General features: G+C 37.9%; 1 protein-coding gene and 1 pseudogene across 1 annotated transcript; one reads left to right on the forward strand and one right to left on the reverse strand.

Annotated features, from left to right (window-relative positions):
* Positions 1-4,717: 4,717 nt before the first annotated feature.
* LOC122033777 lies at positions 4,718-17,377 on the reverse strand (annotated as a pseudogene).
* A 28,466-nt stretch (positions 17,378-45,843) lies between these two features.
* On the forward strand, positions 45,844-47,157 carry LOC122033778 (aspartic proteinase CDR1-like). The gene has a single exon (XM_042592940.1). It carries the CDS (start codon positions 45,844-45,846, stop codon positions 47,155-47,157), a length of 1,314 nt encoding a protein of 437 aa, XP_042448874.1.
* Positions 47,158-72,089: the final 24,932 nt, after the last annotated feature.

Raw genomic sequence — 72,089 nt, forward strand, 5'->3', positions numbered from 1 at the left:
CTTGAAGCACTTTAGGGCAATCTAGGTTTAAGTTGTAAGTTTAGCTAAGATTTTAAGGATACTTAGATAGTTAATCTAGGTATATTTTATTTATGCTAAATCTTGCCATGATTGTTTGCCCATCATATGCCATGACATCATGTCTATTTTTGCATTCATGTTTTATTATGAAAAATCCAAAAATACCATGTCATGACATTCATACATCATGTAGTTATAGGATATTTTCTTTTGAAAATTATTTCTTTTTGATGTATGCCATAACATTATCATGCATTAAGTTTAATTCCTTGTAATTAAGGACAAAAGGCATTTAACAACACTTATTAACAAGTGACATCCTAGGTGGGTGTCTAATATCTCCAAAATGCCTAGATAGATATGCATGATCTCTAGATTAAGGACAAAACCAAAATCTACATCTCACAAAGACTATAAGGTGACTTGTATGTACTTTAGTGCACATTAGATACAAGTGAGATGTTAGGATGATGAACAAAGCTCAAGATGCTGATTTAGTGCATTCTTTTGAGTTTTTAGGTTCATTAAAACACATAGTTATGTGTTTTCCCATCATTGGGAAAGCTAATGTACAAGTCATGTGCATTATGCCCAAGGAACATGATGGGATATTGGTTTTGAAAATGTTTAAAAAAAAAATGCTTTTGGAAAACCATGGTGAAGGCTATCTTTTGATAGTAATCAATAGTTAGACACAAACTTGAAGAAAACGCTAAAGTTTTAGCAAGTTCTCAAGCTTGTGTCAATCTTTGAAAATATGATGTATTTTCATAGAAAACTATTTTTCCATGATTAAAATGCCCTAAATAATGTCTACACGAAATTTTATGATTTTTGGATTTTTGTAGAATTTTCTAGGGGTTTTTGAAGTTGACTGAAATGGAATTTCAGCAACTATCAGAGCTTCGATCGATCCATGGATCGATTGGAGTGCCTGAATCGATCCGTGGATCGATTCAGAAGGCAGCAGAAGCTCGCTGGATCGATCAGCCGATCGATCCAGGTAGTTTGAATCGATCAGTGGATCGATTCAGAAAGGTTCAATCGATTGGAACCCAACTCCAATCGATCCAAGTTGCTGATTTTGGCTGGGAAGGCCTGATTTCAGCATCTTTGAACCTCTTTGAGTCTAGGTAACCATTCCAAACCCCTAAAATACATTTGTATACATACAAAGGGTGTTTTCATGTGAAAACAAGGATGGATTGGTTAAGGAAGGCTTCATTGAAGTTTAGGTTGAGGTTTGTTTCAAATTTTGAGTATTTGAACCTCAAAACTTCTAAATTTGGGTTTCCTAAAGGTTTAGGGATTCCAAGTCATTGTTGGTGCAATGACAGAAGCTACCACCATGTCTTTAGGGGGAGGGACTCTTTAAAGACATGAAAAATTATTTTTCAATGAACCTTGGAAGGTGGTTAACCTTCTTTGAAGAAAATGCTCATGTATGAGCTTTTGAACTTGAAATGGGGAGTGGATATCCCCATTATTTCAAGTGGGAACTCAAGTGGTTAGAAAATGCTCAAGGTTGGGTATTTGTCTACATTGAGGGAGAAGTTAAGGATAAATGAAGGGTATGAGATCTTCATTATCGTGTTGATCACAACGAGTGATGTTGTGAACAACGATGAGCAACTCTTCAGGGGGAGAGTCGTCAACAAATGGATTTGTTGATGTGTACCCAAAATTGTGGCATGGGTTGATGTGTGCCCAAAGATGGGTTGATGTGTGCCAATAGGGGGAGAATGAAAGGACCTGTGAATGGGTGTAAGTTAGGCTTTCATTACCTAGAGGGAGTGTGCCCTCTTAGGGGGAGAATGAAGAGCTTAATTTATGTGTTCATTACCTAGTGGCATGAAGATTGAGGCTATAGGATTAGCCTAACTTACATGTGGTATTGTAAGTGTTATTGTGGTATTGTCAAACATCAAAAAGGGGGAGATTGTTAGTGCAACATCCCTCAGGTCAAGGTTGACCTAGTTGACCAAGCTGAGTCTTGGTTTGAGTTTAGATGTTTGACAATAAGAAATTGATTGAAGAAGAGTCAAGTAGGTCAAGGTTGACCGGATACTTGACTGGGAAGTCCTAACTGGGATGTTAGGTAGAATGGAAGTCCTGGTGAGTGAAGCCAGGCAGAAGGAAAGTCCTAGTGAGTGAAGCTAGGCAGATTGAAAACCCTAGTGAGTGAAGCTAGGTGAAAGTCCTGGTGAGTGAAGCCAGGTGAAAGCCCTAGTGAGTGAAGCTAGGCAGATGGAAAACCCTAGTGAGTGACGCTAGGTGAAAGTCCTGGTGAGTGAAGGCAGGCAAGGGAAAATCCAGATGGATCAAGGATGATCGGACATCTGGTGTTGGGAAGTCCAAGTAGGTCAAAGGATTGACTGGATACTTGGCACGAGGAAATACAGATAGGTCAAAGGGATTGACCAGACATCTGATGGAAGTCCAAGTAGGTCAAGGGAGTGACCAGATACTTGGCATGAATAGAAAATTCCAAGTGGGTCAAAGGGATTGACCAGACACTTGGTGGGAAGTCCTAGCAGGTCAAAGGAGTGACCAGATGCTAGGCATGATGTACCAACAGGTCAAGGTTGACTGGAGGTTGGTTTGGTAGGCTTGGGACTTGGTTTTAGGCAAAAACCAAGTACTGGATCGATCAGTGGATCGATCCAGGATCTGGATCGATCGGTGGATCGATCCAGGCCTTTTCTAGCGAACAGAGAGCCTCTGGATCGATCCGTGGATCGATCCAGATGTCCCAATCGATCAGTGAATCGATTGGGACCCGGCTGCTTCGCGCGATAAGCGCTGGATCGATCCATGGATCGATCCATAGGCGCTCTGGATCGATCCGTGGATCGATCCAAAGCCTCCCCGATCGATTGGGAACATTCGAATCGATCGGGATCCGACCGTTAGCGTCGATAAAGGCCGCAGGCGCACGATTCCTTCGGCAGCTCTTCACCGATTCACTCCAGATCTCTCGCCAGCTCCTCCACAGCATTCACAAAGCTCAGATCGCCAGTTCTTGAAGGATCTTGGAAGTTCTCCAAGTCAAGAGGCGGATCAAAGCCAAGAAGAGAAGCTAGGGTTAGGGTTTATACTCATTGTAAGCTTGTAAGCTTGTATTTCTTGTATCCTTTCCCTCTCTTCTTGTATTGAGTTGTGTAGGGCTTCTCCGCCCTTGGTAGTTACCATAAAGGAGAGTTTTACTTAGTGGAGGGTGTGTGTGTTGGTGTGGATCCTTGGATTAGTCACCTCTTGTGAGGTGGATACCAAGTAAACCAACCGTGTTAGTGTTGTATGATTGTTTCTTTGTATTTCCGCTGCACATCTTTGAAGAAACAAGCAACGCCGAGCAACGAGCGAACGCGACGAGCTATTCACCCCCCCCCCCCCCCTCTAGCTACTTTTGGTCCTAACAGATTCAAGGTCTAAACTATTGAAAAAAAATGGAGGAAGGCAAATATAGATACACATCTGAAGATCTAAACTATCGAGATAATACGACTTATCACGCTGTTGAGTTACTGAGTCATTAGGCCGAGCCTTCTTCTAGTCGAGATCGGCAGACCACAAATAGATATGGGTCGTGATCCTCACTTTTCCATGATATTTTTCCCTACCTTCCCATGATCTCTATAGTATCTATCCTTCTCACGTAGATAAAGATCCAAGTATATACTCCGCGCAAGGGGCTCTCTTAGGTTCTGTTTACTTGGGAGAGTGGAAAGCAAAATTAAGGAAAAGTTTCCACGGTGGAAAAGTTTCCGCCGTTTACTTCATTAAAATTTTCCGAAGAAAAAGTAACGCAATCCATCAGCGGATAATTTTGGAGCCAAAATCGATCACCTCAAAATCGGACGGAAAGCAGCGGATGGAAAAAAAAATGACGCATGTACCCGTTTTACATTCACAAAATTACACCATATACAAAAAAAAAATGACGCATGTAGCCTTTTTAACTCACAAAATTACACTATGTACTAAAAAAATGATGCATGCACCCTTTTTTATTTACAAAATTACATCATAAGTATTCATCTTCCTCTATCAAGGTAAACAAGTGTGCAAAGGAAAAGATTTCTTCACCCTTTCTTTTCTCTTTCTCCAAAGATAACTTTCTATCGTTGATTCCTTTCCTCATCCCCACTCTAAAGTAAATATAGCATTAGATGGGCTCTTTCTTTATAATTTTTTTTCTGTCATTCTACTATTGAGGCATAATTTAGGCATGGGAGGAGTTTTATTGAGCCAACTTCCGACAAACCCTCTAATGCATGTTGTTCCTCATAGAATCGACCACGTCACGAGAAGAAAATTTGGACGTCATCACTCCATAATAATGAGCTAACAGTTTTTTTCTAACAATAAGTAAATCAAAAATAAAGAGGAGCCCAAGTAGATACACATATTTTGCCTCTTAGAATACACAACAAAGCAAGAACTTTGTTCCCTTTAAACACCCTCAATAGGTTATATAACAACCCCATCCCACAACACATTCATAATTATGTTGAGGTGAATTACTTTCCTTTCCTGTAACAGTAAGGCAAGCCATGGCTTCCATAATTTCCACAAATGGCTTTTAAATTACAGGGTTGAATACTTGTTTTGCTAAGTATAGTATAGTATAGGATTTAGAGTTTAGGAGGCTTCTGCGGGTGCTGCCTGATGAGCTAGCTACCTCTGCATTCGACAAGCCTTAATTCCTTGATGAGCTTAGTTAGAATTGTCCACCCTCGAAGGTCTGGCCGAATTGCCACCCGGTCGGTGCCACGTTGAAGCTGGTGACCGTCCGATCGTCGCTAGTCGTCACATGGAAGGAGAGACTCTACTCGTCGAGCAACGAGTTGCTCTGCCAATTTTGGCCCCAGTTGCACGACATCGCTTGCCACTCGCCCTTTGATAACCATGATTTTGACTATATTATTTTGTATCATAATGCATGTTTTTATTGGTTTATTCATAGTTTAATCTCACATTAGCATCATATCTCAATATTGCATTTGATTTTGGACCTAATTGCAAATTAGCTAATTTTCATGGTATTTGGTACTAATATTTGATTCTTATTTTGTAGGCATCAAAAGGGTCATGGACCCGATCAGATCAGGCTGCATTTAGGCTCAAATCAAGGGCTAATCAAGTCGATCAAGGCTCGGAGCATTATAGGCCGTTCATCCAAGATTGAGCAGATCTGAGCCATCCGTTGAAGATCCGGCTCATCCAACCTAATGAGGGACAGATCTGAGCCATAGATGATGATCCAGAGGTTTTGATCCAGATCTGAAGACATCACAGCCGTTGATCAAGCCAGAAACGACCTGGATCGTCCGATCAGATCTGAGGAGTTTAAAAGGCTTTGCGTGAGAAGCTACAGTTGGACTCGGCGTTTTCGCGATTTTCTACTGTAGCAGCTTCTTCTTCACAACGACGCCGAGCTTCCCATTCCCGATTCCAGATCCAGTTTTTCTTCTTCTTCAACGGCGACGATCTCCAAACTTTTGGCGTTCACTTTTCGGTGATCAGAGAGCGGCAGAGGGAGGTTTCTCAGCCACGCATTGATTCTGTTCCACCGCCGCATTCCTGTGAGGGGAGGTTTCCGATCAGCGAATTTCGCGTCCATCAGAACTTGAGGGGAGGTTTCCAAGAGTTTCTGTCCATTTTCCGATCTTCAACCCGCATCAAAACTTGGACGATGTGGCCATTCGATCCGGTTTGCACAATCACAGATTCATCCTCTGTTTTCTTCGACTAGTGAGTTTATCAGTTCGTGGGAGCTTGAAGGGAGGTTTCTAAGAGCCGTGAGCATCTTCTGGTAATAGTTGGTAGTTTGGTGATTGTTGTTGAATGATTGAAGGGAGGTTTCTTCAAGCATTTTTGTTGACAGCAGGTTGTAGAGGTTTAAGCTTGGATTCAGATGAGGAATGTTTAGGTTTTGTTTTTCTTTATCTTATCTTTGAATTGTGTTCAAACTTTGCTCAGATCTTCGGATCTGAAACCTTCATTTGCACTTTCAATTTCTATTTGAGAGTTTGTGTGTTTGATTTCAATTTCTTGCTTTTAAAACCCCAAATCTTAGATCTAATTCTGATTAGTTTAGTGATTCTGATACTAACAGGTTGTAGAGTTTTGTGATTTAGTTAGCAATTTAATCTTTGTGACTATGATCTTGTTTAGGTGTTGGATGCCTAATTTGATGATTAGATTGCTATTTCTATTCTATGTTATTGTGAATGAATTCTTGAAATGGCTGTTGAAGTGATTGAAATTAAGGATTGTATGTAGTTTGGTCAATTAATGATTTTATGATTCTTGATTGATGAGAATGCCTAATAACTTTGTTAATGTGAGAAATCAATTTTGAATCAAATCTAGAGTTCACACACACATTTTGCTAGTAACCCTTGGAAAAAAATACGACTTGGGACTCGTTGCTACAACGCTTGTATTAATTTTAATGAGTTTCAATTTTAATTAATTTGATGTGCCATGTGACATGCGAAATGGCCAACACCAAATTTTGGCGCCGTTGTCGGGGAATCAACTAACTAGTAGTGTGTGTTTATTTTAGATTGATGCATTGATTGGTTTACTTTGTTAGCATGTTGATTGATTTGATTGCTTATTCTTTTTGTATTTTCATGTTGGTTAATTCTTGAATTTTTAAGTGCTTTTACTGTTCATATTTTCATGAGATTGAGACTTTATGCTCTTGAATCTTCTAACATTTTGTTTTAGTGTTGTAGTGAAGAACAGGAGATTTCTTTAGCATGGATCCATATTTTCAGAATTTTGGAGGTGGAATGGAGAGTTATCAGTGTTTTCAACCTGAGTATCAGTTTTACCCAAGCATGGATCAACAAAATAGGTATGAGTCATTTTCTAATGGTTTTAATGCTAATTGGGTGGATAATTCATGTTTCAGGTATAAAAGTGCACAAGGACAATTTGTAGAGTCATATCCAAGCTACCAGAGTTCATATGGATTTCAAGAGGTTTCGACAAATTTTATGCCAAATTTTTTTCAACAAAATGATCCTCAGATGGATGAGTCAACATGGAAACTCAAGGAGATCATGCAACAAATGAATGAGCATCAAGAGCAGCAATTTTCAAGGATTCAGAACATACAGAGTCAGATAGATCAAATTGCATCAACCATCAATCAGCTGCAAGCACAGAACTCCAGTGGAGAGATGGAAAGTAGCGATTCTGTCAGGCCTGACCCTACTTCCATTGATTCACATGATTTTTCTAGTAATTTTTGTGATGATTATGTGATTATGCAAATTTCTGATCCTACTGATATTGTTGTTGAAGATGTTGTTAGTGATTCAGGTTCTGAACATGTTTTTGAAGATGATTTAAGTGTAGGGGAATGCTTACTGGAAGCATTACCTCAAGAATCACCTGGATCTGATGAAGTTGAAGATGTAAGTGTAGGGACTTGTGCTATGGAGCCAAGTACCCAAGAATCACTACATGAGGATGTACATTCACCTGAACCATCACTTGAACCAGAACTTGAGCATTCACATGATGAAGAAGAGGTAACAATCACCACTCTAGGTACCTTTCAACATGAAAAGGTGAGTATTTCTTGTGATTTTTCAGAAAATTCAATAGAGGTACCATTTGTTGATTTCATTAGTTGTGATTCATTCCTTGCTAAATTTTCTACCCACACTAATATTCTCCTATTTTCTTACCTTACATGCGTGTGGGAGGGATTCTCCTTTATTGATGTGGTAGGAGAACATAAGCTTCCGGAGTGGGTGCTTACACTGAACCGCCTCAGACCTCCAAAAAGAATTTGCAATGGAAAAATGGTCAATAAAAAGAAATTGAATGCAACCAAAAGTACTCCATTCCCGGTGTGGATTTTGTTGCTAAATCTTCTTCGACCTCCGGAATTAAAGGGGAGTTGGTTCTAATTTCACTTTCTTTTGCATTTTAATTCATGCTTTGTTAATAAATTCTTTTTATACATTCCTTTAGTTTCATTTTCCTATAATTGCATACTTCCACACTTTATTTTCATACTTTGCATTTTACTTTCATACTTTACATTTAGTTGGTATACATAGCATGTCAGTTGAATAAAACCTCCATGGAATTTTCTAGTAATATTTTTAAGATGGTAAAAACTTCTTAAATTTGATCATCAATTTTAGGTCATGTGACATGATTGGATACCTTTCTTGCATGTTATTGGTTAATTTGGTAGTGGATTCCAATTTGATTAATTGGGCTTGTTTGCATGAAAATACCTAGAGAGGACCACTTTAAGCCTATACTCTATTATTTTCTTTGTATGACATGCACTCATAACAATTGAAACTCTAGAACTTGCTTAGTTTCTTTTCAAAGTCACAATGACATTTGTATGCATGGAAATGAAGGATATTTATCATTCTTGCTTTCTCATAATTCCCCATTTCCTTCTCCATAATTTTCTTTCATCATTTTCATTTCATCTAGCATTCAAACCCTTGATTATCTTTGCTTGATATGTTTCTATTGAGAGTATTGGTTGAATTCTTGATGAGTTAGATTTACAAGATGAATAGAAGTTTACAGTGTGGGGGAGAATTAGCTTATGCTCAGAAATTTCGAAGATAAGGGATGGTTGAGAGATATGGGAGTCCAAGCATGGTTTTGATTATTGAAACTTGATACAATGTGCAGTATTTGAAGCTGAATTTGAAGTTCTGTTTTAAGTTTCTAATTGTAGCTCGGCTTAAAGAGGGAATTGGATGGGTGAAGAGTTTTGGTCAAGTTGTTTATGCTGCTGGAAAAATCCAGAGAATTAACATTTGATATAGCTTGAAGGGAGCAAGAGTTTGAATTTTGGTGTCAACTTCATATGATATTTCTGAACAGCAATAGTTTGAATTCAAGTTTACATCAATTCAATCTTAATGGTATTTGTAAATGAGCCTAATTTTCTAGAATTTAAACTAGAAATTGCTAAGATTCCAAAATTTGAAATCTGGAGTCTACAGATTGTTTGTGCTGGAAATCAGAATTCAGTTTTTAGATTGCTGTCAAGTGTGTACCAAAATGCTATGAGTAGCTTACAAAACAATGAGGAAAAACAGTGAAGCTATGGTCTGAACCAAATGAAGACAAGCTGGATCTGATTCAATGTTAAATGAATCCATTCAATGTAGAGGGATTAAAGCTCAAAACTTGATCTGAAGTACCAAGGAGATTTTGCTGGAGCAAGAAGTACAGAACAGTGATACAAAGAAGAGTATCAAGACATTGGGCTCAAGATGAATCTGGTACATCACTGAAGCTGTAGTCATAATCATTCTTCCATGATTTCAGTTCAAAATCCTGTTGAAATCAAAATGCTGGATAGTTTTGAAGCTGGAAACTGAGTATACAGATTCTGAGTTTTCAGAAACTGAATCTAATTCATATTGCAATTCTCAAATGAAGACCAGTGAAGTTGAGTCTAAATTCCTGGATTTTGATGTGCAGTATGTGCCAATTTTCCCTTGCAGAATTCTCTAGACAATGGGAAGCTCAAGGAAAGATTATATGCAGAAATCAGGTGTTGTCTGAAAAGTAAAGCAAGGAATGGTGATTTCTTTATCTGAATAATTTGTTGAAACGTTTGGAGTTCGATTTGGTACTGAATTCTGCTATTGTTCTTAAATTTTGATACAAGAAGCAAATGGAAAATTATTGAGTCAGTAAGGAACAGCACAGAAATTCTGCAGAATGAATCTGCAGCTGTTATGAGTGCTGAAATGGCTGAGACTAGATGCAGAAATGCAGTTGTGATGTATCGGCTGTGTGCCAAGCTCCTTATGCAATTTCGCTATCAATGAAAAAAACTAACTGAACAGATCATGTTATCACTTTACAAAATCTGAGAAGTTGTCAGAGATGGGCTATTGGTGATCAAGGATGAATGGAGTTAAGAGCATTAAATGAATCCATTCAATTTGATCATAATTCGAGCATGCAACTATGATGGATATTAAGTTGGAAGATTGTTTAGCTCCACTCCAGTGCTGGAATCAGATATCTTATAAGGGAAATTTTTGTTAAGCTGAATTCACCATGATACAAGCTGAAATTTCCTGAATTTGCAGATTTTGGCAATAGTGATCTTTATCTTTGTGTGTAGCTGCTGCTGGATTGCTACAAATTCTGTTTGCAGATTCCTAAGGGAAAACCAAAAAAAAAAAAAAAATTGATACATCAGATGTGTAACAAATTCATCTGCAGTTCTTTGGTGTTTGTGAACTGCATGTGATTTCCAAGGAATATAAGTACTGGATTTGATTTTTGTTGAATTTTGTTACAACGGATTGAGCAACAATGATTCTCTGCAGAAACTGCAACTCACTGCATTAAAGATCAGTTATGAAATTGAAGTAGCAACTTGATCTATTGTGTGCCAAATTCAATGGCAGATTCTGGATGATCACAGCTCCTGCAAAATTCTTCATAATGTCTGAGATTAAAAGGCCGTAGCTGAATGAAGGTGAATGAAAACTTCAAGTCTGCAGAAGAAAAAGTGACAATTGGAACCTAACAGGAAACTTAATTTTAGAATTTGTGAAGAAGAAGAAATTAAGGAAAAACATAGAAACTAATTTCTGTAACAGATTCTGTTTCTGAAACTATGCATAAGTGATTTTTCCAGGAACTTGTTACATGTCAAAAGTTGTGCAGTTTTTAACTAGTGATTAGCTGAACTTATTTGAATTGGAATTTCTCAAGTTTAAGCACGAGTCAACAATTATAGAGACTAACCTATATTCTGAAATGGTTGTCTCAAAAGCAGAACCTGTTGAGATTTCTAATCTGTGCTTGATCAGTAGCAAATTGTGTTTGTTCTGAGTCGTTGATCCAAGCATATGATCACTGGGTAATGTTGGAATGTTGTGAGAATTTCAGTGAGGAATCACATTGAAGTCGAAAAAATTCAGAATGGAATTTATTAAAGAAGCAGAACCTGCAGAACATGGAAGGAATTGTCAATACTGCTTGTGCCAAATCATCAAGTTTTTCCTGATCAGTAGCAAACTAAATTAAAGCTGAACTCTTAATGGTTTAATTTGGAACTCATTTGAAATTTGAATTTCTAGAATACTGAAGTTGAAACCCTGTTTAGTGCCAATTCTTCATGTTGATTTTGCAGTAATCATGATTCCATCTCCTAAAGGTTGCAGCACTTAATGAAAGTCTTGACCGAACTAAATTCTTCTTGAAATAAATTGAGATTTCCTTGAATTATAAAGTTTGAATTGAAGATCAGAAGTCATGTGTAGGAGTTGTGTATCATTTGATGGTTTGGAAATGATGTTGTGATGGAATTAAAGTTGATTGTTTTCTGAACTTCACAAATGAAGGCATTTTCTAGCTAACTAAGAAGTAGATATCAATCAGAAAAGAAAAAAAAATATACTGAAAGACCAAGTGTTGAAGCTGGAACTGGTGTAAACACAGAAATGCAGAAACAAGAAAGCTGGAACTGTTTTGTATCAATGTATAACAGAAATTTCAGAGCTTTGAGTCACTGAAACAATAGAAGAAATTAGAAATGTAACTGAAACAGGAAGCTCTTTTAGCTATTGATATCTGATCAAAAATGGATTATAATTCAGAATTCAATTGGAGACTATCAAATTGCTGGAAATGGAGCTGTGCAGTATTCAGTCTCAGTTATGAAATTAATTGTTAAAGAGGTGGACCAATTGTTGAATTATTAGAGCTGATGATATGGAAGACTATGAGCCGTTGAAACGTGGATTTGTTATTGAAAATCTGACCACGAAGCAGATTCTGAAACTTCCTGAATTCTGAAGACTACTGTTTAGCAGAAATTTCAGAAATTATTGGAGTAATTGAAATGCTGGATTTATGGTTGCTGCAGTGCTGTTATCAGAGGATGGAAGCTGGGCAGCAGTAAATGGAATTCAGTGCTGTTATCAATGGAGTTTTTTTTTAACTATTCTGATAGATTCGGTTGTTTGGAGGTAAAATCAGAAACAGAGGAAGAGAAAATCTGCAGAATGAATGAAGTAAAGACAGTGACAAGGAAGGTGTTATGTTGTATTGTACGAGAATGCAGAGTGTGGGGATTATTAACCTCCATTTTAGCATATATGCGACTGAGATGTTTATGTATGCTCAGTGGACTTCATTCAGCTTAAGAAAATCAGTTTTGATGAAGTGGCAGAAATGTGTAGGATTCTGTTGGAATTTTGGAACTGTACTAAACATTTTATTTGATGTTATGAAGCTGAAATAAGATGAAGTTATTAAAATTCAGCATAAGTGTACTGAGATAGAGATTTAATTTGATGCATAGTTTAGGCATATGGCGTGACAAACTTGTTATCCAAAGGAAATGTTGAAGATCATTGATTTATGAAAATGCAGTATTTGAATTGTCTTTGTTGCTGTGAAGAACACTGAAACTATTGAAGCTGATTTCTGAAATGTAGAAATCATGTGTTGTTTTGCTTGATATAATTCAGAATTTCTGAAACTCTTTTGAAACAAATGTTCTTGATTCATATGTGGCAATTTGGAAAGACTACAAACTAGTGTAAGGCTCATCTCAATATTAAGCAGGATGTCTGAACTTGTATAACGGCATATAAGTGAGCCTGAATTCTGAATTTGAATATAACTTGAATTCTGAATTCTAGGAAACTGGTACTCTGATATTGTTTTGCGAAGATACATTATGTGGCAGGAAATGTTCTTAATTTTGTACACTATTTGATTATTTTTGTTTGCCCTTTTAGTGCAATTTTTACTGGACAGCTTTAAAGCCAATGTGAAACTGCTGAAAACAAGGACTTTAAGTTGCTCATTCTGCAGATTGGTTAGATTGCTGAATCTGTAATTATTGATGGTATAGTTTGATATGAGTTACAATAAGCTAGAGTTGTGCAAAGCTGGAAATCTTTGGGGTAATGCACTGGTACACAATCTGGACTGAAACTGAACTGCAAATCAATTAGAACAAATATCATTTCTGAAATTGAAGTATCACTGGAGTTTTGATGTGTTACTACCCTGGCAGTAATTTTTGAACTGAGTTTTCAGAAATGAGAGACTAAATTCCAGATTGTTGCTATTGATGTTGCACCCAACTTGTTTGATATCAGAAGGAGAAAAGGTACAGAATCTGAAGGATGGATTGAATAAGTGTGGATAAAAAGTATATTTCTGAAATGTTTCAGCAGGTACTAATTCTGAAACTAAATCCTGGAATGCAATTCAGTAATGTAATCAATTCTGCTGTTTCTCAAGTTGGTATCAAAATCTGTGACTTTTAAGTTAGATTACTGAATTGATTCTATTCTGCAGTACAATTCAGTACAATTATTTGTATGATAAACCAAAGCTACAGGAATTCAAGTGCAGCAGATGAAGAGGTTTAAATCAGCAAAACAGAAAAACAGAGGGAAAGGATAAAATCAACAGAATGAAGACAAGAAGACAATGGTTAGATATGTATCAAGTTTTTGTCCGAGACGGCCAACATTTTAAGTGTGGGGGAGGGGCATCTTTTTCATGATTTGAGATTGTTTTTAGCTTCAAAATTATGGAATTGAAGTGGAAAAATTCAGTGAAAACAGTGAAGAAAAGACAAATGGCAAATCAAAAGATGTATCAAAGGTGGAGATAGAGTATCAAGATTCCTTGTTGGTCATCAAATTGAAGGAGAGGTTAGCTTGATACTTTGAATTAGTGACAACAAATGGTATACAACTCTTTTCACATCAAATGGTCAACTCATCAAGTATATTCCTCCAATACTCTCATCTTCTCAATTTTCTCCATTAAATACTTTTCTTTTGGCATTTCATTCATTTTTATTGTTCTTCTTGCTTTCATTTCAATTCTTGTTGGTAAATCCTTTTGATTCATGTATGCTATGTTTTATAGTGGTGGAGAATTAGAAAATAAGTAAGCTTATGGTAGTGAAATGTTGTGAGTTGCATTGAGTGAGCTCCACTAATATGTATTTTTGAGTGTGAGAGCTAGAATAGGTGAATATCTTGTGAGATTGCAACTTGTTTAATTTTTCAATTGGATTGAAACCATCATACCTACTGATTATTGTTTGGATTGTATTCATGAATGTTTGTGATCTTTAAGATGACCTTAGTTAATTATCTTTTACTATCTTCTAGGTATTGCTAGGGAATTTGTTTGGAGATGATTTTTAGTTTTCTTGACTTGAACGGGACGTCCAAGGCTAAGTGTGGGGGATTTGATAACCATGATTTTGGCTATATTATTTTGTATCATAATGCATGTTTTTATTGGTTTATTCATAGTTTAATTTCACATTAGCATCATATCTCAATATTGCATTTGATTTTGGACCTAATTGCAAATTAGCTAATTTTCATGGTATTTGGTGCTAATATTTGATTCTTATTTTGTAGGCATCAAAAGGGTCATGGACCCGATCAGATCAGGCTGCATTTAGGCTCAAATCAAGGGCTAATCAAGTCGATCAAGCCTCGGAGCATTATAGGCCGTTCATCCAAGATTGAGCAGATCTGAGCCATCCGTTGAAGATCCGGCTCATCCAACCTAATGAGGGACAGATCTGAGCCATAGATGATGATCCAGAGGTTTTGATCCAGATCTGAAGACATCACAGCAGTTGATCAAGCCAGAAACGACCTGGACCGTCCGATCAGATCTGAGGAGTTTAAAAGGCTTCGCGTGAGAAGCTACAGTTGGACTCGGCGTTTTCGCGATTTTCTACTGTAGCAGCTTCTTCTTCACAGCGACGCCGAGCTTCCCATTCCCGATTCCAGATCCAGTTTTTCTTCTTCTTCAACGACGACGATCTCCAAGCTTTTGGCGTTCACTTTCCGGTGATCAGAGAGCGGCAGAGGGAGGTTTCTCAGCCGCGCATTGATTCTGTTCCACCGCCGCATTCCTGTGAGGGGTGGTTTCCGATCAGCGAATTTCGCGTCCATCAGAACTTGAGGGGAGGTTTCTAAGAGTTTCTGTCCATTTTCCGATCTTCAACCCATAGCAAAACTTGGACGATGTGGCCATTCGATCTGGTTTGCACAATCACAGATTGATCCTCTGTTTTCTTCGGCTAGTGAGTTTATCAGTTCGTGGGAGCTTGAAGGGAGGTTTCTAAGAGCCGTGAGCATCTTCTGGTAATAGTTGGTAGTTTGGTGATTGTTGTTGAATGATTGAAGGGAGGTTTCTTCAAGCATTTCTGTTGACAGCAATTTGTAGAGGTTTAAGCTTGGATTCAGATGAGGAATGTTTAGGTTTTGTTTTTCTTTATCTTATCTTTGAATTGTGTTCAAACTTTGCTCAGATCTTCGAATCTGAAACCTTCATTTGCACTTTCAATTTCTATTTGAGAGTTTGTGTGTTTGATTTCAATTTCTTGCTTTTAAAACCCCAAATCTTAGATCTAATTCTGATTAGTTTAGTGATTCTGATACTAACAGGTTGTAGAGTTTTGTGATTTAGTTAGCAATTTAATCTTTGTGACTATGATCTTGTTTAGGTGTTGGATGCCTAATTTGATGATTAGATTGCTATTTCTATTCTATGTTATTGTGAATGAATTCTTGAAATGGTTGTTGAAGTGATTGAAATTAAGGATTGTATGTAGTTTGGTCAATTAATGATTTTATGATTCTTGATTGATGAGAATGCCTAATAACTTTGTTAATGTGAGAAATCAATTTTGAATCAAATCTAGAGTTCACACACACATTTTGCTAGTAACCCTTGGAAAAAAATACGACTTGGGACTCGTTGCTACAACGCCTGTATTAATTTTAATGAGTTTCAATTTTAATTAATTTGATGTGCCACGTGACATGCGAAATGACCAACACCACCCTTGGACCCCTTGATTGACACGGAGTGCACGTCGCCGGCTCCGACCTCGCTCGTGATCAAGACCAAGTTGAAGAAGGAACGACCGTTGATGGTGAACCGTATTCCCCCCTTCTTCACGCAAGGCACCCTGTAGTGTACAGAAACAAAAAACAGAGTTTTACGGTCTGTTTGGGAGGAGGTGAGGGAAGGGGAAGGAAGGGGAAATAAGGGGAAGGGAAATTTTGAACCTCGTTTGGGAAGGAGTGCGGAAAGGGAAGGAAAGGTAAGCTTTAACCTTCGTTACCCATGGAAAGAGAGATTTTCTTACACCCCGAATTAGGTTGTAAGGAAGGGGAAGGGAAAACAAAAGATTTTTTATTCCAATTTTATCCCTGTTCTTAATAGTTTAAGAAATATTCCAATTTCTAATTTTGCTATGTCGCTTCAATTTCCTCGCCTTCTTCACAGCTCGCTTGCTGCCAGATTATTAGAGGAGGGGATCTGATATGTCTTCTAAATGAATTGAAGGGAGAAACCATTTTTGTCGTCAAAATTTAAGAGGATATCTACTATTTTTTAGTTTTTCCATCAAAATTTAATAAGTTTTTAAAGAATAGGAATTCTTGTTATCATCGTTATCTTTCAAATTTTTTTATTTAAGGTTTCTAAAATAATTATTTTCATTATTTCTCATTTAATTACTTGATTATCTGTAATTCATTGTTTTGTTATGAATAATATAAAAGATTATTTTTTATTAAAAAAATAGTTAATTTAGATGATAATATAAAAAATTAAATTTATTATTAAAAATATCTAATTTATATTTATAAAATAAATATTAATATTATGAAAATTTTCTAATTTAAAAAGTAAGGGTATTTTTGTAACTTTATTTTTTTAACCTTTATTCTCCTTCCTTTCCTTCCAAACAAAGTAACACATGTTACGTTAATGAACATTCCCTCCCTCCCAAACAAGGAGAAATTAAATACTTTACTTCCCCTTCCGTTAATGAACCTTCCCTCACTCCATCCAAACAGAGGGTTAATGACTGCTTGATTCCGGGGAGGGAAGTTAAACGACAAATGGAGCACCTGCGGAAGGAGATAGGGACGATGCCGGCGCAGTACTGCCCGATATGGAGGAACGCCGGCTGGGCGAGGTCGAAGTGCGGGCGCGGGGGGTTGCACCAGCTACCATTGTTGCTGGGGTGGTCGTAGGTTGGAGGGCAGAAGTTGGTGGCGGTGATGATGATGGAGCCAGGGAGGCACGACTGGGGGTCATCGGCGCACTGCAACTCGTAGCAGGAGCCATAGCTGAGCTCGTCGTTGAACAACACTGTGCTGAGCACCACCGTGTTGGTGCTATAGCCCATACTACAGAGGTTCCCATTAACTTAAATCTTTTCGGCGCCGCACCCCTAAGCCCCTCTTTTCGGCACCGTCACCCCTAAGCCCCTTGGAAGACCTTCCTTTTCTTCTGCTGCATCTTCTTCCATAGGGATTATTTCTGGACGACGCTGAAGACAAGAATGACTCTTCAACCAGGTTCCTTATTGTTAGATCGTGACGCACGTGAGGGGGGGGGGGGTGAATCATGTGATTTTGAAAACCAATTCTTTTCGGTTTTGAAAACACGAGTACACGCAGCGGAAAGTAAATATGAAAGTAACATCAGAAAAACACGAACGATTTTTACTTGATTCGGAGCCTTTGGCAACTCCTACACCAAGGCTCAGGTCCCGCGACCTATCGATTGGCAGTCCACTAAAAACCTCTTTCGGTACCCCCGACAGAGAGAATCGAGTACAAGAAAAGTTAGGTCAAGTGCAACACACTGCACTTGCCCTTTTATAGTAATTAAGTATAAATAAAAAGTTACCAACACTCTTATGGATCGAAATGAGAGCTCCTCTGTGTTGGCGTTTGTCTGCTGGGCGTGATCGAAACTCCTCGGATTAGTCATTAAGCTCAGCAGCTTCGTAGTAGAGTCGTAGTAACAACCGAGAGCAGTTGGAGGCTTGAATGAACGCATAGTAGCTCATATGTAGTTGTTATTTAAGTGCCTACTCGAGACTGCCTTATAAAGGGCTTGAAGGGCGCCTCCCATAAGCATGGGAGGCACCTCTAACAAGGCAACTTCTATCCCGAGCTCAACGACACCTATCAGCGACTGGTTCTAAAACTTATCCTTCGGAGGGCGCCTCCCATAGCCATGGAGGGCGCCCTCTATGAACAGTACCGAGGCGCCTTCCATAGCCATGGAGGGCGCCCTCGTGCACTGTTCACCGAAGGCAGCTTTACTTCCCTGCTTGTTTTCTTGCTCTGTAATAAATGTGTTAGTTCAAATACTCTGCAAGACAAGTGTTAGCACAAATAATGAATAGAGTAATTAGTTCATGTCCTCCCAGGACCAGGTACTAGTAAAGGTCTAAGTTTAGGGATCCTAAATGGACCTAAATTGGATCGACGCCTACTATCCCTAAACTGGGACACGTCCTCACAGTCACTCTCCTCCAGTGACTTATCTTTACTTACCATTCTGCCAGACATCCGGTCAGCTCGTCGACCTGTCTGGACTTCTTACTAGCTATTTGGTCAACCCATTGGCCTAGTTGGACTTCGTGCCAGCTATTCGATCGACCCGCCGACCTAGCTGGGCTTCATGCCAGCTATCCGGTCGACCCGTAGACCTAGCTAGGCTTCGTGCCAGATATCCTGTCAGCTCGTCGACCTATCTGGACTTTGTACCAGCTATCCAGTCGGTCCGTCGACCTAGCTGGACTTCTCCTGCATACTCAGTCAAAGTGTTAGATTACAACAAACCTATCTTAACCTACTTTGTCATTCATCAAAACTTGAGTTAGACCGTTAGTGCTAACTGCACCAACAATCTCTCCTTTTTTGATGCAATGACAACCTGAGTTAAGTTATTGAAAATATGTAAAAAATAAGTAATGACATGGTTTTTAAGTTAGTCTTATTTTTGTGTATGCTTGGTATTTTGTTGTTAACTTAAACCACCAGACCCTCCCCTTTTGAAATTCATCAAAAACAATAACAATAGACAAATTAACGTAAATTTGGCTAAGTAACCAAAAAAAAAATTGATAACAGAAAATTTTCAGGATTTACTTAGGGGAGATTAACTTAGAAAAATAAGTTAATAAGTTTTTCAAAAAGATTCTCAATGAAAAGATTTTCTAGGAAAAAGATTTTCAAAAAAGTCTTAAAATTTTATGATCAGAATTTCCAAAGATAAAGTTGAAAAAATATTTTCAAAAGTCTACAAACTTTTCATAATTTTCAAAAATCTACTATCTTTTCATAAGATTTTCGAAAGGTATAAAATTTGAGAATGTTAGAAAAATTAAAGAAAAAGAAATAACATTTTTCAAAGTAGTAAAATTTGGGAAACAATTTGAAAATTAAAATTTGAAAATATTTTGATATAACTTTCAAAATAGTTTGGAAAACATTTTCAAAAATTGAATTTTGAGAAAGATATAAGGGATGTTTTCAAAAAAAAATGTCTTTTAAAAAATTTAAAGTTTTCAAAAATAAAATTATAAAATTGTTAAGTAAGAAAACCTTTTGAAAACTATGCCAAGATGTTTTCAAAAATATTTTTTTAAAAAAACTTAAACACTTGTCAAACTGATTTTAAAACTCTCTTTAAAACTGTTAAGGTTAAGAAAGTAAAAGAAAACTTTAACGATAGCAATTTAGTTTAAAATTGAAAGCAGTTTTCAAAGGTAGATTTGTAAAATATTTAAAACAGTAATCCTCCCCCTGAACCTAACATTATTTTTTAAAAATAAAATAACTAGAAAGTATTTTTAACTATCTAACCATTAGTTACTTACTAACTATCAGAGATAGCAGTTTTCATTTAGTTAGTCATGTTAAGTTAATTCATTCAATTAGTGTTTGACTAAACTGAACAACTTAACCGGATTAATATTAACTTGATATTTAACGCCCAGACTTATGTTGATGCATTGATATAAGCATCTTAAGTCCAAACAATTTTCCTATGCATCTCACCCCTTTTTAGGTTCAGTAGTACACAAACAAGGTAGTCCTAATGTGTTGGTGAGATGCTCAAGTCTTAGATCTATAGAAACATGTATTCTAAGTATTTGATCTAGACTAAGGCTAAAACTAATTTTGAAAAACCTAAGAATAGAAAATTTTGAGAAAACATAAATAAAGAATTTTACCCTAGAATAAAATTTTGAAATTAAGAGTCTTAGTCTATCAAGCACATTCCTAATTGACGACGTATGTTACTAAACTCACTTTCAGGGAGGGGTTTAGTGAATATGTCAGCTAAGTTTGACTTGGACTCAATGTATTTGAGTTCAATATCACCTTTAGTGACATGATCCCTAATAAAGTAATGTCAAATTTTAATGTGTTTGGTTCTGGAATGATGCACAGGATTTTTTGTTAGATTAATTGAATTGATATTATCAATTAGGACTTTCGTATTTACAAAGTTTAATTAAAGTGTGCATCATCCATGATAATTGAGCGACACATTCTCCTATAGCTATATATTCTGACTCAGTAGTAGATAAGGCAACACAGTGTTGCTTTCTACTAAACTAGTTAACATGTGATGGACCAAGTAGCTGACATCCACCGCTTGTACTTTTACGATCCAGTTTACAACCAGCGTAATCCAAGTTAGAATTGCCTATGAGTTCAAAATTGGTTGTTCTAGGATACCAAATTCCTACTGTTGATGTTCCTTTGAGATATCTAAAAATTCTTTTGACTTGAGTCAAATGTGATTCTTTAGCACAAGTTTGATATCTAACACACATACTAACAGCAAATAAAATATCAGGTCGACTTGTAGTTAAGTATAGTAGGCTACCTATGACACTCCTATAATATTTTAAGTTAACTGATTTTCTATTAGGGTCATCATCTAAGGTTGTGTTAGTTTCCATAGGTGTCTTTATTTCTTTAGTATTTTCCATTACGAATTTTTTAAGTAATTCCTTAATATATTTTTGTTGATAAATGTAATTACCTTCATTTGTTTATTTAATTTGTAACCCTAAAAAGTAAGTTAATTTAGCTACTAAACTCATTTCAAATTCTTGTTCCATTAGAGTTATAAACTCTTGTAAAATTCTGAGTTGGTTGACCCAAAAATTATGTCATCTATATAAACTTGGGCTATAAAAATATCTTCTTTGATTGATTTGACAAATAGGGTTGGGTCAATTTGTCCTTGGTTGAATCCTTTGGAAATTAGGTAAGAGGTCAACCTTTCATACCATGCCCTAGATGCTTGCTTAAGTCCGTATAAGACTTTCTTTAGTTTAAATACATGGTCAGGATGGTTTAAATCCTCAAACCCAGGTGGCTGACCTACATATACTTCTTCTTTTATTAGTCCATTTAGAAAGGTGGATTTGACATCCATTTGATAGAGTTTAAATCCTTTATGGGCTGCATAGCTAAGTATCATTCTAATGGACTCAAGTCTGGATACTAGGGCATATGTTTCATCGTAGTCAAGTCCCTCTACTTGACTAAACCCTTTAGCAACTAGTCTAGTCTTGTTTCTAATAATTTCCCCAGTTTCACTTAATTTATTTGTGAATACCCATTTTGTTTCTATTATCTTTTTATTTTTGTGAGGTGGTACTAAGTCTCAGACTTTGTTTGTCTCAAATTAGGATAGCTCTTCTTGCATGGCTATGATCCAGTCTAGGTCAAGTAAGGATTCATGTATAGTTTTGGGTTCAATTTTTGAGATTAGGGATATTTGACTTAGGTTTCTGAAGGATGACCTAGTTTGAACTCTTAGGTCTGGATCACCAATTATTTGGTCAATTGGGTGATTTGGATTGACTCATATGGTTCTAGGAGATTCATTCACTTGAAGCTGATCTTCTTCTTCGTGTATTAGGTTTTCATTTGCTCCCCCTTGGCTAGTGTTATCTTGAACAAAATCAATTGGTTGGATTTTGGGTTTGTTCTAAGTTTTGGTTGGATTCTTCAAATTTCACATTTGAGGTTTCTTCAATTCTCAGTGTGACTTTATTATATATTCTATAACCTCTACTGTTTAAAGAGTATCCTACAAATATTCCATTTTCTATTTTTGAGGTAAATTTTCCTAAGTGTTCTCTTATATTTAGTACGTAGGCTGGACATCCAAATACTTTAAAGTATTTAATGTTAGGTTGTTTATTATAATATATTTCAAATAAGATTTTATTATGAGTTTTATTTATTGTGGTTCAGTTTTATACATAACAAGCTGTACTAATAGCTTCTGCCCAAAAGTATTTTGGTAAGTTATATTCATTTAGCATTGTCCTAGAGGCTTCAAGTAGAGTTCTATTTTTTCTTTCTACTATTCCATTTTGTTGAGGTGTTTTAAGACATGAAAATTCGTGATGATAACTATTTTCAAGACAAAATTGGTTAAAGTTGTGATTTTTAAATTCACCTCCATTGTCACTTCTAATTCTTTTAAGTTTTACGTCTTTTTCATTTTCAACTTATTTGCAAAAATTAGTAAAAATTTCAAATGTTTCATCTTTATTTTTTAAGAATTTTACCCAGGTGAATCTAGAGTAGTCATCTATTATTACTAGACAATATAGGCTTCTATTTATTGATTTGACCCCATGGGAATCAAATAAGTCTAAGTGTAATAGTTATAGGATTGAATTTGTTTGAAGTTGATTAGTTGGTTTGTGAGTGAATTTTATTTGTTTTCCTTGTTGGCAGACATTACAGATTGTTGAGTCTAAGTTTGGTAATTTTAGTAAGTCTCTAACTAATCCATTTAACTTATTTATATTTCTAAAGTTGGTGTGTGACATTCTTCTATGCTATAACCAGGTTTCTTCTTTTTGTGTTAAGTAACACTTAAGTGAAGAAGTGGTTAGATTAATTGCATATATATTGTCTTTTCTAACCCCTTTCAAACTTATAGTAGGGTTATCTAAGTGCTTAATCAAACATTCAGAAGATAGGAACCTAACCTTATATCCAGAATCACACAATTGACAAATACTAAGAAGATTGTATTTGAGATTTTCAACAAGTAATACTTTCTTAATAATAAAATCAGTTTTGAGTTCAATATTACTTATTTCGATTACCTTGAGTTTGCCATTGTTTCCAAAGGCAACTGTTCCTAGGCTTTTGTAGGTTAATTCAGTGAATTTGGTGTGATCCCCAGTCATGTATTTGGAGCAACCACTATCCAATATCCACTTGGTTTCCTCCTTGGATTTTGACTTCCAATCGGATAGGGACAATAATAAGTCAACCTCGGGGTTTTGTGTTTATTTTAGGAGGTAAAGTCATAACTATGGAAGAGTGATAAGCATAGGTATTTTTCTGGACTCCACCACAGAAGCTTAGTATATGGCAAGCCTCTGAGGTAGCCATTAAAAGCTGTATGACTCAATAACCTCAAGATAGACTTAGATATGATTTCTGGGTTGTCCAAAGATTATTACAATTTATTGTAATAATATTGGTGCAGTAGCAAACTCGAAGAAACCATAAGTCTATAAGGCAAGTAAACACAATAGAGCGCAAGTACCACCCAATACGAGAAATTGTATAAACGAGGAGAAGTTGTTGCCGCCTAGATTGCATCAGGTGATGACCTATTGATCCTTCCACTGATGTCCTTAAGGCAAGAGCTTTTGATGGGCATGTTGAAGGGTCAGGAATCAGATGTATGGCAGCAGATATGGCAGCTTAGTCTTTTAGTATAAGTGGGAGATTGTTAGAGTGTATACTAAAAGCCTAGCTTTTGGTATAAACATTTATCTAGAAATAAGAATCACATTGGTCAAATGTCTACATTTATGATAAATGTAGTTATTCAATTAATTTATATTGTAGATAACATGGTGTGTGGTGTCACACACAGAGGATCATGTTATCAGTACCTTATAAATTATAAACAGTAACTCACGACCATAATGGAAAGGAACAAACCATTGGAAGGTCGTAGTGTAATTAGGTATTAGTTTATCTTAACTATATAATTACACTAGTACACTTAGAGTGTATTGAGTAGGACCATTTGAGGTTGTTCCTTTTATACTGACTTTATGAAGGAACAAAGACCTCAGTTATTATGGAAGTGTGTGCTCTTAATCCTAATATAATAACAAGCATATATATTTGATATTTATTTCTTTAATTTATCAATGGGTGAGATTTAGTTCGATGAATCAATAAACCCGATAAGTTGGGAAATGATATCACTTATAGTGTGTGTTGTTGATTATAGAAGGAAACTGTGTCCTAGTAATCTAGGTTGAGAATGTCCCCAAGAGGAACTCATAAGGATTGTCATGTTAAACCCTGCAGGTGGACTTAGTCTGACATGATGATGAAGTTGAGTGGTACTACTCTTGGAGCTAGATATTAATTAAGTGAGTTGTCAGTGACTTACTTAATTAGTGGACATTTGATATCTTAAACACAGGGAGACTAACATACTCATAATAAGAAGGAGCCCAAAATGTAATTTGGGATTGGTGCGGTAGTTCAATAATAGTTCTCTAGTGGAATGAATTATTATTGATAAAATTAAGTTGTGTGTTCGGGGCGAACACGAGATGCTTAATTTTATCGGGAGACCAAAACCAATTCCTCCTCTCGGTCCCTATCGTAGCCTCTTATTTATAGAGTACTATACCCACCTATACCCACCTTCATACCCATGTTATAGGGGCCGGCCAAGCTAGCTTGTGGATCAAGCTAGGGCCGGCCAAACCATTGGTTCATGGGTGGCCGGCCCTAGCTTGAACCCAAGCTTAGGTGGCCGGCCCTATTTAATTTAAAAGGAATTTTAATTTTAAAATTTTCTTATGTGAAAGATATAATTTATTGAAGAGATTAAAAATTAAATGATCTCTTTTATAAGTCTCTACAAAAGATTAAAGAAAGAGATTAAATCTCTTTCCTTATTTGTAGATTGGAAAGGATATTTTATTTCTCTTCTTTATAAATTATTCACATGTTGAAAAATTAAAATTATAGAAATTTCTTTTTATAAACCAATCATAAAAGGGATAAAAATTATTAGAGAAATTTTTTATAAAATTTCTGGAGACAAATTAGGAAGTTTTAATTAATTAAAATTCTCTTTGTTTTGTTTTTTAAAGTGGCCGGCCATTGTTTTTAAAAGAAGAAAAATTGTTTTAATTAAAATAATTTTTCTTTACATGGCAAAAGAATTAAGGAAATTTTTTAATTAAATTTCCTTATTTGCCGAGACCAAGGATTATAAAAGAGGGGGTAGAGGTGCCTTCAAGGGAACAACTCTATTCTTTTTCTTCCTCTCTTTACTTCCTAGGTGTGGCCGGCCCTTCCCTTTCTTTTCTTCTCCATCTTGTGGCCGAACCTCTTCATGCTCTTGGAGTTTTAATTGGTGGCCGGATTCTAGCTTGGAGAAGAAGGAGAGAAAGTTTGCATCCCTTGGAGCTTGATTGGTGGAAAAAGTTCTTCATCCTTTGGAAGTTTTTGCTTGGCCGAAACTTGAAGGAAGAAGAAGAAGGTGCTAGGTGGTTCTCGTCTCGGAAGATCATTGCCCACACAATGTCCGAGATTAGAAGAGGAATACGGTAGAAGATCAAGAGGTTTTTCTACAAGGTATAACTAGTAATTTTTCTTTCCGCATCATGCTAGTTATTTATGGAAATAATACCAAATACAAGAGGCTTACGTTCAAGAATTTCGAATATGTTTTTCGATGTTGTGTTCTTTTGTTTTTTTTTTCTTTTCCTTGTGATTTGATTGTTCTCTTTGGTTAACCTAAATTTATTTTAGGAAATTAAATATTAGATTTCTATAAAAGGTTTTGTCTAGTCGGTGGTGGTTGCTCCCATATCCAAGAAGGCCATGTGCCTCGCCACGTCAGTACTGGGAACCAATTATGGAAATTAATGTTTAATGGAATTAATAACTTAAGGAGACTTGGGTCGAACGTGTTAAGTTCCGCAGGAGATCCAAGTCAAAACCTAAAAGAACAAATAGATTAAGTTTTGGATCAAACGTGTTAAGTTCCACAGGCGATCCAAAATTTAATTTAAAAGAACACATGGTAGCTAGGAAAATGTTCAGACTTTTGTACAAAATTTTATACAGTGGAACCTATAGGTTTTCCGAGTAGCAACCAACAACTATTTGGTCAACCCATTGACCTAGTTGGACTTCGTGCCAGCTATTCGATCGACCCGCCGACCTAGATGGGCTTCATGCCAGCTATCCGGTCGACCCGTAGACCTAGCTAGGCTTCATGCCAGATATCCTGTCAGCTCGTCGACCTATCTGGACTTTGTACCAGCTATCCAGTCGGTCCGTCGACCTAGCTGGACTTCTCCTGCATACTCAGTCAAAGTGTTAGATTACAACAAACCTAACTTAACCTACTTTGTCATTCATCAAAACTTGAGTTAGACCGTTAGTGCTAACTGCACCAACAATCTCTCCTTTTTTGATGCAATGATAACCTGAGTAAGTTATTGAAAAATATGCAAAAAATAAGTAATGACATGGTTTTTAAGTTAGTCTTATTTTGGTGTATGATTGGTATTTTGTTGCTAACCTAAACCACCTAATCCTCCCCCTTTGACATTCATAAAAAATAATAACAATAGACAAGTTAACGTAAATTTGGCTAAGTAACCAAAAAAAAAATTTGATAACAAAAAATTTTTAGGATTTACTTAGGGGAGATTAACTTAGAAAAATAAGTTAATAAGTTTTTCAAAAAGATTCTCAATGAAAAAATTTTCTAGGAAAAAGATTTTCAAAAAAGTCTTAAAATTTTATGTTCAGAATTTCCAAAGATAAAGTTGAAAAAATATTTTCAAAAGTCTACAAACTTTTCACAATTTTCAAAAATCTACTATCTTTTCATAAGATTTTCAAAAGGTATAAAATTTGAGAATGTTAGAAAAATTAAAGAAAAAGAAATAACATTTTTCAAAGTAGTAAAATTTGGAAAACAATTTGAAAATTAAACTTTGAAAATATTTTGGTATAACTTTCAAAATAGTTTGGAAAACATTTTCAAAATCCTTTAATGGAAAGAGAGTATCGACTGTGTACGATACTGCGGCGCTAATCCGAGCACGATTTGCCCTGTTATGTCTATCATAAATGTCCGTTTAGGGATTTTAGACACGTGTTACTACTTTCTTCTTCCTGACGTAATAAGCCGCACTCTTTCTAGTAATGTCTCATCATGTTCCTTTTCGGCAAATCAACGACTCCCTTTGCGAAAACCTTCCCCATGCAACGATGGTCCTTGTTACTCAATATTTTCGAAAACCCCTAAACCTTTTGTGTTCTTACCTCTTCATCTCCTTCCTCAAGCTCTTTGTTGATACTACTGCTTGGGCTTTTCGTAGTTTCTGCAGATATTCTTTCTTCTCCCGTCCCCCTGTGTAACTTCTCCTTCTCAAATCTTCAATAAGTTATTTTTCTTGTACTCTTGCATTATTCCATGGCTGAAGAGTCTTTCTCTGCTTGGTACACCCAGACCTCCTCTGTTTTTCGTAAAATTGATCGGTCTGCTCTTCGTGTTTTATATGAGATCCCCAAAACCTATGGCATTGTAATTCTTAACTCTGATTCTCGCCCTCATCTCCCTCCTGCCAATCACGTAACCTTCTTCAAAGATCAAATAACAGTCAGTTTGCGTTTTCCCATTCCCCCCTTTCTGATAAAGATAAGTCAGTACTTTGATATCCCCTTGCAACAATTCTCCCCAAATGCTTTCCATTATCTTGGTGGTCTGTTCATGCTTTTTCGTCTCTTTGATATTCCTCCCACTCCTCAGAACTTTTTTTTTTTTATGTTTTCTATCCTAAAAAGTCAAATCCTGGTGTTTTCCTATTCCAATCCAGGCCCAAAATGACCTTCTTCAAGGATATGCCATCTTCTATCAAGGGATGGAAATCATGCTTCTTCTTTGTGAAATTCCCTGAACCCATCCCTTGGTCTTCTTCTTGGAAATCGTCTCTTCCCTCTCTTCCTGACGTGAAGGAATTGCATAGAGATCCTTCCTTTACTACTTATTCGAAAAAGCTATCTGGTTGTTGCTTGTTTATTCACAAATGGATTCGCGATGACCTCCTCGATCTTTTTGGATTGAGCCCTATCAAAATAGGGCTTCATGGCTCTCTGGGTAAGTTATCCTTTATATATTAAAATCATTTTTTACTAACTAAGATATTTTTCACTTTATGTAGTGGATGCTCTATTTGAAGCTACCATTGATGAGCAATTGTGTTTGGCAGAGGAAACAGTTAAAGCTAAGGAGCGAGAACTCTTCACGGCATTGAATCAACCTTCTCTCCCTGAATCCCCTGCTAGTATAGAGGGTGCTTCTAGTTCTCAGGATGCAGCTCTAGAAGGGAGTTCTCCTACTCTTCCTCCAATCGTTGAACTTACCTCTCCGTTGGCTACAGAGGAATCCCCTGAAGAAGCCCCTACCAAGAAGAGACGTAAACTGACCCTTGCTCCGTCCCCAAAACAAAAATCTATTTCCCATTCTGAAGAGCTTCCCCCCGTAGATGTTGCTCCTCCTTCTCCTGATCTCCCTCTCTCGGCCCTTTATCCTACTCTTGTTCCTTCTTCCTTTGCAACCATACCTATTCCCGGTGGTAGTTCTTCGCTTGCCTTTTTTATGAATTTTCCTAAACAAATGACCTTGCACCCCCCACAACTCACCATACCTTATTTTCTGTCCCCCTTCAATTCATACTACTTTGTCTTCCACTTCTTCCCTTACTACTACTCTACTTATATTCTTGGGAAGGTCTTTCAGTATAGCTTGGGAGGAGGTGCGACAATTAATTGAAGGAATCAATCGCTCCGAAGTGGCTAATAAATTCTCTTACGAGGAGACGAAGGTACCCTTATTTCCCTTTACGATCCTATTTTCTTAAGTATCATCTTAATGTTCATTGTTCTACAGCGTTGGATATATAACATGAGCGTAGCCCATCTGCTACACACCTTAATCCAAGAAAATACGGTGCTGAAGAAACAGGTCTCAGAGTTATCTCCCGACCAGGTGGCCGAAAAGATAAAGACTTTGTCTGCCCAATTGGAAGAGACCCGCCAGTCACTTAAAACTGAGATTGAGCAATCCCACCAGTACAAGGATGATGTGGAGAGTCTTCAGTCTCAGCTGCTATCAGCTAATGCCCGTGGCGATGAGCTCTCTTCTAAGTTGGAGAAGTATACCTTTGAATTGCTCAATTGTCCTCCCAACTACAGTCATTAAAGGATACCCACGCAAGCACATTGGCTGAATAATTATCCACTTTGAACCTTAAAGAGGCTACTCTGAGGGCTTCTCAGGAAGAATTGGCAGATTATAAAGCTGGCGAGGATACCCACTTTGAGAAGAAGGAGTATCTTAAGTCTTCTACTTTCCTCGTTCCCGTTTCTGATCCTCTTATACGGACTGTGAATTACAGGGGGGGGGGGGGGGGGGGGGGGAGAGCTAAAGGAATTAAAAGTATTGGTGTCCGATCCTCCCTCCAGTTTTCCTGATCGGAGGAAATTACTAAAGGATTGTCCTCATGGCTTGTTTCCCCAGTTGCTATAGTTGTTAACATATTGAAATTCTATCTTTCCGCAGACCCTCTCTCTATGATGAACCCACACTAACTTCTCTTTTGGATTTGATATAACTCACTTTACTTTCCTTTAATTAATTATATTTTCTGAATGTTTGCCCATCTTCTTCACGTATACATTTATGGGGATTGAACGAATAATTGTGTGATCATACATATGTAAATTAAGATCCCGGTCGACCCACCCTAACCGCTTAGTCCTATCATTGATGACTATGTAACTTAGTATATATATATATGTTTTTCTTCTTTTCATAGATTTGGTCACCTTGTGAGGGACAGGGTATATTCACTATATGTTTGCTTAGTCTAGAGTAACCCCGTTCACTTACATATGTTTTTCCCCTTGACACTAGTTATCCTCTTTGTACATGAGAGCCGGGTGGAATCCTCCCGGCTTCCCTTATCATCAAAGGTTGGTTATTTCTCGTCCGGTATATAATGACAGGGTGAGCTTATTGACTCGGCCTGTCCGACCGGATGAGTTGGACGCATGTATTTCTTGGGAGCTTAATCATTTGACTGTTTTATTCTACTCGACCTGTGGTGACAGGGCGAGCCTATTCTCGGACAGGGCGAACCTATTCTCGATCGACCTTTACTGAACATATTTATCTGCTTTTTATTTTATACACTCGATGAATCTGAGCTTCCCCAGCTTAGAGATTAAGGGGATTTCAAAAACATTGATCATACCTTCCCTCGGGATCTTGCCTCTTTTTCAGTTTGAACTTGTACTTTGAGAATGTCGCCCTCATGGTTATTAATACAGGCGTACTTATTTTTGTATACCTAATATTTTGGCCATCTATCTCATGGTTCACCATCGATCCTTTCATTCTTGCTTTTTTCCCTATCCGTTGTTTACCCTTCTCGATAATCACATTGAGGGTTTTAGAGATGAATCCAGGGTTCATCCTGTCGTCTTCCTCCTCTGCCACATTCCTTCTTTCTCTGTTCCATTTGCGATTCTTCCTCTCCTCTTGCTCCTCTGTTCATGATGGCCTCTTCTTCTTCCTCCCATGAGTGGTTCACCCATTGCTCCTCCAGTGCCAGTGAGTCGAAAGTTTATGTGACATGCTTGGATTATGGATTCCCCTCCTATTTGGTCCTTCCTTCTCCAGAGGACCGCCCACATCTTCCGCCTCAAGGGAGTGTCACTATCTTTTGGGAACAGAAACTATCAGGATTCTGACTTCCTCTCCACCCTTTCTTCGTCGCCGTAAGTCAATATTTTAACGTACCCCTGAATCAACTCATTCCTCAATCTTTCTCTATATTATCTGCCTTTGTTGCTGTTTCCCAATTTCTTGACTTTCCTCCCTCTCCCGTTTGTTCTACCAATTTTTTGTTTTTCGTCAAGTAGAAGATAACCTCTTTAAGTTCCAAAGTCGTCCCAAGGCTATCTTATTCAATAGAATCCCAGCATAAGCGGAATGAAGACAAAAGTTCTTCTTTTTGCGCCTCCCTTCTCCTCCTCCATATCCTATCACTTGGCAACAGACTCTTCCTGCTCTTCCAAATCCAAAGGATGATACTATTGACTTGACCTTTTATGCATTTATGTCGAAATTAAAAGGGGCCAAATTCTATTTACCATCACTAGTTATTGAAGGTCTGTTATTTATCTTTGGAATAAGCTCTACCGATATAGAATTGGAGGCTCCTTTTGGTAAATTATATACTTTTCCCCCTGATAATTCGTCATCTTTAAATTGCCTTCTTCCTTAAATTTATAATTTTTACCTTTTCTAGTTGATGTCGTCCTTCCAGCCCTCATGTACAGAGCTGGATAAATCATCTTTAGCTAAATTGGGAGCTGACTTATTGAAGAATCGTCACCTCAATCCCACCACTTCATCTCTCGGTTTGCTTCCTTCCAACGAAGTAGCCCCATAGGTAACCCCAGAATCCTCTGAATCTTCTGAGGAAGATAGTCCTTTCATCGCTCGATGCAAAAGGACTCATATCCTAAAGAACAGTTTGACTCCGATTATCATCGCCAAGCTTGAACAACTCCCCATTGTTCCCTCCGAGATTTCTCATGAGGGAGGTAAGGAGCCGATGCCTTATAGTCGTCTTCATCACAATTTTGCCCTTAACATGATGTGACCTATTTTACTGACTCCTATAGTTCCTCTAGTTGTTCTTTCTTCTGGGCCGACTCCGGTCGTATCAATGTCTTCTTCGCCTTCCTAGATTTCCTCTTCTTCTCTTCCTATAGTGAGAGCTAGAAGGACCTCTTGTAAAAGATCTTCTAGTTATGCCCCCCAAGATGTTATCACTGGCCCAACTATTGGTTCTGTGCCTTCTGTTTTACCTCCTACTATCCCTACTACTGTACCAAGACCTCCCATTACTTCTAGTGTTGGTCTCTCCTTTCCTCGTCCAAGTTCATTATCTTCTTCCTCCGCCAGGCCCTCTGTCCCTACTCCTCAAGTTCTTTTCAGGCAAGCCCAAGGCTTGCCTTCTTTACTGGGACAAAATCATCATCAAGGTCAATTAAATACATTATTTGACTTACAATTCAATTTGTCTCATCTAATGCATTCAAGAACAGAATCAATGAAAATTTATTCTCATCTGAACATGATTAAACTTCCCTTCATCAAGTTGCCAACAATTAAATTTGGATTCTAAAGTTTCATCTAATCAAATGAATCAATTAATATACCTTTTATTTAAAGTCACAGTAACAAAGTATTCCAAGCATTCTACACTCACCTTCTCAGAAGCAATTTGAATCAAGAACTCAATACATTTACAATCCAAAATTAACAATCCATTCACCATCATAATCAAATTAAACACTCAAGCACAAGTCTTCACTTCTTACTAACAATCAACCGCATACTACTAGGGTAAACAATGAAGAGTTTAAGTGATTCATTCACCAACCAAGCTCATTAACAGCCACCTCAACATCCAATGAATCAAACAAGTATTTCCTAAATTCACGAATTGAAACTAGGCTCAATCTTACAATGAACAAATACAAATTAAACTTATAAATGTAGTTGATCAAATTTCAGATCTTATTCAAGTTCGACATGCACATTGACTCCAACTAGTGTATGCTAGACTAGTTAAAGCTCAAGAACAGATTGCTAAACCATTACAAACCTAAACTGAATTGGAGTTGCAGAAATTAAAAGAATCGGATAGCAAGTAAGAAAACAGAATAGGAATTGTAGAATTCTAAAACAAATGCAGAAATTGTAAGGTAAAGAAATCAGATCTTCAGATCTAAGCCAGATGAAGAACACAATTCAAAGACAAGATAAAGAAAACAAAAACCCTAAACGTTCCACATACAACAAATCCTTGCCGCAAACCTTCTTCTCCCTGCTGTTACTACAGAATTGCCGTTGAGAACGCCCTTCGGCAAATGACTTTGAATCTTGAGCTTCCAACTAATCTATCCGGATGATCATAGCCTCAGAGAATGCCCTTCTAGCTCACACCCGAGCGGAATCCATATCGCACGAAGAAAACAGAGGTTGAATCTGGAAGATGCTTCACTCACCCGATTGATCAGATCGGTTAGAGATGCTGATGGAGTGGCAATCGGGAATGCGATCGGAAGCTTCTGGGAACACCCTCGAGCTTCGATGCTGATTGAGATCACAGATCTGGGAACGCCTCTCGCCTATGATCCGAATGTGAATCAGAATCAACTCATGGACTGGGAACGCCTCTGCCGCTCTCTGTAGCCTCGGACGATGAACGCTGGAGCTCAGGAATCTCTGCCGGTGAAGAACGCTAACATCTGGATCTGAAGTGGAGAACGGGAGCTACAGATCGCGCGAAGGAGACGAAGACACTGTAGAAGAAAATCGCGACCGAGCCCATCTGTGCACTGTAGCTTCTCAACATTTAAATCATCCTCACATCTGATCGGATGGTCCAGATTGTTTCTGGGATTGATCAATGGCTGGATGAACTCAAATCTGGATCAAAACCCTTGGATCTTCATCTACAGCTGTGATGTGCTTCCTCGTAGCTTGGATGGACCAGATCCTAGATGGATGGCTCAGATCTCTCTGATCTTCAATGGATGGTCCAAAATACTCTAAGGCTTGATCGACTTGATTAGCCCTTGATTTGAGCCCAAATGTGGCCTGATCTGATCGGATCCATGACCTTTTTGATGCCTACAAAATAATAAACAAATATTAACATCAAATACCATGATAATAGGCTAATTTACAATTAAGTCCAAGATAGAATGAAATTATGAAATGTAGAGTAAATATGACTTTAAGCTATGAAAATATCATTAAAAACATGCATTATGAATCAAGATAATATAGCCAAAATCATAGTTATCAACCTCCCATTACTTCTAGTGTTGGTCTCTCCTTTCCTCTTCCAAGTTCATTATCTTCTTCCTCCGCCAGGCCCTCTATCCCTACTCCTCCTCAAGTTCTTTTCAGGCAAGCCCAAGGCTTGCCTTCTTTACTGGGACAAAATCATGCTCCTTCTTCTTATGGGTTCCTTCAGTTGAAAGATTCCCTGGCCACCTCTTGGCTACAGAGTCAGAGTTCCATGCAGGGAAAAAAATATTTTCGATCAGGCTGATAACTATAATCATCAGACCATTGCTGTAAGTATTCTAAATGTGTTCTTTTATTTTGTATCTATAACTTATATAACCATATTATTGCTCTATTCAGTTTTCCGCCTCGAGCTTGTACATGGGTAATTTAGCCGCAGAGTTAGAGAGGGAAAATAGGGATCTGAAAAATCAGGTAAGGACCCTAAAGACAGCTTCCCCCACTCTGAGCAATGAGGTCACCCAACTTCAGGAGAAGATAAGTTCTCAAGCTCATCAGATAACCCATTTGGAGAGGGACTTACAGAATCATCGCCAGATGCTAGGGGTTAGAGAAGAAGAGAAGAAGACTTTAGAGTTGCAAATACAGAGTCTATCTTCTCGCTTGAGTGTTGAAGCAGCCATGAAAGACAAGGCTATTTCAAATGCTACCCTCATATCTTCTATTTTAGAGCATTTTCGGGCTTCATACACCAGGTCTCCGGACTCAGCTCAAGAGCTAGCTTCTCAGAACTTTGAGCTATTACAACTACAAGAGAAGCTAAAAGCTCAAGATTCAAAAATAGATTTCCTTACCGGAGAGCTAGAACGCCCAAAGACGGGAAAGGCCAATTTCGAGGAGGAATCAAAGCGTCTTGCCTTAGAACTACAAGCCTACAAGGCGAGTGAAGAGGAGCGCTGGGAGATCCAACGCCGACAATACTTAACTTCTTCTCATTTTAAGAATGAGTTTGTCAGCCGCATCGTAGGGAATCTAACTCATTCTGCTGATGGGGTTCTTAAATAGTTACGAGAAGGGGGGTTTTTGTTGGTCCCCGTGGGTGTTTTGATGTGATCAACCAAGTTGGTTAGGTCCTGCTGTATTTGATCCCTGTGTCTGAGTGTGCAGGAGCTTAGGAGCACAGGAAGTCGAGTGGAAGACACAGCTAACGAGAAGGACGACACGGGAAGGGAGCCGACGGGCTCGGTGCGTCCGAAGAACGAGAGAGCTGCGGAAGAGTACTCTGGTGGAGCGAGAAGAACGTGCGCGACGTTCGAGGGACGAGAAGCCAGACGGAAGCTTGCTCGAGGAGAAGGCCGGGAATTGGGTTCGGGTGAGCCCTATTCCGGTTGGCTGCAATCACCCAAAAGAACGGAGCTTCGGAAGCCAAAGCAAAGAAGAAAAGGAGTAAAAAAAGGCTGGAAATTACTGTAGTAGGAAGTTACTGTAGTTTGAAGGTGCCTTAAACAGGCATTGAAGGCGCCTTGAACATTGAAGGCACCTCCATTTCTTGTTGAAGGCGCCTTGAGCCAGGTCAGAATGACCGTTCGAGCACCGGATAGAATTCTATCCACTCACCGAGCTGGAGGCGCCTTGGACCTTGTTGGAGGCGCCTTGGACCCTCGGGATAGACTTTCCAGGAGCTATAAAAAGGCCCCTGGAGCTAGGAATTCAATAACAACTCAAGCAATCATTGTGTAGCCATTCCTAGCAATAGTTCTAAGCTTCCAAAGTGTAAAAGGCTTCTCCGCCTTCAGAGAAGGAGAATTTTTCTACTGAGCTCTTCATCGCCCTGGATTAACAACCGTCTTGGTTGCAACCAGGTTAACTCCCTGTCTTCTCTGTCTTTCTGTATTTAGTTTTTATTGCTTTACTATTTTATTACTATTGCACTAATTGAGTTGAAATAACGAGGAGGGTATAGTTTATTTTTGATTTCAGCAATTCACCCCCCTCTTGCCGGCCTCCGCTGCACCTATAATTTTTACCTCAAGAACCTCCTCCTCAATTTGTAGATCGTCGGTGGCTCAATAAAGAGTTGCCCAAGCATCTCATCAGTAGTTTTAAGTAAATCTTGTGTGGATGAAGTTGTTGGGGTATAAACTATGGGCATTTATTTCCACTCATTCGGTTAGCCTTGCACTATAAAAGATATTGCTGACTTGTGAATTGGTGTATATACATATTTCAGACTATGGTAAGTATACTTGCAAATTTCTAAAGCAACTATGTGGTAATTATAGTATCAGAAATGAAGATTCAGAGCAATTATCTGTATGTATGTATGGCAAGTGCATATTCGATAGGTGACACTTGTTCACACGTCTGCCATTAAGGTTGTTAATCCTTGGAGTTGTTTCTATTTTATTGTTCAATATCTCCTGACACTCCTCCCTTCTCAAATCTGTTCTTGTTTTGTCTGTCATGGGTTGTACACCTTTTGAGTAAGTCATGTTGATATAAAGAATTCTATCCACTCCTACACTTCGGTCGAGTTTCATATCCTGAGTGAATTTTATGAGGCTTTTGACTGATTTTCCCGGTCGGGGTTTTACTCCAAGCAAATTTACTCTTCCCATACAAAAATTAGAGTGTCGCGGTATCACGGTTGGGGATATATATCTGAGTGGATTTGAATCGATGCCCGAAGATCAAAGTGCTGGTGTATTTTGGTCGGGAATGTACTCTCGAGCGAATATGCATTAATATCTGAAGGCCAGAAGGTTGATATATTTTGGTTGGGAATGTACTTCCCGAGCGAACCTGAATTAATATCTGAAGGCCGGAGGGTTGATATATTTCGGTCGACTCTTGAGTAATCTTGAAATAATATCTGAAGGTCAGAAGGTTGATATATTTTAATCGGGAATGTACTCCTGAGCGAGCCTGAATTAATATCTAAAGGACAGAAGGTTGATATATTTTGGTTGGGAATATACTCTCGAGTGAACCTAAATTAATATCCAAAGGCCAGAAGGTTGATATATTTCAGTCGGGAATGTACTCCCGAGCGAACCTGAATTAATATCTAAATGCCAGAAGGTTGATATATTTCGGTTGGGAATGTACTCTCAAGTGAACTTGAAATAATATCTGAAGGCCAGAAGGTTGATATATTTTGGTCAGGAATGTACTCCCGAGCGAACCTAAATTAATATCTAAAGGCCAGAAGGTTGATATATTTCGGTCGGGAATGTACTCCCGAGCGAACCTGAATTAATATCTGAAGGCCAAAAGGTTGATATATTTTGGTTGGGAATGTACTCCCAAGTGAATTTGAATTAATATCTGAAAACCAAGGCATCAAGATAATTCGATCAGGCTGCTATTCCCGAACGAATCTGAGCTTTAATCAGGAATATGCTGCCTTGCGAATTTGGTTCTGCTCGGAGCCTATAGTCTCCAGCTATTTTGACGAGAGCCAAACCAGTCTCTTCTCAAGATATCCTAGTTGACTATTGTCGAGCGAAGAGAGCATTGCCAACTGTTAGGGGTTTAAAGTCTCTGGTTCCCCTTAAAGAAGCTAGTCCAGTCACTCCTTAAGGACCCCGATCGACTATCGCTGAGCGGAGGAAGCACGCTCGAACAGTACTGAGCGGAGGAAGCACGCTAAACTATTAAGGATTTAAAGTCTCCGGTTCCCCTTAAGGAAGCTAGGCTAGTCACTCCTTAAGGTCCCCGATCGACTATCGCTGAGTGGAGGAAGCACGCTCGAATAGTACTAAGCGGAGGAAACACGCTTAACTATTAAGGGTTTAAAGTCTTCGGTTCCCCTTAAAGAAGTCAAGCCGGTCACTTCTTAAGGTCCCCGATCGACTATCGTTGAGCGGAGGAGGTACACTCGAATAGTACTGAGGGGAGGAAGGACACTCAACTATTAAGGGTTTAAAGTCTCCGGTTCCCCTAAGGAAGCCAGGCCGGTCACTTCTTAAGGTCCCCGATCGACTATCGTTGAGCGGAGGAAGCACGCTCGAATAGTACTGAGCGGAGGAAGAACACTCAACTATTAAGGGTTTAAAGTCTCCGATTCCCCTCAAGGAAGCCAGGTCGGCCACTTCTTAAGGTCCCCGATCGACTATCATTGAGCGGAGGAAGCATGCTCGAATAGTATTGAGCGGAGGAAGCACGCTCAACTATTAAGGGTTTAAAGTCTCCAATTCCCCTCAAGGAAGTCAGGTCGGTTACTCCTTAAGGTTCCTGATCGACTATCGCTGAGCGGAGGAAGCACGCTCAACTATTAAGAGTTTAAAGTCTTTGGTTTTCCTTAAGGAAGTCAGGTCAGTCACTCCTTAAGGTCCCTGATCGACTATCGCTGAGCGGAGGAAGCACGCTTGAATAGTACTAAACAGAGGAAATACTCTCAGTTATTAAGGGTTTAAAGTCTCCGGTTCCCTTTAAGGAAGCCAGGCCGATCACTCCTTAAGATCTCTGATCGACTATCGCTGAGCGGAGGAAGCACGCTCAAAAGGAGAATGCTTGGTCCATTCCAGCAAATGTATGTATTGATTAAAGAGTAGATGCCTGCATTTTTTCATTATATCCAAAAATTAAATGGAATATATGGACAAATTACAGGCGTACTTGTTAGGCTCTGTATGGTTGCAAGTGATTTGCACTCCAAGGTCTATTGAGATTCCTTCCTTCTAAGTCTTGGAGATAGTAAGAGCCTGAGGCCAACTTCTGTACAACTTTATATGGTCCTCCCCATTGGGGTGCTAATTTAGTAACATCTCCCATAAGTTTAATACGCTTCCACACTAAATCCTCTAGTTAAAAGAATCGGGGGATAACTCATTTGTTGTAATTTTACCTCATTCTTTGCTGGTATGATGTAAGGCGCGTTGCTGCCTTGTCACGAACCTCTTCTACCAAATCTAACTCCATAAGGCGCCAACCTGCATTATCTTCATCATACAACTGTCTTCGATCAGATTCCACCCCAACCTCAATGGGGACTACTGCTTCCCCGCTCGGTACACTAACTGGAATGGAGTTATCCTTGTAGCCTCTCGAGGGGTGGTACGGTAAGCCCATAGCACACTGGGTAACTCATCTACCCTACTACCACCAACGTGATCTAATTTAGTTTTAAGTCCTCTGATAATTTCTCTGTTGGTTATTTTTGCTTGCCCATTACTCTGTGAGTATGCCATAGAGGTGAATACCTGTGTAATGCCATACCCTGCACATCATTCTCTAATTCTCTATCCCTGAAATTGCCTTCCATTATCAAAAACTAATTTATGGGGAATACTAAATCTGCAAATAATGTGTTACCATAAGAACTTGATAACTGCATTTTAAGTAATTCTTGCTAATGGTTCAGCTTTCACCCATTTAGAGAAGTAATCCACAGCTACCAATAGAAACCTTCTCTGAGCCATTGCCAAGGGGAATGTACCTACTATATTCATACCCCATTGGTCGAAAGGGCAAGAAACTATAAAAGTTTTCAATTGTTGAGTAGGACGATGTGAGATATTATGATGTTTTTGACAAGACATACATGTTCTCACGAATTGAGCCGCATCTTCTTGTAAAGTAGGCCAAAAATACCCGACCAGTAATATTTTATGGGCTAGAGATCTTCCCCCAATATGACTACCACATAAACCTTGATAAACTTCCTGTAGGATATATTGTATGTCTTCTGGTCCAATGCATTTGAGCAAGGGACTAGATAAAGCCCTCTTGTAGAGGTGATCCCCTATCAGAGTATATCGAGTGGCTTTCTTTTTAAAAACTCTAGCTTGTTCTGTATTTACTGGTAAGATGCCTTGTTGCAAAAATAATATGATTGGTGCTCTCCAGTCACCCTGTATTTTTGTGTTAGCTTGATTTTCAATACAAGCTACCAACATTATCTGTTCTACTAGCCGGTCTAGGTTCCAAGGCACTATTGCTGATGCTAGCTTTGATAATTCATTAGTCACTTGATTCTCTGATCGAGGAATCTTTTATATATTCACTTCTTGGAATGTAGTTTTTAGTTTATCAAATGCTTTTGCGTATAACATGAGCCAATCATTACTGATTTCGAAGTTACTTGCTAACTGTTGTGCCGCCAACTGCGAATCAGAATAAATCCATACTCGAGCAGCTCCCACATGCTGAGCTGCTTGTAAACCGACTATCAATGCTTCATATTTTGCTTCGTTGTTGGTGGCCCTATAATTCAGTTGGAGAGAAAGTTGGACCCGATCTTCCCTTGGAGATATGAGAAAAATACCAATTCCACTGCCTTGTCTGGTGGAAGACCCGTCCACATAAATTTTCCAAGTCCCTTCTTATTCTGGACCTTCCACCTCTGTTATGAAATCTGCTAGAGCTTGTGCTTTAATGGTCGAACGAGGTTGATACTGTATGTCGTACTCACTAATTTCAATCGTCCATTTGATTAATCGCCCGGATGCTTCAGGATTAAGAAGTACTCGTCCAAAAGTACTGTTGGTTAACACTACAATCGCATGTGATAAAAAGTAAGGGCGTAGTCTTCTGGCTGTTAACACCAATGCATAAGCTAATTTCTCGAGTGTGATATATCTACACTCGGCTCCTTTTAATAAATGACTTAAGAAATACATAGGTTGTTGCTCTTTACCCTCCTATCTCACCAACACCGAGCCTACATCGTGTTCGTTTGCTGAAAGATAAACCCATAAAGTCTCTCCTACTACAGGTTTGGCTAAAATAGGTAGGGTCGACAGATAGTCTTTTAGTTCTTTGTCACACTCCTCATCCCATTGAAATTTATTAGCCTTCCGAAGTACCTTGAAGAAATGGAAACTTCGGTCTGCCGATCGAGAGATGAAATGAGACAAAGCAGTGATTCACCCAGTTAATCTTTGATCTTCTTTCATATTGCGCGGAGACTCCATATTCTGGATTGCTTGAACCTTGGTAGGATTTGCTTCTATCCCTCGCTCTGTCACCATGTAGACCAAGAATTTGCCACTCTTGGCTCAAAATAAACACTTGCAGGGATTGAGTTTGAGTCCATATTGCCGTAGAGTCATGCACGTCTCTTCTATATCCTTGCATAGGTCATTAGCCTGAAGAGATTTAATCAATATGTCATCTACATAAACTTCCATATTTCTTCCAATCTATTTTCGGAAGATTTTGTTGATGAGCCTTTGATAAGTTGCCCTGCATTCTTTAGTCCGAAAGGCATAATATTATAACAATAAGTACCTTCAGCTGTTATAAAACTAACCTTTTCCTGGCCATCCTTGGTGAGAGGGACCCGATGATAGCCTTGATAGGCATCCAGCATATAGATATACTCACACCCAGCCGTAGAATCCACCACTTGATCAATGCGAGGCAGAGGATAATAGTCCTTTGGGCAATCCTTGTTAAGATCCCAAAAATCAATGCATATTCTCCATTTATTTCCCGACTTAGATACCAAAACCACATTGGCTAACCAGCTAGGGAATTGCACTTCTCGAATGTAGTCGACTTCCATTAATTTGTCTACCTCTTCCTTGATGATCTGATTTTGGTCGGCCCCAAAATCTCTCTTCCTTTGCTTGACCGACCTAACATCAGGATAAACATGTAATGCATGTTCCATCACAAGTGGAGATATACCTGTAACCTCCTCGGGGGTCCATGCAAACACATCACTGTTCCACATCAAACATTGTATCAGTAGGTCCACCTGCTATCATATTCATATTACCTTGGGCGGCATTACTTCGATTTTCTTCTTGTCGAGCAGTTGTTATCTCGGTCTGTGTTGGTTCGGGTGCTCGAGATGGTCTGCCCGGTACTTGTAATGTTCCCTACTGTGGCTCAATCGCCCGATATTCCAGCTTGAGCGAGCTATTTTGCCTTGGGTAGGGCTTTCGGTTGGGGGATCGTCGACGTTACAGAGTATTATTCGTCCTCTGGTTCTTTAAAGTAAAACAGTTCTCAGTATAGTGAGTACCAAACATGTGGTATATACACCATCTTCTAGGGATTTCTTGTGGCATCCCCACATGCTGCACCGCCTGAGGTCTAAACTCTGGCTGACGATGTGGAGGAGGGGTTGCACGAGGCCCACGTGGTGGATGAATAGGAGTTGTGGGCTTTTCGTTAACTGGGGTAGGGACAGGTATCCCACTCTCTTTCCTACGAGCAACTTGAGCTTCTTCTACATTAATAAACTCAGTAGCTCACTCAATTAACAAATCAAAGTTTGTTGGAGGATCATGTACCAAATCCTTGAAGAAGTCGTTATCGTTAAGCCCTTGAGAGAAAGCACTTACCAAAATTTCAGTAGTGGCATTGGGGACATCAATAGCCACTTGGTTAAATCTTTTAATGTAGGCTCTGATGCTTTCCTTAGGCCCATGTTTAATAGAAAAAGGACCCCAAGGGGTCTTATGATACCTTCTATTACTGGAGAAATGATGAAGAAATACTTTACAGAAATCTTTAAAACGTCTGATGGAATTTTCTAGCAATCTCTTGAACCATCTCTGAGCTGCTCCTCCTAAAGTAGTGAGAAACATCCGGCACTTGACCCCATTAGTAAACTGCTGTAGAAGAGCCGTACTTTCGAATTTAGACAAGTGATCTTCAGGATTAGTGGTCCCAGAATATTCTCCAATGTTCAAGCTCTGATAACGCTTGGGTAGCGGATCGTCGAGAACTCTTTGAGAGAACGGAGTAACAATTCTCTCCGGGGAACTGTCGCTAGTCACGACTTTCCCTCTGCATTTTTCCTTCATAGATGCTTCATCATAGGATTCTTGAAGCGCCAGTTTTCGTCCTCCTTGTTCCAGAGGAGTATGGAAGAATGCACGAGGATGTCGAGTGGGAGAAACAGGAGCAGGAGATATGTAAGCAACATCGTCTTCTTCCATACCTCTATTTTTCCGACAATCCGTAGTTGAAATCGCTGGATTTATTGCGATAGGTAAAGTACCTCCAGTGTTCACTTGCTGTTGCTGTTATTGTTGTAACACCTTTTGAACCCTAGAATTGATGAGCAACTCCAGATCCTCTTGAGTCAGAGTAATAGTATTGAGTTTTCCAGCGTCCTCCATCACAAAGTCTCAGATTCAGGCGAGATTTCCCACATACGACACCAAATTTGATTCTATCTGAGAGTGCAATGCAATGAAGAGCTGGAGGCGACGGGCGAAGAATTTAGGGAATAAGTGGATGACGGCTTTGGAGAAGAGAAATCAACGCGGATCTAAGAAAACCAAAGCAGATTCGAAGAAATATAACCAGAGAATACCTTCCAGTGAAAGGAATAACACGTCGAAGCTAGATAGGAGAAACCCAAAGACGATCTAAGGAAGACTCCGACGAATTGGAATGCCGTGCTAAAGGAAACCCAGCTCACAACCCCAACGAATGTTATTGTCTCCTACACACCACGCAACCAATCAACCAGACGTCAGTGACCTAAGACCAGGGTGGGAATCCCTGGCTAGGCTCTCCGACACTCAAGTTAGATCTCTCTGTTGCCGGTTGGAAGGAAGAAGAAATACAGTGAAGACTGGAATGAAACTAGGGTTTCAGTACTGACGTGATGTGCGCGTACCTGGCCGACGGAGAAGATCCCCTTTTTTATATCACTTCATATAACATCCGTAGTCATGAAGTGGACCTCGATTTGTTAGAGTTTATTATGAAATGACGTAAGTACCTACAATAATAGTTTAAGGAATCTTTTTTGTACCTCAGATGTACCTTCTTTGTCATTTAGCTTACCTACAGAAACTTCCAGAAACTACTTCCCGCCAAGTTAGTACGACTATCATATGATCACATATTACATTCATATTATTCATACTCACATGCAGGATTCTATCTCATATTGGGAATACTTTTTTGCTTCATTAATCTTGATCGGTAATCTATATTCAACCTGTTGATCACACTCGGGCGGTTACTCATACTCGGTCGGTAATACATACTTCACCGGCCTTTACCTGCCGGATGTATGCGAACCCTTTTACTTAACTCTACCTGTTGATCCTGCTCGGCCGGTGTTAGCCTTCCAGGCGTATTCAAGCTTTCGGGATCACATAAGACTAAGAGCCTTTACGCTTGGTCAGTCCTTTATGCTTAATCAGCTATATTTGTTCGGTCGGTCTATACCTACTCGGGCAGTCTCTACTTGTTGCACGTGACATATCTTCGTTTTGCATAGAGCTAAGTACTTCTATATTCGGTCGACTATTTATACTCGGTCGATGTTTGCCTGCCGAACTCATGTGCTCTGTCGGTCTCTACCTATTTGGTCGGTCTCTACTTACCGTATGCGACATATCTTCGTTTTGCATAAAGCTAAGTACTTCTATATTCGGCCGACTATTTAGACTCGGCCGATCTTTGCCTATCGAACTCGCGTGCTCGGCCAGTCTCTACCTACTCGACCGGTCTCTACTTACCGCACGCGATGTATCTTCATTTTGCATAGAGCTAAGTACTTCTATATTCGGCCGACTATTTATACTCGGCCGATCTTTGCTTGCTGAACTCGTGTGCTCGACCGGTCTATTGGACGCGACCGATTTCCGTTTGCCGAGCGTAAGGTAACACTCTTACCTGGTCAGACCTTTTTTTGAGCAGCCCATTATATCCGGTTGATTTTTACTCCTCGAGTGTGCCACTGTACCTTTTTCCTGCTCTTTTTGACCTTCCTTGTTCTATTACTCTGTTTCCTCTTTGCTACCAGGGATCCACTTATCATAATCCATATCATCGTATTTTCTAGGATTTTGTTGGTATCGCAAGAATAGCCTTGTTTTATCTTTCTTTGCTCTTTTTGTGTCATTGTCGAGCTCACTGAATCTAATCAAGGAAGATAATGAAGAAGCTGTAGCTCTCCTCTTTTGCTTCTTCCATATTTTCTCTTCTCTGTTTTCATAAAAGCAACGGTCTTCTTTTTTCTTTTTTTCTAGCGAGAATTTCTTTACAAGCAGCTCTTTTATTCCTTTGCCTAACCACAAACAACAAGGAAAGTAAGTTATTCCTTTATTCTTTCATGTTTCATTAATTAAAATTCATATTTCATTAATTGAAAGAGAGTTGTAAAATATAAACGTTGTTTTATTATGTTTCTAGTTATGATGATTATTTAGATTGGAATGGAGGTCTCATATGTAGCAATGCTAAATATTATGAGAAAGTAAGATCACAATTGATGTTTTTTTACTTTGAATCATAGATAAACTATATATAAGGATCGATGGATCATTGTTTCAACTAGACTTAATTAAGGGCTAAGGTCAAAATTTTTAAATTTAAGTTTGTTTTTAGTTCCTTAAATTTAAAATTTAAGATTATGGATTGTGAAAATCCACCTACATTAATGTTTGATTTTTTTTTAAAAAAAAACAATTTATATTTTAAAAATATGTTTGAGTTTTTAAAGTTGAATAATTTTATTTTGTGTTGTATTAATTTTTTTTATTTATTGAATTCGGTTCCACCACTTATCATACGTATTGATCTATATAGGAGCATCATTCGATAATGGAGGTTGACCGGTAAATATCTTGTAAGTATCAGGCCAATACACATTATCAGAGGAAGCTCCATTGTCCGCAATGAGAAAATAACACGGAGACACGCTCCACAGATTCTGAATGCATCAAATACAATCAAAACAATTTAACTAAACTTGGAATAGGAGCAAAGTTCCTTCCAAATAAATATCAATTAGTCGGAAGTTCCTTTCAGAATCAATTAATTATATAATAAAAAATTAAAGATATATTTTTTTCCCATTTCAAAATTGATTTGGACCATTAATGGAATTGATGAGATGCCTAGCTCCCATTAATTTCCAATTCTTCTCAGAATTATATTTTTAAGTTAAATGCAATTCCAAATATATCTAACTTCCTTCCAACTTTTATTGAATCAATCTTATCATTAATTCCCATTGATTAAACTTCTTTATTTTCCCATTGAATCTCTCTATAAATTCACGCACCAGTTGAAAATGTACATATCTTCATTAATATTATCGCAATGGCAGCCATTAGTACCTTCTTCCGCCTCCTCCTACTAATCTCCTTCGCGCCATCCCTTTTCTCTCAGGACACTGTCTTCGACGTCGAGCTGGTCCACCGTGACTCTCCCAAGTCGCCACTGTACAACAGCTCGATGACACCCTTTGATCAACTGCAGGCCGCCGTCGTTCGCTCGGTTGACCGAGCTAGCTACTTTGACAAGCGCATCGACATGAATACCTCCTTCGACATAGAGCTTGGCTTGGAATACAATGGCGGGGAATTCATGATGAGGTTCGGCATAGGCACGCCAACTACGCAATCTGTATTGGGCATCGTCGACACCGGCAGCTACCTAAACTGGGTTGACTGCGCTGGCTGCCAATGCTTCAACTTATCCGGCGCCCTATTCTTTCCTAATGCATCCCTCTCCTACAAGAAGCTATCTTGCTATTCTGATGAGTGCAACAGCTTTAGAATGGGTCGTTGCAATACAGATAAGACGTGCCGGTACCATGCCACCTACATCGACGGCTCCAACATCGACGGAACTTTCTCCTCGGAAACCTTGAGTTTCACCTCATTAGATACGAACCAAATTACCTTCATTCCAAATATTTTATTTGGTTGCAACTCTCGGTCCTTGCACACCAGAATTGATGACCCTGGTAGCTCCATTGGGTTGGGCCCCAATTCGCCATCTTTGATCCATCAGCTCGCACCTAAGTACATCAGCAACTACTTCTCCTATTGCCTGGACATGCTCGATGGGGGAGTTGCCAGCAGGCTCTTCTTGGGACGTGATAAACGGACGATCACCGGAACGACAATGGTCACACCGCTCATGACGCAAGATAACTTCTACGCCGTGCAACTTAACGCCCTCTCAATCCCAGATGAGTTCGACATCTTCCTTCCTACGAGGTCCAAGTTGAGGGCCGGCAACATCATCTTCGACTCTGGCAGCGTCATGACCATACTGGACACTGAAGTGGTGGACCGGTTGGTGTTGGAATTGACGAATTACATTAGCTTGCCGACCGTGGAGACGGGCCCATTGAAATTGTGCTTCAATGTGTTCTCGACAGAGCAAGAGGAGATGTTGCCAGGGTTGTGGTTCTCATTTGATGGGACATTGGGGAACTTCAGGGTGAGGCCTGAAAACCTGTTTAGGTGGTTTGATCGGCATGTGAAATGCATGGTGATAGTAGAAAGGAGAGGTGTACAAGTCTTTGGGAATATTATGATGCAAGATGTTTTGGTTGGACATGATCTAGATAAAATGGAGTTGACCATTATAGAGAAAAAGTGCACTGAGTTATACAAACCCTAATAAGCATGTATTTTGTATTTGATGTGCTAAGTTGAGCATTCAAATTTATATTTATGGTTATAAATCATGGAATTTCAATAAAAGGAAATGTGCATTTTTTTTAATTTTTTTAATTATTTAATTAGATAATTTAATTGACTAGGAGTAGTTTGATTGAATATAATTTCCTTTCTATCTATCTCTTTTAAATGACACAAATTAACTTTATTTCTAAATACTAGGAGGCGTTTGGAATTTTATATTTAGGTCATTTGAGTTCCATATCCAACTATTGAGAGTGTTAGAGAGGATGAATAATGACTCACACTTTTATTTCGATTGCTGATAGTCTACTCATCTATAAGATGTTAATACACAATAAAAAATAAATGAATTTTACTTTATAGAATATTTCCTCGTAATAAAAAATTCTCTCTATTTTGTTAATCCAATATCAACAAAGCCATTCACTAGTAACATACTAGAAAATAACAGATTGGTCTGATAAGACTCTTTCCTACCACGATATAAATAAAGATTTAAAACTATTAAAATTTGAGATAATAAAATTATTTAAGAAAAATAATATAATTAATATAAGGGATAATTTAGAAGGAAATAGATTTATATGAATTAAAAAAATTAAAATTTTTCTAGATTTTATATGAATTTTTGAATATTTCATTGGGATAGATTTCTATGCTATTTAAAATTGGAATTAATTGATTCAATTAATTTTAAGTTTAATTTCCTAAACATAAGTTTCTCTTTTATCCCCTCGAAGACCGTGTCTCTTCCCTCACCCCATGCGTTCGTGGCGTCGTCCGGCCGCTCGTCCGACCTGGTGTTGGCTGCCATCGGAAATCTCCGTTGACCACCTCGAGTGGACCCGAAGTCCGGCATGTCCCGTGGCCACCTTCTTTTCCCTACTGTGCCCTCAACCCCATGTTTTCATAGTCGTTGACGTAGCCGTCGACGATCCTACATCCACCCTTCCTTCTTAGACGTGAAACTAACCTCCCTCACGGAGGCATCACCAGCGAGGTAAAAACTAAGGCTACGTTTGGTTGGGTGTAATGTAATCTAGCTTGTAATGTAATCAAATTTGTAATGTAATGTAATCTTGATTACATTACTACGTTTGGTAATGTAATGTATGTAATCTTTGATTACAAAGGTGATTACATTCTTTTGTTTGGTGTCTATTTTTTTTATAAAGAATGTAATTCATATTATTATAAAATGACAAAAATATCCTGTGACCTCTATCGACGGTCGTCACACCTCTGCCGCCGGTCGCCGCCGGCCGCCGGTCGCCGCCGGCCGGCCGCCGGTCGCCGCCGGTCGGCCGCCGGTCGCCGCCGGCCGGCGACGACGAAGGTCGGCTACCTGTGGCGGGCGGCGGTCGGCAGTTGACAACAGACTAGGGGTATATTCGGCATTTAAACTTTGGTGAAACAATGACATCGTAATGTAATCGGATTACATAGCATTTGCTTTGTAATCCAGATTACAAATCTTCACTACCTTTTGTAATCCAGATTACATTACATTACAAGTTTTAAATCAAACCAAACAAAATAATCGACTTTGTAATGTAATCTGAATTACATTACAAGGTAGATTACATGAATTACATTACAAGGTAGATTACATGCTACCAAAGGCAGCATAATAGTTGATTTTCATTAATTAAATGATTATAGTGTTGATTGACTAATATTAATTACAGTATTAATTGAATGGACAATTATTTATTTTTTTAAGTATCCAAGCCTTCGGGTTAATTAATCTCGTTGACTGATTTAGTTTTACGAAAGTTCTCCATTCATTTGGATAAATCAGAGAAGTGCACATAAAGACCCATCCTGATAGTCAGCATTTTCACTTACAATTACGTAATTGATTTGATGTAATAAGTGAAATTGAATAATTAAAGTTGTGATTGTCCATTTAATAGAGTAATCAATTAATTAATAAGGATTTATTTAGGAGATTAATCTAACTTAGGATTAATCATTATTAATGAATTAAGTATTTAATTAATTAAATTTTGATTTGTTGATTAATTAAATGATTAATTATTAAAAATTAATGATTTATCATTTACTGATAGATGGTTAATTCGTAATTAAGTCAAATAAATTATTTCGATGAATGGTTTGGATTATATAATCAATTGAAATAAATCTATCTCATAAATTAATTAACTAAGCTTAGTTGATTTATTAAGTTGTTAACCTATAAATTAATTTGGATAACTTAATTAGATGAGTTATCTAGATATGAATTATTTAATCAAGTAATTCAATATTTATTACAATCTAATTATTTAATATTTATCTATGAGAATAAATTGTCGATAGAATTAATAATTGAGAATTAATTATGTCAAAAAGATTAATTAATAGATTAATTAATTAATCAATAGAATTTGAATATTGATTAATAAATCCTTAGATTCTTCGTATTCTTTATTGGTAGGAATTGAGTTTGAGGCAGATCTGTGACTTGAAGACGATTAAAATATTCTCAGTGTTGTACTTGAGATTTTGATGATCAAAGTCGAACTTCAATAAAAAGTGTTCCTTTAAAATGTTTTATTACAATTTTAGCTTAAAAATCATCTACACTTCAAAATATGATCCTTCTTTAAATGCGCGATCAAACTTTTTTTTAGCGAACCTACAAATATAGAGTAAAATAAAGAGTTAATAACATGAATATTTTAAAATATAATAAAAAAGTAAATGTTACAAATAGTTATTTAATATAATATTTCTTCCTTTTATTTTAGTTACAAAAGTATAATGCATAAATTTCTTTTAGCGAACATACAAATATATAGTAAAATAAAGAGTTACTAACGTGAATATTTTAAAATATAATAAAAAAGTAAATGTTACAAATAATTATTTAATATAATATTTCTTCCTTTTATTTTAGTTACAAAAGTATAATGCATATTGGTGTCATTTTTTAATGAGCTTGCAAATGTAAAGTAAAATATGGAGTTAAATAAAATTTAATATTATAAAATATAATCAAATAAAAAGATAAATAAACATTAACAATAATCATTTAAATATAACAAGTCTTGTTGTTTTGGTTATAAAAATATCAATTAAATTTGTATAATCAAAATGTTTAACTATTTTCTTTTCAATAGATAATATTGTCAATCTATTTAATTTTATTATAACATGGTTGATCAAAGATATGTAAAATATCAAAAAATGGCGAATAATAATAAGGGAATTTTCCGAAATTTTTGTAAATTTTTTGAGAATTTTTCGGAGCTCGTACGGGCGAGTTAACGGGAATAAAAACGGGGTCCGGAAAAGCTTATTTAGGCTATCCATTTAAGTAAGGAAAAGTTTTTATTTTTCTTTTCCTATTTTCTTTTCCTTTTCTTTTGTTTGTTTTCTTTCATTCGTTTCTCCGCCTCCTCCCCCCGCGTGCCTGAGACTTCGCCGACACCATCCTCCCCGTGCCCTAACCGCTCAAGGTGGTTCTTCTCCTCCCCTTCTATTTCTCACTTTCCTCCCGAATCCTCTCCCCTGGCCGACGCAGACGCCGACTCCTCGTTTCACTGCAGGCGCCGCCCGATCGCTGACCACCCCAATCCGACGCCACTGATAGACGGTGCCGCTCCTACTCAGCCCATCTCCTTCTCTGAGTCGCCAGGTGAAGCCCTAGTGCCGCTGTCGACGCCGAAGCAAGGGCGTTTCTGTCCTTGTTGTGCCCTAGCTTTCCTCTCGCCTCCCCTGTGCCCAAGCACCGGCACCATTTCAGCACTTCCTTCCTTGAGTCGTGCCCTAGCGCTGTTTTCCCGTGTTTGCGTCACAGAGCGTTCATTCGCCAGCACTCGAGTGCACTCCACAGCCTTGGTGGATACCAGCATAGGGCGTCGCCTGTCTGCAACCGACTCCGGCCAGTCGTGCTTCCACCTCATCCGGTTGTGCCTCTCGAGTGGCCTGCTCTGTGGTATCACATTACCACCAGTCTCTGTTTTGGGTTTCTGCTAGCACAGAAGGAAAGGGGAATTAGGTAATAATTCTTGTTCACTTGTACCACGATGTAGAATTTGGTACCTTACTATAAGAACTCCTGATTGATTTATGTTGGGATTGTTTTCTTCTGGATAGCAATGGACGATTGGTCCGAAGTTGTTGGATTCCAGCCACCACGGCACAGAATAGCTGGTTATTTTCTTGATCACCATTTTGATTAGATCAGTGTAAGTGTTTTCGGCCAGTGAATTTCTGTTATGTAGACTTGGATTGTTAGTTGTGTTAGAAAGAGATGTTTATGTAGGTTGAGTAGGATCTTATCCTATTGGTCATTGAGATTTTATTTAGCTATTCGTTGAGTTCTAGCTAAATAAATGTATGTATATCGGTTGACACAGGACTTTGACGCGAGACGAGTATCTCGACGTCGGATTTGGACCGATTGGACTTTCTCTATTGGAGGCGGGTACTTTGACTTTATGTCTTTTGATATGCATAATAATGTTTTTAACATATAGCAATAATTATGTTCTCATTTGCTTCGGTTGATCACTACCCGACCTGTTACATGCTTGTTTGTTTATTGTTATGCACATTATGTTATTATTGACCTGATTATACATGCTTATAGGGGTAGTGACATATCCATGTTATATATTATGTTCAGGACCTAGGGTTTATTTGATATCCTATTTGATCTGTGTACCTTTTGATTTGATTCCTTATCCTGTGGTACACATTTTGTGTTTATATATATGGTTATTGTTATGTTGTTCGTGATATTATCATGTTTAGTGTCATGCATCATCTTGCATGATTGCATGCTGTGCGATAGACCGCTCCATTATTGTCGAGCACATCGCCAGTTATATGTATCCGTACACACCACCACTCATGGATTAGTGGTAGATCAGACAGGTGTGTGACAGATCTGCTGTTTGGCTCCGTTGGTCTGGTGACTCAGCGTGGTAGCCGGCAGACAGTTCTGCTCTGTTTGGCTCCGCTGGTTTAGTGTAGTAGCGTGGTAGCTGGCAGGCGGTGGACTTTGTTTGGTTTCGTTGGTCCGCTCATGGGTAGTGTGACGCAGCGTGGTGGCCGGCAAAGATTTCTCCCCATCATCGTGTACCGAGAGATGAGAGCATTACGCTCCCCCATTTATGATTTAGGGTAGGACTATATGTGTACTCCGACAGCATCCCGTCCACTCGGTCACTCATCAGGGGCAGTGATGTCAGAGTGCACGGTTGTCACAGCCCTACCCACTCGGACTCACCATTGTGTGTTGTTGGTGCGGTTAGCACTAACGATTTAACCCAGGTTTTAATGAATGACAAATAGGTTAAGTTAGGTTTATTGTTGTCTGACACTTTGATCGAGTGTGCAGGAGAAGTCCAGACAGGTCGACGGGCTGACCGGATGTCTGGCACGAAGCCCAGCTAGGTCGACGGGTTGACCGGATAGCTGGCGAGAAGTCCAAGCGGGTCGACGGGCTGACCGGACGCTTGGCGAGAAGTCCAGCTAGGTCGACAGGCTGACCGGATAGCTGGCGAGAAGTCCAGACGGGTCGAAGGGTTGACCGGACGTCTGGCAGGTAAGTAAGGTAAGTCACTGGAGGAGAGTGACTGCGAGGACGCGTTCCCGAGAAGGGAACATTAGGCGTCGATCCGGCTTAGATCCATTTCGGATATCTAAGTTGAGATCGTGACTAGATTCCGGTCTCGGAAAGACGGAATCTAATTCATACTATTATAAAATGTGCTAACAATCTATTTTGCAGGATATATATTGCCTCGGACTAACTTTGTTTTGCAGGAAAAGGGAGTTTTCTTGAACAAGGTGGTCCGGGCGCCCGGAAAGTAAATTATATCCAGGCCAAGTCGTCTCCACGTGGAGCATCTCGGTTTGAGCAGCTACGTCACATTCCAAGCGCCCGGAAGGAATCCAGGCGCCCGGAGCAACATATAAAAGAAGCCCCAGGCAGGAGCTTCAGGATCAACCTTTTTCATCTGAGAACTCTGAGATTACTCGCTCTGCTGCTCTGCGCTCCAACGACGCTCACAAAGCTCCGACGACACGATCCCGCTCTTTTAAATTCCTTGTCTGTCGGTACAGCTTTGTTTTTCTTTTCATTAGCATCTTTTTGTACTTAAATTGTAATTATCCGAATTGCTAGTGAATTGCCCAACGAAAGTACTCAAGGAGTACGGGCCTTCGAGTAGGAGTCGTCATAGGCTCCGAACGAAGTAAAAAATCTCGTGTCTACTTTACTTTTCCGCTGCGCTTATACTCGATATTTTCGAATCGATATTCACCCCCCTCTATCGAATCTAACGATCCTACAAGTGGTATCAGAGCAGGTACCGCTCTGATTTGGTGTAACCACCTTACGCCTTTCGTTTTTTTCCCTCCAAAACGATTTTTGAAAAATACATCGCCATCTTTTCACCATTGTTTAGTATTTAAAAATATTACATTTTCAAAATTTTGAAATAATATTTTTTCAAATATTTTATTAATATTTTATTATTTTTTCCGAAAATAGTGAAATATTATTTTTTTTCAGCACTGCTAATCCAAGACCAAGTCTTGGGATTTTTTTTTCTGTTTCTCTGTGTGCAAGAATATTGACTCTTCAAGAAGGACGGAACCCCTGCGAACCACCACCATACGATCATGAAGACTTCAACTACTGGAAGCGATTAATGGAATGCTTCTTAGGAAGTGAAGACATCGATTATATGCTAATTTTGAGGAAACCTTCTCAAAACTCGGAACTGAACAAAAAGGTAAGTAACATTATTTGTAATGTTTTACCTAACAATATTTTATGCAGATTAGAAAAGTACAAGAATGCATATGAGCTATGGACCCAGTTGATCAAGCTTCATGAGACGCCGATGGAGCTAGAAGATCAAGTTAAAGTCAAATATGGACTCGAGTCAAATCCAATGGAGAAGCCTACTGAATTAGGGGTTGCGCTCAAGGTTAGTAATTTTTACCAAAATACCCCTGCTAATAGTAGTTTAAATAATCAGCATGATGATAAGTATGAAATTAGTCCAAGTATGGTGCATGATAATCTAGATTTAAATGATTTAAATTCAAAATCACAAAATAATCTAGACTCTGATCAAGTCAATCAAGACTCGATCAATTTGGCATCAACCTTGACTTGGTCAAACAGACCAAATCAATTCAAATAATTCAATTAATTCAGAAAATTTAAAATTAGGTGAGCATTTAGACATAAATAAGTCAAACATTAAAATAAATTTGAATTTAAATGCTAAAAATGAGAAAATGGATAAAATCAATAAAAACCTTGATAAAATATTTAATAATCAAGATAAAATCAGTCTAGAAAATGTTATCCAAAACCAAGATAATTTAATTAATAAAAAATTAAACTTTAAAGATAAAACTAATCTAATAAATTCAATTAACCATATCAATTTAAAAGGCAAAGAAAATATAAGGATAAAATCAAACACTTTGATAAAATCAAAACGGAATTTAATAAACTTAAAATTAAATGTTAAAGATAACATATTAAACAAAAATAATCTAGAAATTTCAAAATTAACAATTAATAAAAAGCTAAAAGATAAACCGTTAAGAAAATATAATTCAAACAGTTTAGTTAATTCAAATTTAAAAATAAATAAAAACTTAAACTTTAAAAATAAGCTATTTAATTCAATTAATCCAATAAAATTGAAAGAAAAATTCAAATATTAAATACACTCTCTTAAAGAAAAATAATTTGACCAATTTAATTAATTCAAAATTAAAAAATTAAATTTAAATTACAAATTAAACATTAAAACTTAACTAAATTAATGGCCAATAATTCAGGGGGAGGCTCCAGAATAGCTGTCATCTCCAAAACTAACCTACCCGACAGGGTAACCCTAACCAACCTACCCGAAAAGGGTAACCCCAACCAACCTACCCGACAGGGTAATTAGGACTAGTTAAAGAGGGTTCAAGTTTAACTTGAATCATGGTACTGGTGAAGTTTTTCGATGATAGTACGTTGGAGAAGCTTGGGCATCGCATGTCTAGAAAGATATGACTTCAATCTGGTACATTTGGCCCAGTGGAACCGACCGAAGCTACCTTTAAATGGATCCTAACTAGTTACACCAAGGTTTAGTACTAAGCTCCGTGGATAGGACTATTCGGAAAACCTCGAAAGGTTGGTTACTTCTAATGACGTCCAAGTGACTCACCAAGCTTAGAAGTTTATCCGAAGAATGCCTATTTGTTGAGACCAAAGCTAAACTGGAATCTAACACAAGTTAAACCAAACTCTGTAATTAAATCTAATTCATCTCACAAAATTATAGGATTCCCTGATTGATAATCTAGATCGGGTGAGATGAATAAGGATTAAATTAATTTTCAAACTAAATTAAAATTAAATTTCGATTTTCAAATTAAAATTAAATTTCAAATTTCAAATTAAAATTAAATTTCGAATTAAAACTAAATTATTTTAAAATTAAATTAACTATAAAAATTATTTTAAAAATTAAATTAACTTTAAAAATTATTTTAATTTTAATTAAATTAACTTTAAAAATTATTTTAAAAATTAAATTAACATTAAAAATTATTTTAAAAATTAAATCAACTTTAAAAAAAAAATAATTTAAAAATTAAATTAACTTTAAAAATTATTTTAAAATTTAACTTTAAAAATTATTTTAAAAATTTAACTAAAACTTTAACTTTAAAAATTTTATATTTAACTTTAAAATTTTTATTCTAAACTTTAAAATTATTTTAAAATTATTTTCAAAATTATTTGAAAACTATTTTAAAAACTCTTTAAAAACTATTTTAAAAACTCTTTAAAAACTCTTTTAAAAACTATTTTAAAAAACTCTTTAAAAACTATTTTAAAAATTCTTTAAAAGCTATTTAAATTTTTTTTTAAAAAAAAAAACTATTTTAAAATTTTTTTATCAAAAATTATTTCAAAAATTATTTTAAAAACTTTTAAAAATCATTTAAATTTTTTTTAAAAAATTATTTAAAAACTCCTTTTATTTTAAAAATTATTTTAACATAAAAATTATTTTAACTTGAAAATTATTTTTCATTTTAACTTAAAAAATATTTTTAAAATCATTTTATCTTAAAAATTATTATAAAATTATTTTAACATAAAAATTATTTTAACTTAAAAATTATTTTAACTTAAAATTATTTTAATATAAAAATTACTTTAATTAACTTAAAAATTATTTTCAAAATTCTTTCAAAAATTATTTTAAAAACTTTTTAAAATCATTAAAAAAAACATTTTAAAATCATTTTAAAACTATTTTAAAAATTATGTATCATTTTGAAAAATTCTTCTTATTTTTTCACTATAATAAAATTCTGTTAACTTAAAAATAGTAATAATAAATTATTTCTATAGATTATTTTCACTTTAAAAATTATTATTTTGACTTTAAACTCATTTTTAATCTTAAACATCATTTTAACCTTAAATTTTTTTTTTAATTTAACTTAAACTTAAAATTAAACTTAAACTTAAATTAACCACTAATATTAATTTAAATCTAAAATCAAAACTAAATCAAACGTATGTTAATTGACATAAAACATATTATAAAAATCATTTATAATTACTCTTAAATGCTGTTTTAGAAATCCCATTAGAAATCCCTTTAAAAATTTAATAAATAAATAAAAATAATAATAATAATTATAACTAACACTTTCATTGACCAACTCAATCAAGTAATATGAAATTTAAATTATTTTACTAAGTATTAAATTATTAAATCAAGTAAAAACTAATCAATAAATTATTGATAACGCTTAACTATTATTGAATTAATAAAATCTTATCTTAAACCTTAAACTAAAGTTAAGCGCCTGAATCTAAAATTAATTAATAATTGATTAATCAAATTCAAATAAACAGTTATACCAAGATACAGAGATAATAATATAAGTGTTAGTAAATTAGACAAATGTGTTAGGGTTTTTGAAATTTAACACAACCAAACCTTAGTATTAACTTAAGGGGGAGATATTAAATTAAGGTAAGTAACCAATTCAGGGGGAGGTTCAATTTTTTCTTTTTAAATCCCCTAGAAAAATTAATAAATTAAAGGAGAGTAATAAATTAAAGAAGTATCAAATTCAGGGGGAACCTATCTCTTTAAAATCTCTCTAGAAAATTCTACCTCAATTTTTTTTTCTACTTTGAATATATTCAGCAAATATTGTTAAAATTTTATGTCAGGTTCAGGGGGAGAAATAAAACTAATTCAGTTTTTCAAATTGAATTTTAAACTTAATTTTGAAAATCAAAGTTTAAAAATCAATCGTCAAAATCAACTTGTTTAAAATTGTGAAATTTTTTAAAAATCAACTCAAAATTGTTTGTTTTAAAATCACAAACTTTTTATCCTTTTTACTTAGTCTGTGAAAACTAACTCTTATAAAACTAAGTTGTTTTTAAGAATTGGGTTTTACTTTTTATTGAAAATTGATTTTGAAAATTTAACTTAGTTTTGAAAATTGAATTTAAAATTCTAGTTCTTAAAATTTGATTGTACTTAATTTTGACATTTTGATTTGAAAGTTAAATTTTACAAAAATTAGTTTAAAAATTGCTTTGTTATTGAAAATTGTGGAAATGAGATTTTTCAAAAACTTAAGTTTACAAATTAAATCTTTTACAAACTTAATGTTGAAAAATAAATTTCAATCAGTTTTGAAATATAATCTTTTTTAAACTCAGTTTTGGAATTTTTGAAAACTTATTTGAAAAGCATTTCAAAATTGAAACTTGTGTTGAAAAATTTAAAATTTGATCTTGAAACTTAGAACTTATACACTTGTGTGTGAGATTTTGACTATCTAAACTTAACTATTTTTCTAAAATCTAAAAGCTAATGCTTTAAACAAATTTTTCAAAAGTTTAACTCCCCCAGATTAACTTGACATGACTCCTTACTTTGTCGGAAGTCTGTATTTTTAATTACTTTAAACATGCTTATTTTTGATGAATGCCAAAGGGGGAGGGTTAGGTGGTTAAGTTAGCTAAACCAAATTGAAAACACTAAAACCAACTTAAAAACCTCCACATAATGATGTTGTCTTTTTTTTTTGCAAATGTCTTCACTAACTTAACCAGGTTGTCATTCCATCAAAAAGGGGGAGATTGTTGGTGCGGTTAGCACTAACGATTTAACCCAGGTTTTAATGAATGACAAATAGGTTAAGTTAGGTTTATTGTTGTCTGACACTTTGATCGAGTGTGCAGGAGAATTCCAGACAGGTCGACGGGCTGACCGGATGTCTGGCACGAAGCCCAGCTAGGTCGACGGGCTGACCGGATAGCTGGGGAGAAGTCCAAGCGGGTCGACGGGCTGACCGGACGCTTGGCGAGAAGTCCAGCTAGGTCGACGGGCTGACCGGATAGCTGGCGAGAAGTCCAGACGGGTCGAAGGGCTGACCGGACGTCTGGCAGGTAAGTAAGGTAAGTCACTGGAGGGGAGTGACTACGAGGACGCGTTCCCGGGAAGGGAACATTAGGCGTCGATCCGGCTTAGATCCATTTCGGATATCTAAGTTGAGATCGTGACTAGATTCCGGTCTCGGAAAGACGGAATCTAAGTTATACTATTTGTGCTAATTCATACTATTATAAAATGTGCTAACAATCTATTTTGCAGGATATATATTGCCTCGGACTAACTTTGTTTTGCAGGAAAAGGGAGTTTTCTGGAACAAGGTGGTCCGGGCGCCCGGAAAGCAAATTATATCCAGGCCAAGTCGTCGCCACGTGGAGCATCTCGGTTTGAGCAGCTACGTCACATTCCAGGCCCCCGGAAGGAATCCAGGCGCCCGGAGCAACATATAAAAGAAGCCCCAGGCAGGAGCTTCAGGATCAACCTTTTTCATCTGAGAACTCTGAGATTACTCGCTCTGCTGCTCTGCGCTCCAATGACGCTCACAAAGCTCCGACAACACGATCCCGCTCTTTTAAATTCCTTGTCTGTCGGTACAGCTTTGTTTTTCTTTTCATTAGCATCTTTTTGTACTTAAATTGTAATTATCCGAATTGCTAGTGAATTGCCCAACGAAAGTACTCAAGGAGTACGGGCCTTCGAGTATGAGTCGTCACAGACTCCGAACGAAGTAAAAAACCTTGTGTCTACTTTACTTTTCCGCTGCACTTATACTCGATATTTTTGAATCGATATTCACCCCCCCTCTATCGAATCTAACGGTCCTACATGTGTGAGATGGCTGACTGACGTCAGGGGTGACCATGTCATTGGCATCATATGCATGATGCATTTATTGCTTGTGTTTGCTGCATTTACTTGCTGCATTTATATGGATGCATATGTTTGACATGCATACAGGATTATGACACTCTCGGTCTGACGACCCTATTATCCTTATACCTTGGTCCTGGTTAGTACAGTTTTCTCCTATATTCCTCAGTTGCATTTATCCTTCTTGTATCAGGAGACTGTACGCATGATTAGTGTTAGTTGTTATTTCCTTTATTATGCATATCAGTTGATACCCACTGAGTGTTTGACTCACACCCTCCTCCGTTGTTATTTTCATGTTGATGCTGTCCAGAGAGTTCCAGTCGCTAGTCCCCTGCAGTCCACGAGGATGTTTATTTGTCTTTTGGTGTCTTTTACTAGACTATGTTGAGACTTGTTTTATTTTGATACACTTGGATCTTATATAGACATTGTCGATGAGTTTTTATTTGGATTTATTTTACTACATGCTTGCCTGGACGGCAGAAGAGGTAAGTTGATCTTATTGTCGGATTTGAGCTTTACGAGTGTAGTGGAGTAGGAATATATTTTGAGCTTTATGGGTGTAGTTGAGTAGGGTTGTTTTTGAGTCATATTATCACTGTTATAGTTTGTTAAATTATTAACTGCATGGGTGATTGTTTATATTATTGTTATTGTTCCGGCCGTGTTGGCCGAGGTATATGTGGCCCAGAGGGCGATGTAGAAAGTTTCAGATTGTCCGCCGTACAGGGGGATGTTGTCGAAATTTCTTCGGACAAGGACTCCTCCGGACGTGATAATTTATTTGATATCAGAGCATAGGTATACGATCCTTTCTTTTCATATTTTGGATATTTGGGATAACCTGATACCAATTTATTTGGTATCTGAGCGCCAGGTTGGCGATACTTTTTTTGATTTTCGTGTTATGGATTTTCGAGATTTATCTGATACCAATTTAGTGGTATCAGAGCGGGTTATGGATACCTGCTTTTGGTGTTTTAGATTTTTGGGTTAGTCGGGTTTGCGAGTCAAACCGGGTATTCGTTTCAGATTTGTATGGATTCCCGTTGGTTTTCTTGTACGGGATTTCGAAGTAAAAGGGGATTGGACAGTGACGGAACATCTCCAGACGGCAAATATGTATGATTAATTTTATAATTTTGGTACCTATATTTAATATTGGGGTAGTATAGATATCCTTAATGGTCATAAGAGATATGTTTAATAATGAGGGAATGTTTCTCTTATTGTGGACCAAAAGAATAGAAAACAAGATAAACGAATTACTGAATATGAAGGGTATTCTAATGACAACTTGTATGTCTCGAAGCTGATTCTGCATGAGGAATGACCTATGATACATAATCTTACCTTACTTAACATGAGACTGGTTTCAACACTCGAATCTATGTCAAAGATCACACAATAGCAATTTTACAGTTGCATCATGTCTCACCTTATATTCTGTAAGGAAAGGACAAAACAAACAAAAACAAATGTTCATGTTTGAAGCTTAGATATATAGATAATGACATGTCAAAATAGTGAGTTTGGATCAAATTCAGGAATATGTCAAGTGTCCCAATGGAACAGGTTTAGTCTGTACATGTAACCATTGCCAAACAATTAGTTACCATCCTTAGGTAGTGTCAATTCCAAGAATGCTACAATATAATTGCTAGCAAAGTTTGAGTAGTTATATTTAAAGTAGCCTCAACATTCTCATTTATCTAACTCTACTGTTATTCTGTTAACGTTCAATCACCAAAAAATAAGTGATCAAGGGTTAAGTTAAAGACATCAAAGCAGTAGTAAATATCTGTCTTGATTTACATCAACTGTCAAGTTTGCAATGAGATACCAACTTTGTCAAAAGACGTCAGATAATGAATATTACAGCAACATTCATATTTGAATGCTCGCAGTCTGAATTAGGTAGCTGTTGAAGTTTAAAAGTCATAAGGTCACACATTCAGAAAAAATCAGCTATTTGGAATTCCAACTAGGGATGCATAAGACTTGGAAAGATCACTAGCATCGGCTAACGGGAAGCGTGGCATGCTGATTGAACAATTGGTAGTAAATCTCTCTCTCTCTATTGGCAGCCACTGTAAGGTTTGTGTGCCAGCTGAAACCGTTAATTATTGAGGTTGATATTTGGTTATGGTAGGCTACTGTTAATTTTTTTTTTTCACTTGATGGTTCTAGTTTATTAATCCATGAAGAAAATGGATTGTTGTGTTGTTGATTTGTTCGTCTTCAGTCAATGAATTTGTTAGGTTGTCATGGTTAATTCAGACTTAACAGAGACCATGTTAATTCAGACTTAACAAATCCAAATAAAATCCCAAGATTAGATTAAACAAGAGAGCGATCTATATATATAGATACTCATGGTTGATTTTTTTTATACTGGAAATGGCCGCGTTCGACATTATCCTTGGCATGGATTATTTGTTCGCATATCATGTCACTGTTGATTGCTAAACGAGGGTGGTCACATTCCGACCATTATGAGTTTTTGGTAATGCCATTTGGGCTTACCAATGCTCTAGCGGTATTTATGGATTGTTGTGGTGGAGCATTGCTCCCACATGTTATGGATGGTTGTGGTGGAGCGTTGTTCCCACATATTGAGGATTTCTTGTGGTAGAGCGTTGCTCCCACATATGTAGTTTTTCTTGTGATGGAGAGTTACTCTCACATTCGATGATCTATTTCTTTGGGTGATTTGTAGCTAGTGATCAGATTTCAGACTTGTTGTCGGGGATCTTATAGTTGAGTATGCCTGTTGTACGGGCATTATGAGTTCTAGGTTTTACCATTTAGGCTTACAAAGCCCTAGATGTTTTCATGGACTTGATGATTTCGGTATTCCTAGGTTGTTTGGATCGGTTTCCATTGTCCTTGTTCACAATGTTGTAATCTATTTTTGATTCGAGCTCGATACCCTCATCTTTTCACTTGAGGTACGTGATTTAATTTACCGTTCAGCATTTTGTACTCTTTATCTGTTGTTAGTATTTGCTGCTGGTAGATAACGAAATTTGGGGACCAAATTTTTATTAGTGGGGGAGAATGTAAAATACCGAAAAATGGCAAATAATAACAAGGTAATTTTCTAGAATTTTTGGAATTTTTTTGGGAATTTTTCGGAGCTCGTACGGGCGAGTTAACGTGGATAAAAATGGGGTCCGGAAAAACCTGTTTAGGCTACCCATTTAAGCGAGGAAAAGTATTTATTTTTCTTTTCCTATTTTCTTTTCCTTTACTTTTGTTTGTTTTCTTTCATTCGTTTCTCCGCCTCCTCCCCCCGCGTGCCTGAGACTTCGCCGACACCATCCTCCCCGTGCCCTAACCGCTCAAGGTGGTTCTTCTCCTCCCCTTCTATTTCTCACTTTCCTCCCGAATCCTCTCCCCTGGCCGACGCAGACGCCGACTCCTCGTTTCACTGCCGGCGCCGCCCGATCGCCGACCACCCCAGTCTGACGCCACTGATCGACGGTGCCGCTCCTACTCAGCCCATCTCCTTCTCTGAGTCGCCAGGCGAAGCCCTAGTGCCGCTGTCGACGCCGAGGCAAGGGCGTTTCTGTCCTTGCTGTGCCCTAGCTTTCCTCTCGCGTCCCCTGTGCCCAAGCGCCGGCACCATTTCAGCACTTCCTTCCTTGAGTCGTTCCCTAGCGCTGTTTTCCCTTGTTTGCGTCACAGAGCGTTCATTCGCCAGCACTCGAGTGCACTCAACAGCCTTGGTGGATACCAGCATAGGGCGTCGCCTGTCTGCAACCAACTCCGGCCAGTCATGCTTCCACCTCATCCGGTTGTGCCTCTTGAGTGGCCTGCTCTGCGGTATCACATTACCACCAGTCTCTGTTTTGGGTTTCTGCCAGCATAGAAGGAATGGGGAATTAGGTAATAATTCTTGTTCACTTGTATCACGATGTAGAATTTGGTACCTTACTGTAAGAACTCCTGATTGATTTATGTTGGGATTGTTTTATTCTGGATAGCAGTGGACGATTGGTCCGAAGTTGTTGGATTCCAGCCACCACAGCACAGAATAGCTGGTTATTTTCTTGATCACCATTTTGATTAGATCAGTGTAAGTGTTTTCGGCCAGTGAATTTCTGTTCTGTAGACTTGGATTGTTAGTTGTGTTAGAAAGAGATGTTTATGTAGGTTGAGTAGGATCTTATCCTATTGGTCGTTGAGATTTTATTTAGCTATTCGTTGAGTTCTAGCTAAATAAATGTATGTATATCGGTTGACACAGGACTTTGACGCGAGACTAGTATCTTGACGTCGGATTTGGACCGATTGGACTTTTCCTATTGGAGGCGGTTACTTTGACTTTATGTCTTTTGATATGCATAATAATGTTTTTTGACATATAGCAATGATTATGTTCTCATTTGCTTCGGTTGATCACTACCCGACCTGTTACATGCTTGTTTGTTTATTATTATGCACATCATGTTATTATTGACCTGATCATACATGCTTATAGGGGTAGTGACACATCCATGTTATATATTATGTTCAGGACCTAGGGTTTATTTGATATCCTATCTGATCTATGTACCTTTTGATTTGATTCCTTGTCCTGTGGTACACATTTTGTGTTTATATATATGGTTATTGTTATTTTGTTCGTGATATTGCCATGTTTAGTGTCATGCATCATCTTGCATGATTGCATGCTGTGCGATAGACCGCTCCATTATTGTCGAGCACATCGCCACTTACATGTATCCGTACACATCACCACTCATGGGTTAGTGGTAGATCAGACAGGTGTGTGACAGATCTGCTGTTTGGCTCCGTTGGTCTGGTGACTCAGCGTGGTAGCCGACAGACAGTTCTGCTCTGTTTGGATCCGCTGGTTTAGTGTAGCAGCGTGGTAGCCGGCAGGCGGTGGACTTTGTTTGGCTCCGTTGGTCCGCTCATGGGTAGTGTGACGCAGCGTGGTAGCCGGCAGAGATTTCTCCCCGTCATCGTGTACCGGGAGATGAGAGCATTGCGCTCCCTCATTTATGATTTGGGGTAGGAGTATGTGTGTACTCCGATAGCATCCCGTCCATTTGGTCACTCATCAGGGGAAGTGATGTCAGAGTGCACGGTTGTCACAGCCCTACCCACACGGACTCACCATTGTGTGTGAGATGGCTGACTGACGTCAGGGGTGACCATGTCATTGGCATCATATGCATGATGCATTTATTGCTTGTTTTTGCTGCATTTACTTGCTGCATTTATATGGATGCATATGTTTGACATGCATACAGGATTATGACACTCTCGGTCTGACGACCCTATTATCCTTATACCTTGGTCCTGGTTAGTACAGTTTTCTCCTGTATTCCTCAGTTGCATTTATTTTTCTTGTATCAGGAGACTGTACGCATGATTAGTGTTAGTTGTTATTTCTTTTATTATGCATATCAGTTGATACCCGCTGAGTGTTGGACTCACACCCTCCTCCGTTGTTATTTTCAGGTTGATGCTGTCCAGAGAGTTCCAGTCGCTAGTCCCCTGTAGTCCACGAGGATGTTTATGTGTCTTTTGGTGTCTTTTACTAGACTATGTTGAGACTTGTTTTATTTTGATACACTTGGATCTTATATAGACATTGTCGATGAGTTTTTATTTGGATTTGTTTTACTACATGCCTGCCTGGACGGCAGAAGAGGTAAGTTGATCTTATCGTCGGATTTGAACTTTATGAGTGTAGTGGAGTAGGAATATGTTTTGAGCTTTATGCGTGTAGTTGAGTAGGGTTGTTTTTGAATCATATTATCACTGTTACAGTTTGTTAAATTATTAACTGCGTGGGTGATTTTTTATATTATTATTATTGTTCCGGCCGTGTTGGCCGAGGTATATGTGGCCCAGAGGGCGATGTAGAAAGTTTCAGATTGTCCGCCGTACATGGAGGATGCTGCCGAAATTTCTTTAGACAGGGACTTCTCCGGGGCGTGACAGATATGTTTTAATTAACTTCAACTTAGAAAAACTACTTTCTACCTATGCCACTATAACTAACTAATTGTAATAAATCCTTATAGCCTTAAGTAGCTAATCCAAGTAGTTAATCCTTTGTAAGACATTGAGTCAAATTATATCAATCCTTATAGCCTTTAGTATCTAATTGACCAAGGACTTTTGTGAATATGGAAAGCTCGGTCAACGTCATTGTTATCAATTGCAAGTGTACGCTTACATCGTCAGTAATACAAAAGATATCAAACTCATAGGGGCTGTTGATTAAGCACTAGTTAACTTTGTATGGTGAACTATCTAGACAATCTAAAGTGGTTCACAAATGCTAAAAAGAAAGGGAAAAGAGAAGAGAGAGAGAGATAGTAAAGAGCGTAAGTGAATGAAGTATGATAGATACTAGGATTTCGATTTTGTTATGATGTTAGTTAATGTCCCAATGCATTGTTCATCTAACAAACTCCAAACTTACACTCATGTAGGGGTTCTAACTAAAGTCGGGTACAATCCCACAAAGATTACACCGAAGAGTTTAACCCAAGTTCTAAGATTACACAAATCACTTCCTAACGGTAGATTAATGCAATTAAGTAGAAGAGGTAACCTAGAAAGTCCGGTTATAGGGCTATCCTTCTATCACAAGGGCCCCCAATCATACATTCCTAGATTACACAAATCACTTCCTAACATTAATTTGAGAGAACCCTCTTAACTCTAATTAGTTTTCCTAATAAAGAGTTAATCCCCGTTTCATGGAAACGTCGTAGTAAGTAAGGGATACCTTCTGTCACAAGGCCCCATTGTCTTACAATCCAAGATTCTTCCTCTACATGGTGATCTAAACCCTACATCTACATTGATTGACCTCACACACATTTTGTCAAACACATACGAGGCATGACACACATAGATCATGATAGAAACACTTCATTGCATAGTTCATACATCACAGCACATCACAATTACTTTCTACATCCTAAATCTAGAGATCTATTCCATTGCAAATTAATTGCAACCAAGAGACGATAAGTAAAGCAATCTACAACTCAATACATCGAGATAGAGAGAAGAGAATGCTTATCCTTGAAGCATAGCATCCTTGGAAGCGCTCCCTTGCTCTGGAGGAGGACAGATTATTGTGGATGAAGGAGAATGAAGCTCTAGGATTTATCCCTAAGGGTAGAACCCTTCCCCAAGGAGAGGGATGAAGTCCCAAACCAGAGATGGGTCCAAGATCATGGTTCTTGACCCTTTTATACCTCCTCTAAACTGCTTAGGAAAACTAGGATTACAGAGGTATGGTAAACTGGGTTTTACACACATTAAACTAGGTTTTCTTATGATTGACCCTGAACTAAAGTTGTAGCTCTTGAAATTATCTACAATATGATATTTGGATTGAGCTCTAGATCAAACCAATCCGAAAGTTATGGTGGTTCAAAGTTTGGTATGTAGTCTGGGCAGAGGTCCAAATGAACCCGCATTTGGGAAGAACGATCGTGCCATTTATCATGGGTAGACTTTGCTATCTCTCTATTGGATCTGAAGAAAAGTTGTAGATCTTGAAGTCATCTATGTTTCAGTATAAAGAACATCCCAAAACTCCAACCGAATGCAAAGTTATGGCCGTTTTATGATTGGTCTGCAATCTATCGAGAATTCAGCACGACTCTATTTTGGCATGGCACACCCCCATGTTCTCCACCACATGACCATTTGGAATCCACATAGTCTAATCTGACTTCCTCTCAGGTTGAGTCACACGGCCGTGTGGGTTCACACGGTCACGATCTTCTTCTTCTTTGCCAAAATCACATGGTCGTGTGGATTCACATGACTGTGGCCTTCTTCGCCTCTGGAATGTTGGCACAGCCGTGTACTGCCTAGTCATGGGAGATTGACACGGTCGTGTGGGTCACACGATCATGGTTTGATTTACCTTTGGTGGGGGTACGACCGTGTGAAATCACACGACCTGAGCTTGATTTCTTCCAAAGTTGTTCTCGTGTGCATTTTTACTCCATTTTCGCTATAATATGCATCATGTCAATCAAAATATATAAAGAACAGATCTCCGAAAAGAATGTAATAGAAGCATAATATTATAATAAAATAGGGTGTAATAATCATAGATTATATGCATGAAGTTTAAGTAGATGTGCGTCAAAATATGATTAAAAGAGTATATAATTTACGCACATCACACCTCCAGACTTAAACCTTTACTTGCCCTCAAGCAAAAATTACAATCTAGACTCATGTGGTTAAATAATACATCATAATCTCTAACAAGTCAATCTAATCCTATCAAATAATTTTATTAATAAGCAAGATACAAAAATAGTTTGAGTATGACCTAAGTAGTCCTCCGTGCTCAGTGCGATAATGACCTATATTTATCAAGTTTCAATTCCTAAGCCTAGTCAAGTCATCATAGAATCATATTCCTTATACTCCTAGTGATAGACACTTACCTGCCACATGCTTGGTTCATCCTTCTCAATTTACCCAAGGTCTCAAAGGCGTTCTTGATATCAAGAGAAACATAGCAGTTATTTTCCCTATAACCTAACTCAGTCTCAAAGGGATAACTCGCTAGTCTCCACTCACAATCAAAAGTTTAATAGATGGACATCACAATTGTCCTATCACACTCTACCAAGATAAATCGAGTCACATTGCTTTGGCAAAACCTGACTACAATTGATTGAGGTAAAAGTGAGTACTAAACTTTGGTAGACATATTTAAAAGAGACCTAATTATTATTAAACTACACATGTATCACATACAATCATTGCATATCATGACATACATCACATATATGCATAAAATAAATCATGACATGATTATGCCCCCATTTTCTATGATCCTCTCAACCCAATGAGAAGATCATAAGGTCAACCTAGGTCAAAGCATCTTCTCCAAGTGTTTCCTCGGTCGTCGTGTGTTGTTGTCCTCCTCCCTTTTTCACTGTCATCCAATAGACTTGTTCTTCTCTAATTTATTATCACACCCCAGAGGAGTCCCTGCCAAAAGAAAATCCGACAGCATCTCCCCTGTATCGATGATAATCTGAATCATATATACATTCACAAGCTATATACATCAACCCACACGACTGGAATATACACAACCATGCAGTTAGATATATATATTAAATAGTCCATACGGTTGTACTAAAAATACAACGGAAAATGAAAGAAGCCCATATAAAACAAAAAAAATGAAGACTGCTAGCCGACAAGGCTTACACAACTACAACTACAACTACAACAAAACAAATACAAACTCCACATAGCAAACTCCAAAAAACAAAGTCGAATTTATACAACACCAAGTCCACCAAAAACATAAGACAAGTAAAGCAGAGATAAAATTGGAAATAGTCATCGGATGTGATGTGGAACCGACAGACAGAATACTCCAAGTGACATGACATATCTATGTGCTAACTTAAAATCAACAAGAAAAATAAGGGGTAGTGAGTATAACATACTCAGCGGGTATCGAGCAGACATGCATAGTAAAATATTACTATCAGTAATAAGCATGCAGTATAGTCTCCTGATCAATAATAGGTAATGCAAAACTGAACAACAGGAGAAACTATACTCACCAGGATCTCCTATCTGAACATAAAGGTGTGAACCATACAAACAAGTGTAGGGTCGTCAAACCAAATCCATAATGTGACCTGTAAGCATGTCAATCATATACAACCACCAAAATGCAGCATCCAATATACAACAATCACAAACAATAAATGCAATCCATGCATATGATGCAAATGACATGGTCACCCCTGATGCCAGTCAGCCACCTCACACGTGATGATGAGGTCGAGTGGGTAGGGCTATGACAACTGTGCACTCTGCTATCACTACTCCTGAGTGACTGAGTAGACAGGATACTGTCAGAGTACACCTATCCTCCTACCCCAAACATAGTGGGGGAGCCTAAGCTCTCATCTCCCTGTGTCATAGTCAAGAGGAGGTAACTGATGATGTGCTCAACAACAATGGAGTCGACAATTGCTCAACATGCAATCATGCAAAATGGTGCATGACACTAAAGCATGTAACTCCAAAAAATATCAGCCTCCACATAATGTGTACCAAAAGGAAAACCAAGCATGTAACTCTTGAAAATATCAGCCTCCACATAATGTGTACCAAAAGGAAGACCGAGTCCATAATAATGATCTAGGTATCATGAATAGGTACACATGCCAATAAATAAATCTAGGTACACATGCCAAGTATAACTAGTAGCTAGGCCTATATCCGGTACTGCATTGTATGCCACTACTTTTATGAACATAAGTACACATGGCAAGAATCAAGAGGATATAAGTATAAATGCATAACAGATAACAATATGGGCATACTACGGGTATCAAGTAGTGACATACCAAGGCAGATATAAACATAATCATTACTACTAATTATAACCTACAATGCATATACGAATAATAATATCAAAAGAAATAAGTCAAAGGTACCCGCCTTAATCAGTAGTTCGTATTAGAACAAATCCCACTTTGAGATGCTCGTCTCGAATCAACGTCCTACAAATCACATGATATACAGTTTGGCTAATCACGTATACAACAACTAGATAAACCCAAAACCCAATCCTAATTCGATTAGGTAATCTCGTTTAATTCCACTTAACAATCCAAATCCAATTAGATAATGAGTCCATTCTTAAATCACCGATCAATTTCCTAATTCTCACCAATCCATCCATTAATCATCAACTAATCAAATCCAATGTATATATAAAATCAACTTTAAAACTCACCTATATCCGTGAACTTCGTTGTTAACTTGCCGATGGAGCAACCACTGCTAGAAAAATATGCCCAAAGCTAGAATATTCGATAGTCTCCAAATCTAGCACCCTAAATCACAAATCAACACATCCCCTCTGAGCATCAACCAAATCACTAATCAGATAACTTTCTTAAACAAAAGACTTTACCCATATCTGTGCCAACAGATTCAATTCATGTGGAGAACCCATTTCTGGTAGCTAGGCAGTAATCTGTGTCACCCGTGGAATGGAGGATGTAGGAGCTTCGGTGGTGACACAAAATCAGGGCCACGAGATTGGCGGTGGCTGCTGTGGTGTCAAGCCAAGGCAAAGAAGAGAATGACAACCATGTGGCGCTGGCACAATCAATCGACAACGGCTAATCGGAACATGATGTGATCATATGGTGACACCAAGTAGGGATCTGACGAAATCAAGCAACGATGTGGAGTGGAGGAGGAAGAGGTCAACCCAAGTGGATCAACCCTAAGATCGAAGACGTGATGTTGAGCAGAGATCTGATGCGATTAACAAATTCTAGTAGAGATCCAGCACACTCAGTCGGTTGGGGGTCTACATCTAGGGCTCGGCCGAAGACGTGGGATCAGATGCTTGGCTTCCGACGAGCACATGGTATCTACAATCAGGAGAGAGGAGATCATGTGGCACTCGGGTGGCTGGCAGTTGGCGTCAAGCAGTGGCAGTCGACAGCGATGCGGAGAGAAGAGCAAGGGGAAGAGGCTGTGGTCGTGCGAATGAAGAAGGAATCAGGATGCTCCGTGAGTTTTTTGTGTCGACGATGAGATGAAGAGAAGGGAAACGTGGTCGGCGATCGACTGGTGCTGATTTGCACTTCGGGTGGTGGCGCGAGGAGGGAAAAGGAGTGCGGCGGAGATGGGGGAAGAGGAAAGAATTGGGAGAAGGGGGAGGGCGTTAGGGATCAGGGGAAGAAGATGGAAATCGACGAGGAATAAGTTTAGTTTTTTGCTTTATACCTAGTTTTAATTTCATTAAACCCTAAGTTGATTTCTCAATCAACTCCCACTTAATTGGGTATTCCAAATAGACTTTTCTCAAGCCTATAAATTCATCCCCTCAAATTACGTCATTCAAGATCTGAAAAATTCTCAGAAAATTCCTAAAAATTCCATTAAGGTTATTCGTCCATTTAACCTTATTATACTATTATTATTTTATTGCGGTATTTTACATTCTCCCTCACTAATAAAAATTTAGTCTCCAAATTTATGTTATTTACCATCAGCAAGTACTAGTAATAGATAAGCAGTATAGATGTTGAACGAAAAATCTAACCCATATACCTCAAGTAAAAAGATGGGAGTATCAAGCTCAGATCGTATCCTCGAGCTCCTAGGTAGCCTCCTCGTCAGAATGATACTGCCATCCGACTTTAACCAGCCGGATAGTCTTGTCCCACAGCTGACGCTCTCTAAGGTCCAGAATCCGTACGAAACCTCCTCGTAGGTAACGTTAGGCTGAATGATATATTTGCTAGAACATGTGGTGGGTCGGATACGTATCACCTTAGCATGGACACATGGAATACATCATGAATGCCTGCCAGAGATGGTGGTAGCTCCAGACGGTAAGCTACCGCTTCAATCCTCTCCAAGATCTGGTAAGGCCCAATGTAACGTGGAGCTAGTTTACCTCGGAGACCAAATCTCTTCACCTCTTACGTGGGTTAGACTCTCAGAAATACATGGTCTCTAGTAGAGAACTCCAGGGGTCTTTGTCTCTGATAAGCATAACTCTTCTGATGGTCCTGCGCCTCGGACATCCTCCGTCTGATAGTGCAGACCAACTCTG

The sequence above is a fragment of the Zingiber officinale genome, chromosome 11B (genome assembly GCF_018446385.1).
Source record: "Zingiber officinale cultivar Zhangliang chromosome 11B, Zo_v1.1, whole genome shotgun sequence".
In the NCBI taxonomy this organism is placed as follows: Eukaryota; Viridiplantae; Streptophyta; class Magnoliopsida; order Zingiberales; family Zingiberaceae; genus Zingiber; species Zingiber officinale.

What these genes read in the sequence shown, in the direction of transcription:
- LOC122033778 (XM_042592940.1), top strand. Translation starts at nt 45,844, where the DNA reads ATGGCAGCCATTAGTACCTTCTTCCGCCTCCTCCTACTAATCTCCTTC.